General features: G+C 30.9%; 3 protein-coding genes and 1 long non-coding RNA gene across 15 annotated transcripts; 1 reads left to right on the top strand and 3 right to left on the bottom strand.

Moving 5' to 3' along the window:
* Positions 1-24,727: 24,727 nt before the first annotated feature.
* LOC137831237 (uncharacterized) lies at positions 24,728-48,372 on the bottom strand. 10 transcript variants are annotated; one of them, XR_016521854.1, is made up of 7 exons: positions 48,041-48,362; positions 47,914-47,956; positions 47,216-47,387; positions 41,391-41,536; positions 41,057-41,234; positions 35,403-35,534; positions 34,664-35,133 (listed from the first exon to the last, which is right to left on the bottom strand). It is a non-coding gene; the product is annotated as an uncharacterized LOC137831237 (long non-coding RNA). The 10 variants fall into 10 exon arrangements; XR_016521851.1 differs by lacking the exons at positions 34,664-35,133; positions 41,391-41,536 and adding an exon at positions 24,728-24,960 and having other exon boundaries at positions 48,041-48,372; XR_016521853.1 differs by lacking the exon at positions 41,391-41,536 and having other exon boundaries at positions 48,041-48,372.
* Positions 44,294-45,733, top strand: LOC137832949 (uncharacterized). The gene is made up of 3 exons (XM_090303318.1): positions 44,294-45,247; positions 45,308-45,463; positions 45,543-45,733. The coding sequence occupies exons 1-3, from the start codon at positions 44,681-44,683 to the stop codon at positions 45,687-45,689; spliced, it is 870 nt and encodes a 289-aa protein (XP_090159444.1). The 5' UTR covers positions 44,294-44,680; the 3' UTR covers positions 45,690-45,733.
* A 5,650-nt stretch (positions 48,373-54,022) lies between the features above and the next one.
* On the bottom strand, positions 54,023-56,233 carry LOC137831235 (protein S40-6). 3 transcript variants are annotated; one of them, XM_068638831.2, is made up of 4 exons: positions 55,581-55,701; positions 55,203-55,390; positions 55,032-55,083; positions 54,023-54,809 (listed from the first exon to the last, which is right to left on the bottom strand). In XM_068638831.2, exon 4 carries the CDS (start codon positions 54,797-54,799, stop codon positions 54,170-54,172), a length of 630 nt encoding a protein of 209 aa, XP_068494932.1. In that variant the 5' UTR covers positions 54,800-54,809; positions 55,032-55,083; positions 55,203-55,390; positions 55,581-55,701; the 3' UTR covers positions 54,023-54,169. The 3 variants fall into 3 exon arrangements, with proteins under 3 accessions (XP_068494932.1, XP_068494931.1, XP_090160233.1); XM_068638830.2 differs by having other exon boundaries at positions 55,512-55,669; XM_090304107.1 differs by having other exon boundaries at positions 55,203-56,233.
* Positions 56,234-62,123: 5,890 nt separating this feature from the next.
* On the bottom strand, positions 62,124-63,965 carry LOC137831234 (ATP synthase gamma chain, chloroplastic). The gene has a single exon (XM_068638829.2). It carries the CDS (start codon positions 63,691-63,693, stop codon positions 62,662-62,664), a length of 1,032 nt encoding a protein of 343 aa, XP_068494930.1. The 5' UTR covers positions 63,694-63,965; the 3' UTR covers positions 62,124-62,661.
* Between the last annotated feature and the right edge of the window lie 8,124 nt (positions 63,966-72,089).

Genomic DNA, 72,089 nt, shown 5'->3' with positions numbered 1-72,089 from the left:
AAATATGAAGTACAGTAGTATGTTGAAGTCCTATTGTTTTGTAGTGCTATAACATTAGCAGACAGAAGAAATGGAAGGATCACATTCAATGGTCTATGATGTTTGCAGCTACACTTGATGAAATTTGGACTAGAATCGAAGAGACAGAGACAATAAACGATTATAAGATAATTAAAAAAATTTAACTAATTCCATTTGGAGAAGGAAAGTTATCTTTTTGACAGCAAAATATTTATAAACAATCACTTCACAATTTCGTTTTAATAATAAAACATAATATTATTTTAAAAAAAGTCAACAAAAAATATTATTTAAAATTTAGAGTGATTATATTGTAGTTGTATGAGATAGATTGGGGGCTAGGTATCATAACTCTCTGCAGAATTGATTGGTTGCATCTTAATTATTTGCATTTAAAGATAAAAAACGATAACAAAGAGGATTCACACTTTACTCATTACGTTATCCAACGACTTGTTCGATGTCTACTACTCTTACAAGGAAGCAAAAGCTATTTGGGATTCCCTTATCCTCAAATATATTGCCGAAGATGTCGTCAGACAAAGGTTCGTGATAGGAAACTACTATCGCTGGTAGATGATCGAAGACAAAAACATCAAAATCCAGATAAACAAGTACCACAAGTTGCTTGAAGATATCAAAGCTGAAAACATAGCCTTGTCGGATGAATTCGTGTCCGAACTCTTGATCGAAAAGCTTCCGCAATCTTGGACGGATTACAAACAAAAACTGAAACACAAACACAAACATATGTCATTATCATATCTAATCACCCACATCATCATTGAAGACACAAACAAGAAAGAGTGTGCTGCTACAAAAGCCAAAACTTTGTCTGCCAAAGCAAACGTGATAGACGACAAACAAATTCCAAAAAGGTACGAGAAAAAGTCTTATCACAAAAAGAAATATAATAAATTCTCTTGTCCCAATTGAACCCCACTTTCAAGAAAAAAGGGTAACTGCTTTGTTTGTGGAAAGTCAGGTCATCATGCACCTCAGTGTAGACATATGGCCAAAAACGACTATCCTCCTAAGGCAAATATAGCCGAAGGGAAAGATACAATTGTGGCAGTCGTTTCATAAGTAAATCTGGTGACAAATGTGAGTAAATGAGTGGTAGACAATGGGGCTACCAGACACATTTGTGCAAATAGAAATGTGTTTACCTCCTACACAAGTGTGGGGGAAGAAGAAGAGCAAGTTTAATCTCAGTGATTCCAGGACAACTCCTGTCCTAGGAAAAGGAAAGGTTTTTCTAAAGCACACATCTGGTAAAACTCTGGCTTTGAGTAATGTGCTACATGTGACATCAATTAGAGTTAATCTGATCTCAGTAGCATTGCTAAGCAAAGTTGGGGTTAAAGTGTCATTTGAATCTGACAAAATTGTAATGAAAAGTAATAATGTTTTTGTGGAAAAGGGAAATTGTGATCAAAGTCTTTTTGTATTGAACATTTCTGAAGTTATGAATGAATCTGAATCTTCTACTTATATTGTTGATTCGTATGATATATGGCATGCTAGATTAGGACATGTGAATTATTCGTATGTTATGAAATTGCAACGACTAGGATTAATTAACATGCATGACAAACAAAATAGTAAATGTGATATATGTGTAGAATATAAAATAACGAAGAAAACATGTCATTCTGTAGAACGCCAAACTGAACTTCTTGGTTTAATTCAATTCCGATTTTGTTGATTTAAAACAAACCATGTCTAGAGGTGGGAAAAAATATTTTGTAACTTTTATGCAGAAACGAAAGAAAACAGAGTGTGTGAGAAAACCCTAGCGATTTTCGATGTCATTGGAGGAGATAGTGGAAGTGCAGCGAATACTATATCTATTCCAATTTTGAAGCGCATCGTTGCCCTCTACACCTAGGATCGTGGTCGCACGTCTAGGGAAGGTTCACGCCCTTCACTCTCACTGCGTTCCTTCTTCTACGCAGTCTTCCCCAATCTTCCGGCGGTAGCTCTGTTTTCGGCGGTTAGTGAATGGAACGTGCCACGATTTTAGTTGTGAAGATGCAACAGATCATGGGTTCCTCTCCCTATACAAATAGGGGTTTCGTTCTCATTTACACATAACTCTCACTCATGGTTCTTCATCTTCTTGAAACCCACCACCGTGCACCTTTTTCGCTTTCTCTTTCTTCATTCATTATTTTATTTTATTATAATTTACCATTGAGTTTTTGGTTGATTTGGAGTTTTTAGTTCAAGTTCAGGTAGGGAAAGCTAGTTTTAATTTTCAATTTTAGGCTAAAAGATTTGAATGTGGAGTGACGTGGTCACTAATATCAATTTTTCTTGTAGGATTTCTTGTTTTTAAATACATTGGAATTTGATTGAGATTGAAATGTCACTTAATTTTAACGGGGGTTATATTTGGCCTTACCGGCTGTTTTAACCCCCGTTAAGTGCGTTACCGGCGATTTGTTTTTCCCCTGAAAGATTCAGCATCGCTATTCTCGGCGGTTTTGAAACTCCCGCTATTCCCGGCGGTTTTGAAACCCCCACTATTCCCGACAGTTTTGAAACCTCCATTATTCCCGACGGTTTTGAAACCCCGCTATTCCCAACGATTTTGAAACTCCCGCTATTCCAAACGATTTTGAAACCCCCGCTATTCTCGACGATTTTGAAAACCTCCACTATTTCCGACGGATTGAAAACTCCCATTACTTTTAGAAGGTGTATATATATAAAAAAGTAGGTGATAAATAATAAAAATGTTGAACCAAAATAGTCCAAAGATTTTCTTAGACCCTTTATTTTTCTTCTACCATCTAACATTAATACATGACTACCCTTCAACTTTTTTTTATTTACTTTCTAAGGTTTCATAATACTATATAAATATAATTTTGTATTAATACCAAATAATTATATTGATATAAGAAATACATATTACTTACTAAAGCATTTATTAAGCAGTGTTAGAATAATAAACATAAAAATTTATGTTTCATTCTTATTATAAAAAAGTAAATTTATTTTTTTTGGAAAAAGAAATCAAACCATAGTTCTAAATTAGAACAACCAAATGGATTGATCAGGGACTTAATTTGAAAAAGAATTTGTGGATGGAACTATCACTCAAATTGAGAAAGGATATTAATGTGTAAAAGTTGGAACAAGGTAAATAGTTGAAAGCAATGTCTGAGAACAAATGAGGAATTGAAATTAGCCAACCAAGTGAGAGTGTGAAACCTTTAAACAGTTTGAGAGACTTTCACTAGTGAAGAGTTAATTGAGGTTGCCTAATTTTCTAGTCAATTTGCATCACAAACCAAATATGGAGAGGATTGAGGCATGTTTAATAGAGAGGAGGTGAGAAAACTCAGAACCAAACAGCTAACCTTTGCAATATATGATGAAATGTGCAGAAAAATAACCCTTTTTGAGCCAAATTTGTTTTATTGCACCCTAGCTTTTGATATACATATATTGTCCTACCTTGTGGTATGCTAACAAAAGGAGAGCATAGGTGCAATTCAAATTTCTATAATTAAAAGAATTGGGTTTGGTGTGGCTGCTGGGATTTTGAGAATGAAAAAAAAAAAAGAGAAAAAAAAGGAATGACAAAATTATCCAAATTCTCATTCTCTTTTCTAAAAAAAAAAGAAAAAAAAAGAAAAAGAAAAGCAAAGGGGATTACAAAAATAGAAAAAGAAGCAATCTGAATGAATCTTATGGAAGGGATAATGGATAACACAATTAGAAAGTGAATTGCAAATATGCTAATCTTTTGTTAAGTGTGCATTTTGTTATCCTGGAAAAACCAAATTTTCTTTGTAACCCAGCCTCATTACAACCTGAAAAGACCTCAAGATCTATGTTTGTGAAAGTGTTTGTAATCAACTGGAAATGAAGGGCAACCTTAAATTAACTTGGAATTCAGTGAAAAAAAGAGGGAAAACACTCACCAGTGAGGAATGAAGAGAGAAATTCCTTAGTTTGATTCTCAGTGAAGAGTAACAATTGTTTACCTTGGAAATTGAATATATTCTTATCCTGTCTTGGTTTGAATTGATAGGAAACACCATAATTTTTTGTTGAATTATCTTGTGCTCTTTCCATGAAGTTGTTCTGATATTAAACTATAGATTTGATTTCTAAGGATTTTGGGGAAGAATGAACTCATATTTTTTTGGGATTCAATTACTTTGCTTGAGGACAAGCAAGATTCTAGGTTGGGGGGAATTTGATAAGTGCCAATGTGTAGTTTTTATGGTTGAGAAAATTGAACACTTTGGAACTTAATTGTTGCTTAATGTAAGAAAATTACCCTAATCTAAGAATTATTGAATCTGATTATATATTTTTTGAACCAAGAAACAAATGAAGAAATTTAATCTCAATTTTTGTGAAAATTGCAGATGAATATGAAGCATTGAAAGAATGTATTCAAGCTGGCATTGAAAGAGAAAAAAAGTAAAAACTTAATTGGATCACAAGAAGATTTAGCTCAAGCTAGAGGATTTAGCTCAAGCTAAAACTGTCCAGAATTGATTAAAGGTGCAGTACAATTCTAGCCCAAGCTAGAATTGCTAGCTCAAGCTAAAACTGTCCAGAGTTGATTAAAGGTGCAGTACTGATCTAGCTCAGGCTAGAATCGCTAGCTTGAGCTAAAGTTGATTATATAAATTCTGAAACATATCTCAAAACCAGCGGTGGAAAACAAATTAGGTTTTTTAGAGAGAGACTAGTGAGAGAAAGGGAAGAAACCTCTGTTCTTAGGAGAAGAACTTGCTCAGATCAGCCCTTCTTATGCAATCCAGATCAAGAATGAAGATTGGAGGAGCTGTCATGAGTGGCTAAGTTCTTTCTATCTTGGGATTGAATGTAATTTATCTTGATCAAATGTATTCTTGGTGATATATATATAAAATTCTCTTTTCTACTTGTTCTTGGTATTTTCGTTTTATGCTTATTGCTTGATTCTGTCTGATCAATAGAGTCTTGATTTTGATCCTTAAATTTAACTGGAAAGTACCTTTAAGGATCTGAAATAGACGAAAATGCTTGATAACTTGTAATGCTAGGAATAGATTCCAGGTTATTGATTGCATGATAATTCTGTTCCTAAAGCTGGATGATTTGTTAAATATGTGAGGAATCAATGTTTAAGAAATTATCTTATGAATTTCATCTGTGAGGGATCAAGATGAATGACTTTAAATTAAGCATCAAGAATAAGTAGTTTTGAGTATTATATATTGTATTATTTCAAAATACAGATGATTGAGATAAACGCAATTCAATCCCAAGTATCTTTCTCTATATTTGATAAGTTGGTTTTGTTACATCCAGAATCAAACCCTAAATCTTTGAGTTCTTGTGAAATCTTTAATTTGGTTATGAACAAAGTCTCAAAATTATTTTCTATACTTAATGAGTTTTAGAACATAACATCTTAATTAGAATTGTTCCCTGTGGGTTCGACATTCGTACTTTAAAGAGTACTATATTACAGTTGATTCGGTACACTTGCCGAGAAAAATCAACAGTCAACAATCTCCCATGTTAAGTTTCTTTTTAATGCATTCATTTCCTCTCTCATCGCTTGAGTCCAATGTTCACTTTTCATGGCTTCTTAGATAGAGGTAAGATTGTTTGTGGCATCAATGATAACAATAAAGCTTCAATGTCAAATAGAGAGATTGTGAGTGCATACATGATGGTGAAAAAGATATTTAACACAATCTTTTTCACTTTCTCAACATAATGGGTAACACTTACATTGTCACATTTACCTTTGGGGTACCTACCTCTTAGTCAAACAACTCGTATTGCTCCAGAGACAAAGAGGGTTGTCTTTGATATTTATTCCATATAATTTGTCTTCTTTACTGTCATTTGGTTTTATCCCACTTGTGGTGGCTCCATCACTTAAATCTTGCATATTACAACATGGTTGTCAAACTCGCAAGTCAACTCGTTGACTCGTCCGAGTTTACGTATCTACTTGCCCTTACTGAGTTAAATAAAGAGATTGTGAGTGCATACATGATGGTGAACAAGATATTTAACAACTCGTATTGCTCCAGAGACAAAGAGGGTTGTCTTTGATATTTATTCCATATGATTTGTCTTCTTCTTTACTCTCATTTGGTTTTATCCCACTTGTAGTGGCTCCATCACTTAAATCTTGCATATTGCAACATGGTTGTCAAACTCGCGAGTCAACTCGTTGACTCGTCCGAGTTTATGTATCTACTTGCCCTTACTGAGTTAACTCGGATGCATACTCGCTTTTTGAGTAAACTCGTCAGACTTGGAGTGAACTCAGTGAAATCAGAGCGAACTCGCGAGTCTGGTCCAAGTTGGCGAATTCAACGAAGTTTTTTTTAAACCCAAAACGGTGTCGGTTGCATTTTGTGGTTGTTGTGGAGTGCGCGGAGGTGGTGCGTCTTCTTCTGAGGAGTGTGACGATCGAGCAGAGCAGTCGCGTGGTCATCGCGATTCATGCGGTGGTCGCGGTTCGTGCGATGGACGCAGTTCGTGCGGTGGTCGTGCCGTTGCGGGTGGTTCGTGATGTTATTGCCATTCATCATATATGGTTAGAGATGAGTAAGGTTAGAGATGGGTGGTGTGAAATTAGGGTTGCATGAAGTGTGAGGATATCATTAGAGGATTAGACATAGAAACTTGACATTAGTCAATTTTTAATTATTTAATTTCTATGACTTGAACAATTTAACTTTTGTACTATTTATATGAACTTCTTTATTTGAGACTTTAAAGTTATATAATTTTCATTCAAGACTAAATGTAATTATTTCCTTTTTTTTAATATGAAAGTAAACTCTTACGAGTTTACGAGTCGAGTCTACTGGACTCCCACGAGTCTATGTAGACTAGCGAGTTTGACAACCTTGTATTGCAATGACAAATACGGTAATGATAAGATGGAAATATCCTTCGCTTCAAGTGCTTTCTCCTCCTAAAGTGAAAGAGTAACAAAAATAGAATTTGTTTAATGAAAAGTGGCATCCATTGTGATAAAGACATGTCGACTTTGAGGGTGAAAACATTTGTACCTTTTTGTTTAAAGGATAACCAATAAAACACTATAATATAATTATGCAATTAGGATTATGAGTGTGAATAAAAACAACACAACCAAAATCTAACAAGGTAGATTTACTAAGAGAGAAGAGTGAACAAAAGACAATAGAGACTTAATAGGATTGAGGTCATTTAAGACACAAGCTGGTAACTTGTTGATGAGACATGTGGTAGTTAATGCAACTTCTCCCTAATATGTTTTGGGAAAAGCATTTGGAAAAACAAAGCTCTAGCTACTTCAAGGAGATTTCAATTCTTCCATTTTGCAACCCCATTTATCTGTGGAGTGTTAACACATGTTAGTTCACTTACAATATCGTTAAAGGGAAAAAATTTGGAAAATTCATTATTCACATATTTAGTACTGTTATGGAAACTAACTCTTTTGATGTATTTTCAAAATTGATTTTTGACAAGATAGAAAGAATTAACAAAGATTTGAAATACTTCAAACTTACTTTTCATGACATATGTCCATGTGACATGATTATAATTATCAATAAAAGTAACAAACCATTTTGCCATATATATAGTCAATGTGTGATTTCCACTACACTACCTCGTGCCGAGGACTAGACATCTTGTGTGTGGGACTAGAGGGAACCCGATAGCAGGTGACACGACAGACCTAACAAACTTGATCAGGTTAGGCTCTTAAAAACCGAATGACTATACCTTCTTAAGAAAGTGAAATTTAAACCTAATTCAACCCTACAAAACTAACCTTCAAGGTGAGGTGTGCACCCACCTATCTATATACTATAATTTGGCTATATCTCTAGTCAATGCAGGATTTTCAACCGAAACAAAACCACCAATTACACTCTCATCATCTCTATTGGTAATAATCAAATCCTTTAAAATAAGGAAATAAGAATATGCTTAGATGAATCAGAAGATTTTGAAGATATTTTTTCCGAATATTGTGGAAATATTGGGAATATTTTTATCTTTTGTGTTATTTACAACATTATCCTTGCCTTTCAGAACCAAAATCTCTTGATATTGTAATGTGGTGAATGAGAAATTTGCATTTTGGAATTGCTGGCAGGTACATATTTTTTTGAATTGTTGATTAACATTGTTATCAGATCGTGTTACAGACTCCGAGGCTATGTTTGCAGATCTTTGGTATTTCCCTGTACAGTTCAGGTAATGAATGGTGACTATGTTATAACTGACAGCTTATGTTTCCATTATACTTTTTGTATCTTATAAACTAATATTTGATGAAACCAATGGTGGTTCTTTTGTAGCTTACATTTGTATTTGTTGTTTTACCGTGCCTAGTGCTGGGTTATTTGGGTCAAGCTACATACCTTATGGAAAACCATGCTGATGTTGGCAATGCCTTCTATTCTTCTGTTCCAAGTAAGTGTTAGTCTATTTAGTTTCTGTACTTGTGTTTATCAACATTTCCAATGATATTTCATTGCACTATAGAGAGAACCCTCATGCAAGACTATTTTGTGTCTGCAGGTGGGGCATTCTGGCCAACTTTCCTCATTGCAAACATTGCTGCATTAATTGCAAGCCGGGCTATGACAACAGCCACATTTTCTTGTATAAAACAGTTTGCTGTACTTGGTTGTCTCCCTCATCTTAAAATAGTTCATACCTCTTTAGGGGACAGACAGATCTATTTCCCTGTCATAAACTGGTTTCTGTTGGCTGTTTCTTTGGTGTTTGTCTGTACTATATCCAGCGTTGATGAGATTGGAAATGCATATGGTAATGATTTTGTTTCAATTTCTTTCTTTTTATGTTCAAAGATAATTTTGTCACTCTTATCAGCCTATACACATGACATATCAAATTTTAAATAATGTTGCATTTTGAATGGGATCAATTCATATTGATACTGCAACTACTTGGAATGACATTGGGCTTCTCTCTTATTATTTCACTGGGAAGAATAATAATAGTGGGGGTGCAGCCTTGAGCAAATTTTTCTTTAAGACACCTTTAAAGTGTATAAAACCATCATTTGTGCAGTTTTACAAATACTTACTTTATTAAAAGAAAAATGGCATTCTGTACAAATATAGATATTTTTGCTTGCATTCACAACACTTTTAAGAGGTGTTGGCTTTCATTTTATTACAAATGGACGTGGTCAAACATTGATACCTTTTTCTAATTTATTAGTTGGAGGTGAGGCAGGTTACCCCTTTTTCAAGGTTAGGACGTGTCACAAGCTTCAACAAGGGCTTTTCTAACCACGCTTCCAGCAATACACTCTATGATTATATTTGTGAGTATTAAGTATGTTCCAGTTCCTATGGTGCCTCAAAGTGAAAGGTTCCTTTTTCGGCGAGTTTGTCAGAGAAGCTATCATATATTTCGTTGCATTGCCAGGTAATAAGCTAAATATTTTACATTTTGGGATATTTGCACATTTTTCACCTTTATTAGAACAGTGGAAGTGTTATCTTTTGAAAAGCGGAACTTATTGTGTAAAATAAGTTCTACATATTACTTTTGAAGCTGTGCTTTTACATGAAATCTCAAGGAAAATAGTCAATAATAAGTACAAGGAAAAGTCTCGATGATGTGATTGTTGGTAAATATATTTAGTTCCGGAACAAATGATAAGTGCCTAACTGAGTTAATAAATGGTTGCTCTTCAGCCACTTTTCAACAGGAATACTTTTTACTATCTTTTTTTGTATATTTTTCCACTAATATATATACTTTAATTAATGTGTATTTCGTTTTTTCTCAGACCTATAAGCCTAATCAGAATTTTTTATATTTTCAACAGGTATGGTTACAAAGATGTTCGCAAAGAAAATCACCAAACTTTTGAGCAACGGCTGATGGAGAGCCTAGAGAAGTTTATTGATACAAACATACCCGCACCCAATTTTGAAGCAAGCACATCTGAGGATGCAAACCCTGAATCTCCCAAGCCTCCAGTGGTTGATGCTGAGGAGAGTCTTGAAAGAGAGTTATCTTTTATACGCAAGGCTAAAGAATCTGGAGTTGTTATGAAAGGGCTAGGAAAGACTCATGGTTTATCAAGAAGCTAATTATAAATTATTTTTATTCTTTTCTGAGAAAGAACTGCCGAAGGGGGATCACGAATTTAAGTGTACCCCTTTCACATTTGATGCAGGTTGGCATGACCTACATGGTTTAACCATCAATTTTCTGACCCGAACAATTGACAGGTAACTTGAAATTATAGTTTGGTAGCAGTGAGTTGGTGTTGGAAATGTCTCGTCTTGCAGTGCTATTTGCATGTTCGTCACTTTTTTGGGTCCTCAAATTGTTAAATATCTTTCTAGCTCATAATCTAGATCCTGTTCCAAGGTCCTTTCATCCGAATTCTCATGTATACCACAAATTTAAGGTTAGAAGTTGTGATGCTCTCCCAGGAGAGTGCGTTGTTTTACTTTGTACTTGCGTGCATCCAACATCTAATAAGGTCGGCTCGTTTTCTGGTTATGTTGTTTCACTGATTTTGGTATTTGGCGATGTACTATTATATATTTGCTTCTACTTTGAGGAAAAATTTTAATCTCAAAAGTAATGAGTTGGTCATTACACCAATGGAACTCAGCCCGATGAGAGTCCCTGCAATTGATGGAGTCAGAATAGTTCCATTTATGGGAAATAACACTCCAGCTGCAATTGGAATTCCTACCTTTATAAATACACCATGAAGGTTGGAAACAAAATAGAACAGTATTTTTTTCAGATATTTCAAAATCACAAATAACAACAGAAACTTAAAACAACAAAACAAAGGTTTGATATGGACTGTTGTAAATGAACGAAGCCGAACACTTAAAACTCAAATTGTCTGAAATAGAAAGTATAACTAGTTGCTAAATTTAAAGCTTGGATTTAATTTGAAGCTTGTCTTTGATTTGTCTCGTTCATACAACTACTACCACAACTGCTTTGAGTCCACACTCCGATGTCTCTTAGAATATTAAATGTACTAAAAAATATAAGTGGAAAATAAAACTGGTTCCAATCCTATATATTATATTAGTGCAACATTCCAACGAGTTTGTCTTCTCAACTTTCAAAAGTGATTATAAGCTAAGGGGCTTATTGACAAGGTCAACAGAAACCATCAAAAACGGCTGTTTCCAATTACAAAAAGAGATTGACAGATGAAGTCAAATAATAAAATACCGCAAAAAGAATTGAATAGAATAGAACATAACTTTTGAGAAATGTAAGAATGTTTTAAGTATATTATAAGCAAAAAATTATGTTAAATAACAATGACATCTGGTTGCGCATTAATACACACCTTACTGACACTACATCCTGTTTCTAGTTTCACAATTTCTTGTTCTTTTAATCTTTTCTTTTTGGTCAACAAATCCTTCATAAATCTGACAGATGTAGACATCCGTTCTAAAGCTTAAGTGAAAAGAATACTTATCTCTAGTTGTTTGAGAATTTTACAGAATCTGATAAACCGTTCTTCTATTTTTGTCTAGAGGGAGCGTGTGGATAAGGTAAATCTACATTTGGAACACTTTTTTTTTCATTCTTTTTTTTCTTTTTTTTTCTTTTCTTAATGTACCCTCTTAATGTACCCTCTGCATCCTTTTGTCTGAGTACTTCGTCCATCATACTGGTCTTGAGAACACCCATGATTTGGGCATTTTCTTAATATCATCTTAAATCTTTCCCATTTCACAGAAAGACTTCTCTGCTCCTTGTCTGAACATAGAGATTTCTGACTTAGTTTTAATGTAGCGAGAGATTGGAAAAAATCTTTGTATAAATTTTTCTTCTACATCCTCCTAGCTCGTGAGACTTTGATTTGGAAGTGATCTAAGTAAATCCTTAGTCTTTCCTGCCAATGAAAAAGGAAACAAGTGCATATAAACATTTTCAACTTCACCTAATGTAAAGCTCATTGCTTTCACCAATTTATTTTTTTTTTATCAGCAAAGAATGAAATTAAATTAAGGGGATACAAAAGGGGTATCCCAACCCTTTTACACTTACTAGATCACGTAAACAAGATAGAAAAGCATCCCACACAAAAGGAAGGTACAATGCTGATTACTACAAAAGATTAAGAGCCTTACAATTGGCTCTATCGAATTGCTAAAAATGAAAGCATATAGTCGCATGAAAGGCCTCCATAACTCCCTGATAGTACCTTCCTCCGCCATTTCCTATACTCCATGTTGCACACTGGTTCCAATAAACAAAAAACAATGACCTCAAAAGGTTGTATGCACCTTGGAAGATTTGCACGACCAAATCCAATATTTCACACATCACAATAAAATATACCAGCAACTCCCTGCATCTATTGTTCACACATCAGTAAAATGGAAACTGACCAACAAGAATTCCAGCGCCATATACAAACAACTAGTTTACCATGATCATTGTGTCAAAATGTTCTTTCATTCATCTGCATACCTTCTAGGCACGTTACTGCCTCGTCTAGCTCCCCTGCCCAACCCAATGTTGGCTTCACTCCCTAGATTCCCTCCATATACTCATGCTTCTACCTCATAACCGCTAAAAGAGGTAGGGCCCATATATGCAACATGGACAACCACCCTACATCATCCAGTAAGCACACCATCCATAGAAAACAAGCAAGCTAATAAGCCACCCGACATCAGTAACCCATATCCCTTTTAGGTGCCAAGAAACAACAGCCCATGCATGGTTCGATGTTACCCAAGCAGGGTTGGCCACCAATTCATAAAATGTATTCAAATGTGAATATAGATCCTCTTGTTCCATTGTTGTGAATTGATGGACACTGATGAGAATAAGAAAATAGAGATCTATTTTCAATGTTTTGGTGGTAGTAGGTATGACCATACTAGAAAAAGACATTGACCCCTTGATCGTGACATAATCTCTAAGTGTCCTCGATGCTTCCTCTTCCGCCATGTTGTTTTCCTAAAATATTAATGGAAAAGAAAAGAATAGAGTATATATATATATATTTATTTATTTATTTTTATTTTTATTTTCAATTTTTTTAAAAGATAAATAGAAATTTAAATTGCCAACTAAAATAAAATCAATGACTGCCTAAACTACAAATTAAAAATTAAGAATAAAATAAAACAAAAAAAGATAGAATAAAAAAAATAAAATGACGCTAAGAGAAATTATAACAAAAATATTTTAAAAAAAGAAAAAAATATAAATAAAATAAAAAGTAAAAACAGAATAAAAGAAAACATTAAAAACAAGAAATAGTACTTAAAAATAAAAAATAAATACTAGAAATAAAATAAAAACAAATTAAAATAAAGCTAAAACAAAATAAAACTGAAAACGTAAACAACTAACTAGAATTAAAACTAAGAATGAAAAATAATTAACTAAAACAAATAAATAACAACTACGTAAACCTAAATAAAACTACGTAAACTAAACCTAAAAACAAGAAAAAAACTAAATAAAATATAATAAAAAAAACAAAATTAAAATCAAAATAAAATAAAAATAAAAACAAACTAAAATAAATAGCGTATAGAAAAAAAAACAACTTTCTTTTAAAAAGAGCAAAACTATAAATTAAAATAAAATAAAATAAAATTTGTAAGAAAATAAACAAAATCAAAACAATTAAAATATTTACAATATTTAGAAAATTATACTCAACAAATCAAACATGTTCCCCACGGCGCCAATAACTATGACTTTTTACGACAAGTGCACCACGTTGTCAGAAGTAATAATTGTCCTTAAGGACGAATATCAATCCCACAAGGAACAATGAATTATCAAGTATAACAAATGCTAAATATAGAACAAAACAATTAAAAGTGTGTTGAAAGTGGTTGTGTTGACGATAATCAATAAGAAAACAAACAAAGAATTTGTTGTTTCGAGTTGAAAAAATCGGGATTAAGTTTCATCTCTCCCACTCTCATGTATTTTGATTAACATGTCAATATTAAGTTCTTTGATTGAAATTGATGCCCGTATAAAAAATCATTTATATCGATTTCTCGCATATAAAATTCTTAAGAATGTCCCATAACTATCGATCCCTCGCATAATTATAAGAATAACTTAGAACGAACGAAGATCAGACGTTTAATTTTAATAGCAATTAACATTTCAAGTTTATTCCTAGCACTCAAATATGTTAAGTATTGTTGTTTAGGTCCAAACCCTAAAAATACCTCCCGATCAGATTTAAGATTCTCAATTTGTCACGGAAAGTTAAAAGTAAAACAACAATACCAATAATCAATCAAGAATTGAATATTAATATATAACTATCACCTCAATACATAAGGCGTTTGAGCAAATTACTCCTAATCCCAAAGGGTAGAATTAGCCACTCATACTTTTAGCACCTTCCATTATCCCAATTGGGTTACAATTCACTCTATGGTGTTTTCCACTCAATCTGGCACACCAAGGTTGAACCTCTAGCCCCCTATTTACCCTAATTTTCTAGGTTAGGTGACTTCCTATGTCACGCTAATGGGTTAAGTGATAAAATATAAAAAAAACTCAATCTTTCTCTGCATGTTTGTCCATTCTGGGACCTTCCAACTTTCTCTTTTTATCTCAAATTATTATCCTTTACTCCAAATCTTCAATCCTCCCAAAAAATCTGCAATTAAAACCAAATTTGGGAATAAAATGTTCTTATTCAAATAAGGCTCATAAAACATGTAAAAAGGTATAAATTCATAAATTAGGGATTATTTTATATGTAAATTAACAATAAATCCTCATAAATGTCTATATTTTAATAAGAAATATTACTGAAATTAGACACTTATCAAAAAACGATTCACGATTAGTGGTCGGACAACTTAAAGAGGAATATGAAGTTCGAGAAACCTTGCTTCAACAATATTTCCATTTTGTACGGAATTTGTTAACCAAGTTTGAAGAAGTATCATTCTAACACGTCCGACGAGAAAATAACACTCATGCGAACGCGCTCTCCCGTTTGGCAACCACCAAGCAGAAATGAATTCACCGATCAGTCATAAATGTAACCTTGGCTAAGCTTAGTGTTAGCACATAGGAATGCATGACAACTGATACTCAACCCAATTGGATGACCCCCATCAAACAATATTTGACTGACAGAATATGTGACCCACACTTGGAGAAAACAATGAAGCAACAGGCCGCCTGGTTCGTACTCATTGACCAAGACATTTACAGACGAGGATACACTCGTCCACTCTTGAAGTGCCTTACTCCCGACCAGGTAACCTACGTCATGAGGGAACTACATGAGGGAGTATGTGGGACTCATTCTGGAGCACGAACCATGGCTGCCAAGGTATTACGAGCAGGATATTATTGGTCGACCGTACAGGGAGATTGCACTGAGTTCGTTCGCAAATGCATAAAATGTCACGAATATGCACTAGTTCAAAATGAAGAAAAGAAGGCTCTTTATTTAGTGTAACTTTGCGCTTAAACGCATTCGTAAAAAATGCAGTGACATTTTTTAAATTAATTTGATTTACAAATGCGGCTATTTGTAAAACCACATTTGTAAATCAAACGTTTTTATTTACAAATGCGGTTGTTTGTATAGTCACATTTGTAAATCCTTTTTACCCTAAATTTTTTTAGCGCGCCTCACCACTTTTGTAGTTTCTTTCTGTTCTTGCCTCTGGTTTGCACTGTTCATCCTTTTTACGTTTGCCTCTCGTTTGCGCTAGCGTAAGAAGTTCATCTCGTTTGTATTGCCTCTCGTTTGTAAGTTTTTGAATCGCTTTCTTCCTCTCCATGTTCACAATGCCCGTTTTATAAATTGTTTTTGTTTCCTTGCATTGGTGGTCGAAGGTACTGTTCCATTGGCTGCGCTTCCGCTTCTCCACCACCGCTTCCATTGCCACCGCTGTTGCTCGCGCTCCCCTGCCACTCTTCACCACCAACGTGGTTCACACATAAGGTTGGTGTGCTGTTTTAAATTTTTTGAATTTATTTTTTGATGTATTATAATTTGTATATTTTAAATTTTATATTATTTAGTATTTATTATATTTTGAATTTGTATGTTTTTTTATGTATTATAATTTATATTTTTTAAAATTTATATTATTTAGTACTATTTATTATATTTTGAATTTGTTCTTTTTTATGTATTATGTAATATATATTAAAATTTATATTATTTAGTAGTTAATTGTTACTTTATATGTTATCTTCGGCAATAATACGTTTTGGTATTGAGTCCGGGAATGTTCGACCCTCGGCAAACGCGTGAGATAGAACACTGATTGAAAAATCCTAACCACTCCAAAAATATATAATGGATCGAATTTTGATGAATTTTGTTCATATAAGTATGAAAAAGAGTAAAAGAATTTATACAATTTGCACAACGTAACGCGATTAATAGTGGTCATGATGGAGCAAAGATCAGGTGTTCGTGCATTAACTGTTTGAATGGAAGGATACTGGATGTCAATATAATGAGGGAGCACCTACTATATGATGGGTTTCTTCAATCTTATACAACTTGGACATGACATGGTGAATTATTAAATTTACCACGTGTTTCTGTAACTGAAGAATATGTGAGGTCCAGCATGGATGAAGCAGTACACGATGATGTAGATGATGATCGATTGGAGGACATGATTCGTGATGTAGGAGCTGAGTCTTTTGCAATAGCGCATAGTTATGGAAGTATGTCAAGTGATGCAGAGACTCCATTGTATCCTGGATCAACTAACTTCACACGGTTGTCGGCGGTGTTAAGATTGATGAATTTGAAGGCAATAAATTGATGGACTGATAAAAGCTTCACGGAATTGCTTCAGTTGTTGAAGGATATGCTTCTAGAGGAAAATACTCAACCTAATCGTAATTATGAGGCCAAAAGGATTCTTTGTCCAATGGGTATAGAGTATAAAAAGATACATGCATGACCTAATGATTGTATATTATACCATAAAGATTTTGAATTGTTGAAAAATTGTCCGAGGTGTGGGTTATCACGTTATAAGTTGAAACAAAAAGTTGTCCCTGAACTACTGCTGCAAGTATTTTTTGGGTTTGCAAACAATGTCTTAAAAGCTCACCACAAAAAAAGAAGTTATAATTCATGGATTTATTTATGCAGAAGCAAGCACACATGTACTTTAATTGAGTTCAATAAGCCTTAGCAAGTCCAGCTTGCACAGGTCACGATGTATTAATTCAAGCATAAACACATGAACTGTAATAAAAGTTTCTTCATCTTGACTTTGGAGTAAAATTAATCGAGAAATTGAAAACCTTGTTAAACACAATGCAAACGAATTTGCAACCAAGCACAATGTGACTGAGAAGGATGATAAAATCTTCGCATGACTTGGGTTGCTTAGATTGCTCCCTCTTTTTCTCAGACTCCCTCACAATTTTCTTTTGTATTAGCCTTTGGCTTGAAAAAAAACCAAGTTTAAGGGACTAATTGCATGAAACCACATTTCAATCTAACGGCCAATCTCCCCCACAATCTTCAAACAACACGATATATTTAAGAAAATTAAATTCAAAACTGTTTTTAATAACTGTTTTAATATAAAGAGGATTCCTTTTTTTAACTTCTCTCATTTTTTTTCCTATTTTATCCTTATATCAATATTTTTTTTTCATTATTATGGGTATTGCGTCATTTTCTATTTTTCAAAAAAATTAATTTTGAAAAATTAATTTTTGAAAATTTTTAAATTTTTATACTAAAACCTTTTCGAAACACTTCAAAATTTTCAAAAATTCAAATTTTCAAAAATTTAAAATTTAAAATTTAAAATTTTTAAATTTCAAACCCTAAAATCTTTTCGACTTCAAATTTTTAAATTTTCAAAATTTTAAAACATTTTTAAATTTAAAACTAAATTAAAGGCTTTATAAATCCATCAAACCTTTTTTTTTTTCATTTCCTATTTTCATATTCAAAATATCAGAAGTTGTAGTCTTGTCTTTGGAATCGCGAAATCAACTAGTAAGTACATTTTTCAATGGCTTATGCACCGTTGGCGCCATCAAATTAGTAAATATGTATATAATTATTGTTTTTTGTTTCTTACAATAATTGACAAAATCATTCCATAAACAACGATTCTCCATTTTCTGTTTCGTCAACATTTATTTATGTACTTACTTGTTGTCTAATTATTTATTATATTTTTTTCTTTTTGTTTATAATATCAGATGAGCGAATTTCTCAGTTGGTGAAGGAATATGTGAGGCTTTCCAAAACATTCTCTTAGAGAAAGTGACCAATTTTTACTTTTCTTGATTACCATCAACCTGACAAGGATAAGTAATATTGATGTAAAAAAACTACGAATATGTGAGGATAACTATTTGGATAAAATCACATCGAGTAATTGATTAATATTTAGGCAATATTGATAGAATATAATAATTGATATTTCGTATTTTATAATTTCTTATTTTAACTGCCATTTTATTTTTTCTAATTTTATCTTTATATTTTTATTTTATTTTATGAGCAGTCCTATTTTTACTTTATTTTATAAGTACTTTTAATTTTATTTTATATTCTAAAAGAAGACTAACATAACAGATAAAACTAAATTTTACAAAGTGAGACTTGCTCGAGAATGTTGCACAATTACATATATAGAAGAATTATCAATCACTCGCATTGGTTAAACCAATTAACAAGATATAATGATTTTACATAATGATAATGATAATAATATTTTTTTATTCATAATGTACTATATTATAAATTTATATTATTAATATAAATTACGAATAATAATATTTTTTATTCGAATTTAATATCAAATATAAATATATATAAATAAAAAATAGGAATACACAACACTTGTATTCCATTAATATATAGAATTAGGATTAAAAAATAGTATATATTTGACTAAAAACACATTTCTATAATTGATCTGAACATATTTTTAATTTGGTTGGTCACAAATACATACAATTAGATTTTAAAAAATTGAATTATCTTTGATGATAAAGATTTGTCTCTTTTAACTTTTTCCTTTTTATTACCATGTCGATTAGTAATCCAATTTACAGTACATTTTTAAATAATAATTAGTGAGATGAAGATTCGATACATTGAATATTTAAAATTATATTTTCAAAATTAAACTATCTTTAGTAATGCCGTGACTAAAAAACTGATTAATGGCTAATTATCACCAATACAATTTAGTTGGAAAATACATTCTCAAAATCTACGATTTGGATTCTCTTTTTTAAGATAAATGTTTACAAAATTTATATTAATCCTATTATTTCATATTATATTGTGTTAATATAAAATGTATACCTTCGAAAATATATTAAATTATAAATCATCTTATCCTCTTTTCATTGTTTTTATTTTTAATAAAGATTAGCAAACTTAATATAATATGTAGTTATAATTCAACGACGAAGTTGAAATTACATTATGTTTAGATTGTTTCATGTAATTATTTTCCTTTAATAATTTTCTATAAAATATATTTTTTATTATATATTGTTGATTTTACTATTTATTACTTTGATATCTCCCTTATCTCGTGTCTATATCTCTATGTGTATATTTATTAAAGAAACCAAATTGCTCATAAAGTAAATAGAGGAGAGATGTTAGATATTAGTAACAAACTCATGGATATTTTTTATTTATTGTTACAGATTTTTATTTACATTTAAAAAAATAATAATTTAAAAAAATAATTTATCAATGAAAAAATAGTAATAATTGAAAAATAATTTATGATTCAATATTATAGATTTATATTTTTTAATTTATAATTATGAAATTAAAGTTTTTTATAAATAAATTAATTTTTTTTATAAAGAAAATAATTTCCTTAAACTACTGTTTTATGGTACAACTTATTTAAGTCTGGTTTTTTAAAATGATAAATTATTTATATTAATATTTTATTATTTAGAATTAGATTTTCAAAATCAAGCTATCTTTAGTAATGATTTCCCTACTCTTGAAATTATCATAAGTGATATCACCTTATATATAAATTAGTTTCACATAAATCAATTTATTAAACAGAATCTGAAGAAGGTGGATTTCTTTAGATAAATAATATAAAGAGGTAATATATCTTTCTGAATTTCATCCCTACTCATTTAATAATAAAATTAGTATATGTGATAATAAAATTTCAATGATAGAAGATGTAACTTTCGAACGCTGAAATATATAAAATTAGATTTTAAAGATTGAATTAGCTTTAATAGAAAATATTTCCAAATTTAACTCTTATCATTAATTACTGTCTTGATATAATCATTTAAGGATAGATTTACTTCAAGATGAGATAACCTAAATATTTAAAATTAGATTTTAAAAATTAAAATATCTTTCAGAGTAAAGATTTTCTTCTTTTAACATCATACTATGATTACTCTTTATAAACAATTCATGTTGCAATAGATCTAATGTTGAAATTTTCCTTCTTCAGACCCTGGTTTCATCTGCCTTTTGTTCGAAAGAGGATTCAGATTTGGAAACCTAGGAAAGACTGACACTCCTTAGGTAAGGTTTTGGTTTTGTTCTCCTCAATTTTGTTTGATGAGAGGATGATGTTTCTTTTCCAAAGTTGTCATTTTTGTCTGTCTTTTTTTATCATGTAAAAAGACTTACTTTTAACATTCACAAGTGAACACTGTCTGGCTTTTTTTTAATTTTCTTGGTCATATTTGTATATGCTTTTAACATATATGTTTTTTTTATTCCATGCAATTATGTGCTACTTTCTTTAAATCCTTGACATGGTGAATGAATTCGGTCTTCTAATGTAAGTTCATTAGATAATTCAAGAATGAATCACCAAAGATATCATGTTACAACCGAAATTAGAAGGGGCCACAGATTAGTCCATCGGCACAACCATCATCATGCACAACCTGTGCAAGTGCAAGAGATCAGAGGTCACTCAAACTTTCATGCTCGTAGAGGCAACATGCATAGAGGTCACTCCAACTTTCATGATCGTAGAGGTAACTTACATAATCTTCTTTCTAGGGCCTTTCTTCAGGAACTTCTAAGTGAACGGATTGGCAACGTAAAGAGGGGTTCGTCAGAAGAAATTATTGCAAGACAAATGCGGACAAAAACTAATCTACTACCTAATAACTTGGAGGGGTCAACTTCTGAGGAACAGGAAATTGATCTTTGCATAATATGTCAGGTACAAATGCATTATTTTATAGTATGTACTATTAGAAACATGTTTTCCGCTTTCTCCTATTAATTAGAATACTTATGCATGATATGATTTTACAGGATGAATATAAGAACAACGAGGAGATTGAAATTCTTCAATGCGGACATGAATACCATGCAGATTGTCTAAGGAGATGGTTACAAGAGAAAAATGTATGTCCTCTGTGCAAATCAAAAGCAATAGCTATTGGATAGAAGCAGAAATAAATTCATTGTTCATGCATGGACAATTCTTACCTCCTTCATATTTTGTTGTGTATGAAATAGTACATACCAAACATTGGTGTAATACTAAATAAATTCATTGATGTAATATGGAATAGTTAATAAACATCTGGTTACATTGCCAAATTGGACTATAAAACATTTATCATTAACATGTTTAATTCAAGTTATTCTTAGTGGATCAATATGGGAAGAGACTTTCACTTTTTTTTTATAAACTATATATTGGATTTAAATTATGATATAATATTACTTTAAAATATTAATTTTTAAAATAAAGTATTGACATTTAAAGAAATTACGTTTAAGAATATTAGCTTAAACAAACAAATATCTAAGAATATTAGTTTAAACAAACAAGTATTACTACAAAAAAATTTATTTTTATCGGGGGTTATATTTGGCGTTACCGGCGGTTTTAACCCTTGTTATTCTCGGCGGTTTTGAAAATCCCCGCTATTCCCGGCGGTTTGAAAACCCCTGCTATTTCCGGCGGTTTGAAAACCCCCAGTACTTCTAGGAAGTGCATATATAAAAAAAATAGGTGACAGATAATAAAAATGTTGAACCAAAATAGCCCCATTATTTTCTCATACTCTATGTTCTTCTTCTACCACCTAACACTAATACACTACTACTCTTCAACTTTTTTTATTTACTTTCCAAGATTTCACAATATTATATAAGTATGATTTTTCAAGATCTATTTTAGAATAGAAGAGCCAAATCAGGATCGTAGATAATAAATAAACTTCTATATTTCAAATTTTAAAAATAGTTATTAACAAAATATCCAAGATATTAGCATTTTTATGAATTGGGTAATTTTTCCAATCATTATAGAAAAATGTAAAAATATATTTATTTAAATGTAAATCATGGAATCATTATGGTAGTAGATTGTATTTTAGATTAGAAGCTTTTAGTTTGGTATGTGATGAAGTTTTTAACATTTGAGGGCCTGTTCTGCAAAATAACAGAATACACGTGCTGTTCTTCTGCACTTTACTTTTATTTTGTATATGTATCTATATGTGAATGAAAAAGATTTTCACATTTTCTGTACTTCTGTGAACATAGATTGCCTGGTAGAGAAAAAAAACCCTCTTCACTTCTATCTTGTAATAATGTGTCTTCTAGCACTCACTTCAGAAAACTTTATTCAAATTTTTAACTAGACCTCATTATGTGATTATAATAAAACCTTAATAAATAAATAAAAAGCATAAAATGACTTAGGATGCTTTTAATAACAATTTTAAAGAGTACTGTTATGCTATCACTTTATTTAAGATATATATTCATCACTTGACACGTGTGAGTTTTTTCTTTAAAAACTCGACAAACCCTTTTAACAATACAATATTATTTTTAACAATAAAAATAAATATAAATAAAATTTTAAAACAAAATAAAATATATTTGTTGAATAGTTTAATAAAATATAGGAATTGTTAAAACTATCTTGTTACAAAAAGATACAACCCAATCCGAAACATAGAAGGAAGAAAAACCAACCACCCATGTAAATATCCAAACGAATTATCATAGTTATTCACCAAACTCAACACCAACTTGGTCCCATACCCAATTATCATAGTTATTCACGAATTAGATGAAGCACTCCAGCAAATTGTACGATATTGTACCCAATTAGATGAGGCACTCCAGCAAATTGTACAATATTGTACCCAAAGGATGAGGCACTCCAGCAAATCCAGCAAAGGGATGAGGCACTCCAACACAGGGCCGGGTGAGGCACTCCGGCAATGAGATGAGGCACTCCAGCAAAGGGATGAGGCACTCCAGCAAAGGGATGAGACACGATATTGTACCCAATTAGATGAAGCACTCCAGCAAATTGTACGATATTGTACCCAATTAGATGAGGCACTCCAGCAAAGGGATGAGACACTCCAGCAAAGGGATGAGACACTCCAGCAAAGGGATGAGACACTCCAGCAAAGGGATGAGACACGATATTGTACCCAATTAGATGAAGCACTCCAACAAATTGTACGATATTGTACCCAATTAGATGAGGCACTCCAGCAAAGGATGAGGCACTCCAGCAAATAGTACGATATTGTACCCAAAGGGATGAGGCACTCCAGCAAAGGGATGAGGCACTCTAGCAAAGGATGAGACACGATATTGCCACTCTAACAAAGGATGAGCCACATGAGGCACCCCGACAAAGGGGTGAGGCACTCCGGCAAAGGGGTGAGACACTCCGGCAATGAGACACTCCGGCAATGAGACACTCCGGCGGATGAGACACTCCGGCAATGAGGATGAGACCCTCCGGCAATGAGGATGAGGCACTCCAGCTAAGAGGTGAGGCACTCCAGCTAACAGAAAGATTGGTACAACTCATAAAGTGAGTTTTGAATTTCATAAATGTTTCATATTGCAATTATTATATGCAATATTGTAATCAATTATATGCAATTAATTTAATAATGATAGATCTCAGCTTAGTTTAGAAATATAATGACTTGTTTTGTCATTAGAATTTGATATAAAAAACGGTTATTTCTTAAAATCAGTTATTTATCCATCAAACAAAGTTTTGAATTCGCAATTGATGATTTTGTGTACATTTTTGGAGGAAAAAAGGTCACAGATTCAAGTTTAGTTCATGTATAAAGTAACGAGTGTGACAAGAAATCATCATAAAATGGAATATGTTCACACAAGGCTGTAGAAAGTGCTGAAATCATCATTGTGGGTGCAGGCGTTGTTGGTGCTTATATCTTGTCTTGTGTTATATATAGATCTTTTTAAGAAGACTGGTTCCAAGTACAAAAGTAATGCTAACATATAAAAAGAAACTTCAAGATGATGAAAGAAAATTTTGAGTGAATTTTAAATGAAACCATGTCTAGGTAGAAATGTAGAAGATACGGCTATTGGCTACACTTATAGGCATTCATTATAGAGCATTTATTCTACAGATAAAATGTTGATATTCTTTTTTCTGTTTTCATTTTCTCAGACAAAGAAAACATAAAATTTATGTGAAAAGTCTATATTTTTTTTAAAATAAAATAAAATGAAACACGGGTGTCTCAACCCTTATACAAAACCCCAAAAACAAGTTTTTTAGTATCCTATCAACTAAGGATCCGACAAACATTGTACTACAGATCAAGAAAAAATCTCAGACAAAGATATAAAAACCCAACAAATATAGTTATATCACCCCACCAAAGAGATCACACCCTGATGTGAAAAGTCTATATAATTGGATGTAGAATTTGGACCAAATTCATTCAGAATGTACTTATGTCATTTGACCTAGTGCCCTTCTAATGGGAGATGCCTTCACTATGCATCACCCTTTAACAGGAGGAGGAATGACTGTGGCTTTATCTGACATTGTTGTGCTAAGGGATCTACTTAAACCCCTTAGGAATCTGCATGATGCTTCTGCTATTTGCAGATACCTTGAATCATTCTGCACCCTGCGCAAGGTAAGTGTTTTATAAACATAAATTTTAACCTCCACCTTGTAGCTTAGTTCAAAGCTTTGAAACCAAACAAAATACTTTAGTTCTATCTTAGCCAAATAATAGTCATAAAAATTTAAGAGATAACGAACTTTAACTAAAATAATTAATAATCTCATAATATTTAGTACCATTTTGATATTTTTGTATGATTAAACTTTATAATAAATAAATAGATTTAGTATTTTTTTTTCAAATTAATTTAGCAAAAAAAATTTAGAGAATAAAAAGTTATTATAGTCATCAATTTGATGAGATTTCATTGTATTTACCATTAATTATCTCACCAGCTCCTCTAAATATGTTTTTTCAAAACTATGAGGAGTAATGTAAGGTTGCACAAATTGTTGAAAGGGTGATTGACTTTGCTTATATTCATCATAATAATATGGCTCATAAGATTGATAACAATATGACTCAAAAGGTTGCTGAAAATTTGGTTCATAAAACAACTGGGAAAATAACATTGTAGTGATTGTTGGAAGTATGACTCGCTATGTTGTAAAGTATGCTCATTAAATTGTGAATATTGCTGCAAATATGACTCGCAATGCATCTCATAGTTGTAATGTTGATCATGATGAGATAAAAAATAATTTTCAAACGAAAGATAGTTTAAATCCAATTAAAATCAAGAGAAATACGTCATGAAAAACATTTAGACACTCTATCAGTAGATCGACTATTATGAAAATATGTCTCATTTTTATAATAATGTGATCACTGTGAAAATTAAAAAACTATACAATTATGAAAATATGTTTCATTTTTATAATAATGTGATCACTGTGAAAATTAAAAAACTATACAATTAGAATGGAAAAATAAAGTTAGATATGCAAAAACAATTATGTAGATACATAAAATTTTTATTAGTATGTATTTGTTACCAAACATGCTCATATCTTATTGTAGCTTCAAAATTATGCATATCAAATTTTAAATGTAATGAAGCAGGCATATACTATGTCATGACTTAAAAAAAGTGTGCTCTAGTTTAAAATGAGAACACAAAAGTTGATGAAACAGGTGGAGGGGAGGATGATTTTGCAGATATGTCTCTTCTTGAGGATGCTTCAGATCATGATAGGTCCTCACCCAAGCAGGGGTTGTGCACTCCCACTTTGGATTCACTTGTTGTTATGCAAGCTAAGGACTCAGAGTCAAATTCAACAACTTTTATTGATGATCATCATGTGGAGGTATCTGTTCCTGTGATTGTACCATCTCTGTTGCGTACTACCTCTCCTCGGAGGGTTAAATCACATGCGGATACTAATGCACCAGTTCCTAATGTGGAGGTCTCTGCTATTGTGACATCTCAGTCGCCTCATACCTCCCCTCGGAAGGCTAAATATCTTGGGGATGTTAAAGTCATATCGTTGGTCCTTCAAAATCACTTTTCTTCTCTTGATGGTTTGGAAACTACAGATGTGGGAGTTGATTCTCATATTGGAGCGTCAACTATTCCGCCTACCATTGTTGGAATTAATTCTGATCATATTGAAAATCAGGTTGTTTCAAAATTTTGGGCTGACTCTAATGACATGGAGGAGGATGACGGTGATAATGGGGAGGGAACAGTTTGCACTAAAAGAAAACCAGGGAGACCACCTAAGGGGACTGGTAAATCCTGGAAAACTGCTAAGGCAGTTCTCTCTACAACGTCGCAATGAAGGTCTCTTCATTTTTTTGGAATTTCAGAGGATTGGGGAACCACAAAACTGTGGAGATGTTGCTTAGTTTACTTAACCTACATAAACCTCTCCTGGTTTTTCTTGCTGAACCCATGATGCCGTACACTAATGCTTTCGACGTCCTTTTCAAATCTGTTAATATGCATTTGGTGGCTACGTCTCCTATTGTTAATAAAGTTGCTAAGCTTTGGTGTTTGTCGGTTCCTAATCTTGTCCAAAATTTCTTGGTTAATGATCAATTTATCTCTGTAACTTGTCGTCTGCAGGATAAAAGTTTCAGCTTTGCAGGTGTTTATGGTGCTAACACATACTTGTCTAGACGATTTTTATGGAGGGATCTTAGTTTCTTCACAGGGCCTTGGTGTATTCTGGGAGATTTTAAAGTTGTGCTCTCGGTGGATGACTGTAAAGGGGGGGTGGCTCCTAATCAGGTTTCTTGTAATGAATTCCTGGACTGGATTAATACTAATGATCTTTCTTGTATGCCTTTTACTGGATCTTGTTATACTTGGTGTAACGGAAGGAGAGGGTTGCATAGAATTCACAGAAGATTGGATAGGGCTTTATGTAATGGAGTGTGTCTGGATGAATGGGAATCTTGTTCTTATCAGGTTCTTGTTAAAAAAATTTCTGATCATTCCCCTATTCTTGCTAGTCTTACTAGTAATTCTTTGCGGAAGGTTAGCAATTTTCGTTTCTTTTCGATGTGGCTTCAAGACACTTCGTGTCTAAAGCTTATTCATGATTCTTGGGTTAATCAGGTTGTTGGTTGTCCTATGTTTATCTTGCAACATAAGTTAAAAAGGTTGAAACTTGAGCTCCGAGACTGGAATAAAAATTCTTTTGGTAATGTTCATAATGGAATTCTTCTTAAGCAGGGCATCCTTCTTGGTATTCAAAAAAGCTTAGAGACTGCTAGTTTGTCTGATAGTGATGGACTTCTCTGTCAAGAAAAGATTGCTAAGGAGGAGCTTGATCATGCTCTTCACTGTCAATATTTGTTTTGGAAAGAAAGGGCTAGGATGTTATGGTTCAAGGATGGAGATCGAAATACTGCTTTTTTCCATGCGGTGGTCAAAAGGAGATATAATTCTAGTGGGATTCATTGTCTACGGATTGATAATGAGGTTACAGAGGATCCTAAAATCATTGAGGATCATATTTTGGACTTTTATAAAAATCTTTATGCTGAGTCTATTTCTAGTGTTCTGGATACTGATAATATGGAAGATTTTATTGGTACTTATATTCCTACGATGGTTTCCTCTGAGGAGAATATGATGTTGATTAAGTGTCCAGATTTTTCTCAAATTAAAAATGTTGTTTTTAATCTTAACGGTAATAGTGCTCCTGGTCCTGATGGTTTTGGTGGTGTTTTTCTTGCTGGGAAATTATTGGGACAGATGTTTGCAATGCTGTTCAACAGTTTTTTAAACAAAACTGGGTTCTCCCTGGAATGAACAATAATGTGGTATCTCTTATTCCAAAGGTTTAGGGTGTTGATTCCATTAAAGATTACAGGCCAATTGCTGTTGCTAATTCCTAGTTTAAGATTATTTCCAAGATACTGGCGGATAGGCTTGCACTTGTGGTTGCTAGAATCATTTCTCCTAATCAATATGGATTTGTGCAGGGTAGGCAGATTCAGGATTGCATTGGTATTGCTTCTGAAGCTATTAACCTGCTTTCTAAGAAGGTTAGAGGAGGTAATGTGGCTTACAAAGTTGATATTCATAAAGCTTTTGACACTCTAAGTTGGAAGTTCTTATTATTAGTTTTAAAACATTTTGGTTTTCACCCCTCATTTGTCGGTTGGATTAGTACAATTCTCCGTTCAGCTATGCTTTCTATAAGAATAAGTGGTAGTTTGGTGGGTTTTTTTCCTTGCAGTCGAGGGGTAAGACAAGGTGATCCATTGTCTCCTTTACTTTTCTGTCTTGCAGAGTAAGTTCTTAGTAGAGGTCTCTCTAAGCTTGTGAATGATAAGAAGATCTTAAATATGGCCAGTCCGCACGGTTATCTCACTCCCTCTCATATTTTGTATGCTGATGACATATTTATTTTTTGTAGGGGGGATATTAAGTCTCTTAGAAATTTGAGTTCTTTTCTTAAAACATATGGTGATTTTTCTGGTCAATATATTAATAACTCTAAAAGTAGTTTCTTCACCATGGATAATTCTCCAAGATTTGTCACCAAAATTCAAAATATTCTTTACTGTAGTCATGGTTGTTTGCCTTTCCATTATTTAGGAGTGCCTATCTTTGTTGGTGCTCCAAAGTGTCGGTTTCTTCAACCTTTGGCTGATAAAGTTAAATTGAAGCTAGCATCTTGGAAAGGTAAATCTCTTAGCATGATGGGTCGAATTCAGCTGGTCAATACAATGATTACTGGATCTCTAGCTTATAGTTTTAATATGTATGAGTGGCCTGTTTCACTTATTAAGCAAGTTGAGCAGTGGTATCGGAATTTTATTTGGACTGGTGATATTCTGAAAAAAGGTATTGCTACCGTTAATTGGGGGAAAATTTGTTCACCTCTTGAGGACGAAGGCTTGAATATCATTAATCTTCATCATGAAAATAATGCATATCTTCTTAAGCTTGCTTGGAACTTTGCTTATAGCGACAAACCTTGGTCTTTACTCTTGAAAGCCAGGGTTCTTAAATCAAAATATGAATTTCGAACGGTTTATAGATCTTCCTCTCTCTGGCCTGGAATTAAGTAATTTTATTCTACCATACTTGACTATACTTATTGGACTGTTGGTACAGGTTCTTTTATTAATTTCTGGAATGATAGATGGTGTTCTACTACTTCTTTAGCAAATATTGCAGGGTTATCTTATGGTGTTAGCATTTCGGATACAGTCTCTCAATTTTGGACATGTTGTGATTGGAATATTCCCTTCTCTTTACAACAAATGCCTCTTTTTTTAATCATATCATGATTAGAGAGGAACAGGATATTCCTAATTGGATTCTAAATGAGTCTGGTCGTTTCACTCTTAAATCGGCTAGGACTTTTTTCTTGGAACCAGGAGTTCCAGGTGGTTGGGGTAAATTCATTTGGTCTTCATCTATTCCGCCTTCCAAAACTCTAGTACTCTGGAAAAAATTTCATGGGCGACTTCCTACAGATCAACATATTCAGAATAAGGGTTTGCATATATGTTCTATGTGTTCGCTTTGTGAAAAGCAAGAGGAATCTATTCAACGTCTATTTTTTGAATGTTCTAACACATTGCATATTTGGAGTTGGGTACGACAAATTTTTCTTACTTCTCATTTCTCTAATAAGGGTGATCTACTTTCTTTTATTAAGAGTGATGGTAGTCCTTTGGTTAAATTGATTAAGCTTGCGGTGATAACCTTTTCTATATGGATGATATGGCGTATGAGGAATTATGCTAGATTTCAGGATAAGATTGGGGTTTCTAAGGCTATTTCGATAATTAAAGATTTAACTTGTCTAGTGGGAAATTCGTCTAAAGCTTCAATGAAGAATGATATGTTGGACTTCAACGTGATTAAGTTTTTCGGTATTAAGACTCGTAGTGGTAAAGTTCTTCGTCCTCTTCCTATTTGATGGGAATTTCCTTCACCAGGCTGGGTCAAAATTAATACTGATGGGGTTGTTAGGGGGTATCCTGGTCTTGCTACTTGTGGAGGTATTTTTCGTGGGAGTATGGGAGAATTTATTGGTGCTTTTTCAGCGTTTCTTAAAGTTCAAATTGCTTTGGTTGCTGAGTTTTATGGAGTTATACATGCTATGGAGGAAGCTCAAAAAATGGGACTTACTAATGTCTGGCTTGAATGTGATTCTGCCTTGGTTTGTGTTGCGTTTACTGCTAGAACTAAAGTTCTGTGGATGCTTCAGAATCGATGGAATACTTGTCTTAATTTTTGTGGGACAATCAAGTTTAGGGTAACTCATATTTTTCGTGAAGGGAATGCGTGTGCTGATAAGTTGGCTAATTTAGGATTTATTCATAGAGAATCTTTTCATTGGTATAATAGACTCCCAGCTAGTCTGTTCTTAGAATTCTTTATGAATAGGTATAATATTTTTGTATTTTCTTTCTTTTTTCTTTTTTTAATAATATTTTTTTTTCATGTGATGGCAGATGATTGTTGTTACTTGAGGTGTCAGCTTAACTGAGATGTCAAGTTGCATAGTGATGCCTAACACGAAAACTTTACAAAAAAAAAATGAGAACACGAAATATCAATAAAAATTTATAACTTTTCTATATAATTTGTCTTTATCTAACGATTAACTTGTCATGTAATTAATAAGATGAACTAGGTAACTTTTGTCGAGAAAAAGAGAGAGTATAAAATACTACATATTTGTTTTTAATTCCTAAAAATGCTTCTTTTTAATTTTTTTGTTTGTACGAATATATTTTAAATTGTAATATATTCAACTTAGTTATACTCTTAATGTCATAGTACAAGAGGATGTAGTAAAAGATTAGCAAATTCTCCCTACACCACATCAATTTCAACTGAACCCAATATGTTAATATGTTATTAAAGATGACGAAAATTTTCTTGTGAAATAACGAAAATGATCTTAAATGAAATGAGGATGTGAAAAAAAAAATACTTCCAATAACCCTTTTTTTTTAGAATACATTTCTGGATTTGAGTTTCCAGAACCCATTTTTTTAATCCTGAAAGATAATTTTGAAAATTTGTAAGATGATAGGGTGCGAGTTGAAATTGATATGGTGCAAGAAGAACTTGCCAAAGATTATGATCATGATGATGCACAAATGATCAGTCCAATAGCAAGGAGCAAGCCCAAACAACATACCACCAAACCTAAATAATTTAATGATTATGATTGCATGGTGAAAGGCAGAATAAAGTAAAGGTTAAAAATCCTAATTGTAAGATCTCTCATATTTTATTTTTTGTTGGGGCATGTCCTTTTGGATGGTTGACACTATTTTGTTATATGTATGAGAGTCTTTCAAATGAAATAATACCAGGGAGTTATCCAGTATTGTCTGTGGACAAAGCCTAACCTGTAATATAGGCATTGTATTTTGGTACTTCCGTTGAGAGAAAACTCAAGGAGACACCATGCATGTGTCATAAAGTGATGAAAAAATAGATTCTATTCTTCAATTACTAGAAAGCCATAAAGCTTTCTAAGAAGCAATGAATACTCGCATGACCAATTTGGAAGCCCAAGTGACACTTCAAATTGAAGTCCGAGAGACCAAGACTGCAACAAAAGAATTTTATGTTTAATCAGTTTACACACATTGATGGGCCACATAATAACTCAGAACCTCAAGGTTTTGGGTCATGTTAATCGTTCCCTAGTTGTGATTCTAGTGGATAGTGGGAGTACCCACAACTTCATCCAAAATTGCAACACTAAATTCATGGCCCTTCAAGTTGTCCCGACTCAAAACTTTCATGTCTTGGTAGGAATGGAGATGAACTTTCATGTTCATTTGTTTGCAGACATGTACCATTACAATTGGGCTTTCACGCATTTTTCGTTAATCTGTTTATGTTCTCATTAAGTGGGGTTGAGATCGTATTGGGGGTACAGTGGTTGACAACACTGGGGCCAGTGTTAATTGACTATGAGTAACTAACCATGAATTAGAAAGGGGAAAATGGTTGAACTCAAGGGCCAACACTAGACGACACCTCAAGAAGTCATTATACATTAAATCAAGAGGATGATTTCTACCTGTGACATAGCTGAATATTTTTTGTTACAATTGTTCCATTCCATAGAATAGTTCCTTAAACCTTCACCAATACTAGAAATTGAGTAGATATCTGCAATTATTCAAGGAATCGTGAGGCCTACCTCTTATTTGAGCAATTGATCATCACATTCCCCTCTTAGAAGGGTCGACTCTAGGGAATGTTAAACCCTACAAATATCCATATTTTCATAAGCATGAGATTGAACGTCAGATTCTTGTCTACGACGCTCTTTTTGTGGTTGGAACTCACTCATATTGCTTCTAGTACGCACCGTGCATAACAAATTTAATCCAAAAGCTACCATGCAAAGGATCATCACTCATGCACCTTCAATATTATTTTTAATTTGTTGTTAGATTTGTGAAATTAAATTCATGTTTGTCGCAACAACATCGTCTTAAATTGCATCTGTTTCCTCAAAATGTACCATCTCTGCATCGTCATAATGCTTTGTCGAATTCATAATGTTATCCATGAAATCTTTAACTTTCATCGAGAACCATAATTACGGGTAAGTATCGATACAACATATTGAATGCGATTACCATTTCGATGTAAAGGTACACCGATACAGTGACTCTAATATAACAAAAATGACAAATATATACTGAAATTCAATTTTTCAATATTATAACTTAATCAAACAACAAATAAATATAAAAAAAAAATTAACCAATAACATATTATTAATAATTTATGTAAAATCTTTTTTATAATTAATAATTTTGTATAATATTCTTAATTATAACATTAATAATTTATGTAAAATCTAAAAAAAGCCTAAATATTAAAAATTTCTATTTACAATTTGTAAAAATATTAAAGTTAAATAAAATAATATATTTCTTATAAATAGTTAAATGTTAAATAAAATATAACTATCTACACATATTAATAAAAATTAAAATTTCTTTTCTAAACTTTTTCTGTTTTTTTTTTTAATTTCTACAACATTTTTAATAATCTTCTTTATTATAACATTAATAATTTATTTAAAATATAAAAAAAAACTCAACATTAAAAATTTCTCTATCCAGTTTGTAAAAATATTAATTTTAAATAAAACAATATATTTTTTATAAACAGTAAAATGTTAAAAAAATAATAACTATCTACACATATTAATAAAAATTCAAATTTCTTCTCTAAATTTTATCTCTTTTTTTTAATTACTACAACATTTTTTCTAATCTTCTTTATTATAACATTAATAATTTATATAAAATCTAAAAAAAACCGCAACATTAAAAATTTCTATTTCCATTCTGTAAAAATATTATTTTTAAATAAAATAATATATTTCTTATAAACAGTTAAATAATAAAAAAAAATTAATAACTATCTACACATATTAATAAAAATTTAAATTTTTTCTCTAAACGTTTTCTGTTTTTCTTAATTACTACAACATTTGTCTTAATCTTCTTTATTATAACTTTAATAATATATGTAAAATCTAAAACAAAAACCTCATCATTAAAAATTTCTATTTCCAATTTGTAAAAATATTAATTTTAAATAAAATAATATATTTCTTATAAACAGTTAAATGTTGAAAAATAATAACTTTCTACACATATTAATAAAAATTCAAATTTCTTCTCTAAACTTTTTCTGTTTTTTTTTTAATTACTACAACATTTTTTATAGTCTTCTTAATTATAACATCAATAATTTATGTAAAATCTAAAAAACAAACCTCAACTTTAAAAATTTCTACTTCCAATTTGTAAAAATATTAATTTTAAATAAAACAATATATTTCTTATAAACAGTTAAATGTTAAAAAAATAATAACTATCTACACATATTAATAAAAAATCAAATTTCTTCTCTAAACTTTTTTTTTTTTTTTATATACTACAACAATTTTTTTAATCTTCTTTATTATAACATTAATAATTTATGTAAAATCTAAAAAAAAAAGTCAATATTAAAAATTTCTATTTCCATTTTGTAAAAATATTATTTTTAAATAAAATAATATATTTTTTATAAAGAGTTAAATGTTCAAAAAAATAATACACATTAATAAAAATTCAAATTTTTTCTCTAAACTTTTTATGTTTTTCTTAATTACTACAACATTTTTCTTAATCTTCTTTATTATAACTTTAGTAATATATGTAAAATCTAAAAAAATGTGCAACTCAAATTACTATTTTGCACATTGTTTAGTAATAAAGTTCATCTATAATAAATTAATGGCATAATAGAATCTAGGATAATGCATAGGTTTCCATTATAATTGACATAAAAGCCAATATGAATGAATTACCCATAAATGTAAGAAAGCTAACTAATCTAGTACACAACAATACATGCCCACTTAAAAAGAGATGTTAATTAACTGACTAAATAGAAAGTTAATTATTTATGGTCCCCTCTCATGCTGCCGGCAACATGCAAGGAAAATGAAAACATTGAACCTGAAAATGTTTGTGCACCCAAGTAACTAATGTCTCTCTGTTTCACAACTTCTGTTTGTGACAATAGACAATGAAAATAATATTATAAATGTGAAATGGAAAATAAAAATAGTGAACCTTAACATTATTTAGCAAAATTAAAAGTTTCTCTGACTGTGAGTTCTGTGCAATGTGATTATGAGTTTGGTCGGTTTATGCAGAAGCCCTTTGAATGCAAAACTTGTTTTGCTCATGGCAATTGTATGTGATACTACCACTTTTCTACAAAGGTATTACAAAAACAAAGTTGTAATGTAGTTATAAGATGAGAATGAAAATTTGAAAAATGATTTAACCATTGGTTTTTCATAACCAGAGGGTCCTAACACCAACGTCATCCTAGAAAGAACACATAATGCTAAGCTTCATTTTCATTACAATGAAAACATATATGAAACTGAAATTTCACATAAAAAAATGGGGTGAAGCTTGACTAGTCCATATAATTCCATGAAGAAAATTAGTAATGTAACATAATAGAAAAACATTACCTTTCAGGCTTGATAACACCACTGATGTTATTCCTGATGGTCAAGGAGTGTCGATGAGGTCGACTTATCATACTCTAGATGCCATCGTCACCAATATGAATCAGTTTGCATTGTAAGTCTTTTCACTAATCACTAACAATCATGGATAAAACAAACATTAAATAAATTCATCTTATAAACTTATATAGTAAGTTATGTATACATTAAAAATAACTTTTGAATAAGTTAATAATAGAGTTTCACAGTTTTAGGAATAAGCTTATCTCATGCTCATTTCAATCATCAACTTAAGAGTCAAAATTGAAACATGATGTTTTTTAGATTCTGCTAAACAAAAAGATACAAAAACCAGAGTGTTGTTGTCCTCAATCTTCTTCATAGAAGACTCAGTGGTAAGAGGGTACTTCAGGATCTGATAATGGTCAAGCTTGTTCCTTGGTGGTGCACTAATGCGAGGGTACTTAGGACTCCTGTCCTTCACAAAATTACGGATTTTCTTCCCCTTCTTCCTAAAGGTAGGACCAGCCCCAGTGGAAAGTCACAATAATTAATCACAACCAGTCCCAGTTCTCTATGATATTTGAACATTAGAACTAATAAAGAGTTTTCACACACAACAAGCTCCCTTTGGTTGATAAATAATTAATCGCAATGACGTGATAGAGTGAGATTGCGCGCGAATGAGCAGTATGAATGAGCAGCGCGAACTTTAAAACAGGATAAAAAAGAATATATTACATCGGTTCTTAGAAACAACCGGTGTAATTTTTTTTTTTACTCAAAATGACCCATATTACATCAGTTAAGCCATATAACCGATGTAATATATGACCCATATTAAAAAAATGATTTTTTTTTTCATAAAGAGTGGATGGGTCATAAGCGTCACATAGGTAATCACTTATAGACATACGGGTAACCAATTTTATGTGTCAGTATATGTGGAGGAACCTGTGGTTGGGTAACCAGTTCTGATAGAGTTATTACATCGATTAAGTTATCTAACCGATGTAATATATAATTTTTACATCAATTAAGTCATCTAACCGATGTAATATATGATTTTATTAAAAAAATGATTTTTTTCATAAAAAGTGAATGACCATAAACATCACATAAGTAATCACTCTTACATACACATGAGTAACCAGTGTTGATCATAAGTTTCAACAATCACACGGTCTTGATCATATGTTTCAACAATCATACGGACATGTATAAGTCAATACGAGAATGATTTATATTGTAAACATAATTCGAGCCCAGACCTAATATACAAATTTGTTTTACTTAGGGTTCACAAAGCACGTGGCATTAGAATTAAAACAATAATTAATCACAACCAGTCCCAGTTTTTAACATTACAACTAATAAAGAGTTTTAGGTTTTCGTATGAGCAAAAAAAAAGAACGAGTGGTTAAGCGTAACGAATAACGCACGAGCTACTTTGAGACATAGAAAATTAATTTTTGAATGAATGAAATAGTAAGACTAATATAATAATTTTATTTTTATTGTTATTAGTGCATAATATATTTAATGATATCGAATTCATTATATATTTATATAATGATTAAATACCATTATATAATAATTAATGGCTCCAAAATCATATCAAATGTTAAATGTTTAGAATTAGATTTTAAAAAATTGAATTATCTTTGATGATAAAGATTTGCCTCTTTTAACTTTTTCCTTAATTCAATTTATAGTACATTTTTAAATAATAATTAGTGGCATGAAGATTCGATACACTAAATATTTAGAATTATATTTTCAAAATTAAACTATCTTTAGTAATGCCGTGACTGATAAACTGATTAATGACTAACTATAACCAATACAAATTAGTTGGAAAATACATTCACAAAATCCACGATTTGGATTCTCTATTTTAAGATAAATGTTTACAAAATTTATATTAATCCTAACTTATTTCATATTATATTGTGTTCATATAAAATGTCTACCTTCTAAAATATATTAAATTATAAACCATCTTATCCTCTTTTCATTGATTTTATTTTTAATAAAGATTAGCAAACTTAATATAATATGAAGTTATAATTCAACGACGACTGTTTCATGTAATTATTTTCCTTTAATAATTTTCTATAAAATATATTTTTTATTATATATTGTTGATTTCACTATTTTTTACTGTAATATCTCCCTTATCTCGTGTCTATATCTCTATGTGTATATTTATTAAAGAAATCAAATTGCTCATAAAGTAAATAGAGGGGAGATGTTTTTCTTCTCACCCTCAAACACTTATTTTAAGAATAACGTTCTCAAAATTTAGATATTAGTAACAAACTTAAGGATATTTGTTATTTATTCTTACAGATTTTTATTTACATTTAAAAAAAAAATTATCAATGAAAAAAATAGTAATAATTGAAAAATCATTTATGATTCAATATTATAGATTTATGTTTTTTTAATTTATAATCATGAAATTAAAGTTTTTTATAAATAAATCAATTTCTTTAAATTAAATTTGTTTATAAAGAAAATAATTTCCTTAAACTACTGTTTTATGATACAACTTATTTAAGTCTGGTTTTTTAAAATGATAAATTATTTATATTAATATTTTATTATTTAATTTTATTTGAATTATAGTTTAAGATTAATTTTTTATTTGAGTTTATATTTTAAATATTTTTTAAATATATTTTTATAAAATATATCTAAGTATTTATGGATAGATGCATGTATAATAAGAATTGTAGATTTTCAAAATCAAACTATCTTTAGTAATGATTTACCCTACTCTTAGAACTTATCATAATCACCTTATATATAAATTAGTTTCACATAAATCAATTTATTAGAATCTAAGAAGGTGGATTTCTTTAGTTAAATAATATAAAGAGGTAATATATCTTTCCGGATTTCATCCCTACTAATTTAATAATAAAATTAGTATATGTGATAATAAAATTTTCAATAATAGAAGAAATAAATTTCGAAAGTTGAAATATATAAAATAGATTTTAAAGATTGAATTAGCTTTAATAGAAAATATTTCCTCTTTAACTCTTGTCATTAATTACCATTTTGATATAATCATTTTAGAATAGATTTACAGATTATCAAGATAAGATAACCTAAATATTTAAAATTAGATTTTAAAAATTAAAATATCTTTCAGAGTAAAGATTTCCTTCTTTTATCAATCATACTAGGATTACTCTTTATAAACAATCCATGTTGCATTAGAAATTTTTCTTATTCGGACCCTAGTTTCATCTGCCTTTTGTTCGAAAGAGAATTTGGATTTGGAAACCTAGGAAAGACTCTCACTTGATAACGAGGTAAGGTTTTGGTTTTGTTCTCCTCAGTTTTGTTTGATGAGAGGATGATGTTTTTTTTTCAAAGTTGTCATTTATGTCTGTCTTTTTTTTATCATGTAAAAAAGGCTTACTTTTAACAAGTGAACAGTGTCTGGATCTTTTTTTTTTTTTTCTTGATCATAATTGTATATGCTTTTAACATATAAGTTTTTTTTTTATTCCATGCAATTATGTGCTATTTTCTTTAAATCCTTGACATGGTGAATGAATTTGGTCTTCTGATGTAAGTTCATTAAAGAATGAATCACCAAAGATATCATGTTACAACCGAAAGTAGAAGGGGCCATAGCTATCGCCACAACCATAATCATGCACAGCCTGTGCAAGTGCAAGAGATCAGAGGTCACTCCAACTTTCATGCTCGTAGAGGCAACATGCATAGAGGTCACTCCAACTTTCATGCTCGTAGAGGAAACATGCATAGAGGTCCTTCTATGGCCTTTCTTCGGGAAGTTGCTTCATTCCATTACCATCATAGTCATATGCAAGTGGACATTGAAAACTTGCCATATGAGGCAAGTCTATTATGTATCGTCTAGTGTATTACGTGGATTAGCTATGAGGTCTAAGTGACTATGAAAACTTTAATTTTCTAACTCTTTTGGAATTCCACAACAGGATCTTCTTATTTTAGGTCAACAGATTGACAACGTTTCGTCAGAAGAAATTATTGCAAGACAAATGCTGACAAAAACTTATCTACTACCTAATAACTTGGAGGGGTCAACTTCTGATGAACAAGAAATTGATCTTTGTATAATATGTCAGGTATCAAATGTTTTATTTTATAGTATGTACTATTAGAAACATGTTTTTCTCTTTCTTCTATTAATTGGAATACTTAAGCATGATATGATTTCACAGGATGAATATAAGAACAAAGAGGAGATTGGAATTCTTCAATATGGACATGAATACCATGCAAATTGTATAAGAAGATGGTTACAAGAGAAAAATGTTTGTCCCCTTTGCAAATCAAAAGCATTGGCTATTGGATAGAAGCGGAAATAAATGAACGGTTCATGCATGCATAATTGTTACCTCCTTCATATTTTGTTGTGTATGAAGTAGTACATACCAAACATTGGTGTAATACTAAATAAACCCATTGCTGTAATAGTTAATACACATCTGGTTACATTGCCGAATTGAGCATAGAACATTTATTATTAACATTTTTAATTCAAGTTATTCTTAGTGGATGAATATGGAAGAGACTTTCACGTTATTTTTTTATAAACTATATATTAGATTTAAATTATGATATAATATTACTTTAAAATATTAACTTCTAAAATAAAGTATTGATATTTAAAAAAAATTACGTTTAAAAATATTAGCTTAAACAAACAAATATCTAAAAATATTAGCTTAAACAAACAAATATTTAAGAATATTAGCTAAAACAAACAAATTTTTATTTATAAATTTTTTTTAAAAATAATTTATCTACGCTTTCTATCTAGATATTACTTAAGTCTTATAAGCTTTATAAGGTCTATTTTTAAAAAAAACTAATTTGGAATTAGAATTATACAGTATTTTTGGAATTGCATTAGCTTTCCACTTTACTAATAATGTTGGAAGTTATTCTCAGTGGATGAATATGGTGAGACTTTTACTTTTTTTTTCATTAAATATTTATTTTTTATAGTTAAAATTAGGTTTAATTACTTTTTTCGTCCCTATATTTATAGCCAATAGTCAATTTGATACAGTAGTTTTTAAAAAATTCAATTTGGTCCCTAAATTTTTTAAAATATATTCAAAAGAGTACTTTATGTTAAATATCACCAAACGGTGTTAAGTGGTGCTTATGTGACTGATGTTTCTTTAAGAAGTTTGTTATAAGTCAAAAGTAAAACAAATATGAATACTATATATTTCTTTAAGAAATTTGTTATCACCAAAACTCTAACTTTGTGACTGTCATCAAAATTCTAACTATATTCATAAGTTAATACCTCCTAGGTCTCCACATTAAATAATTCTCAAACGTGATAATGTTGGGCTTTCTATTCTTATCATTATAAAAAAATAATCATAAATAATGATTGAAAAATCAATCACTAATTAAAACATGATCATTAATTAAAATGTGACCAAACAACATGGATCAGTAGTATTTAAGAAATAAAAAATATTTTTCTTATTTTATGATTAGTTGATTTCGTATACTATGTTTTCTATTTGTTTTCTTTAAACACATTAAATTATCGTTTTTCTATCTTTAGAATAAAAAAGGCTCTAAAAGATCAGAGAAACAGTAAAAGATGGGAGAAGTCGTTGTACCTCAATTGAGGGCACAGTCATAGAAACATGAAACTCCTTCCCATCCTTGACAACTTCCATCACACTTGTCTTCAAAACCTCCTTCTTCTTAATTATGTTCTCAACTCAAACACCACCAACTTCCCACGTCCTTCAATCCAGTTCCGAGCTGATGCTTTCTTGTCGGAATAGAAATTTCCTAGAGCAAAGCAACAAGGTATGTGACAATTTCAGCTACTGCCTTCAACCATGACAACGAAAAGTATATTCATTCTCCATTCATATGACATTTTTTTAAATCTTAAAAGAATAAATTGCTTAAGGAAACCAAATGTTCCTGATAGGAAGAAGGGACCTAGAGAACTATTGACTAGCTTTGTCTTTCTTCTTCCTGTCGATCGGTCAGCTCACACGTCAACCCATTTCTCAATCTTCCTACTGCTCCCTTGGGTCTCGATTGCTTGATCGTCCGATCCTCTGGAAAATGTCGAATGAGGGGTACTTGCAGACACATCGATCACATGAGTCGAGGTCAGTTGAGAAAAAACGAAATTGAAAACAGAAAACGAGAATGCAATCGAGAGGAACTAATACCATCGTGAAGATCGATGGCGAAAAATCGAAGGTTGTTGAGAATGTTGGGGAAAACTTGATTTGGAGATTTTGAAATGGATTTGAAGAATTTGGGGAAAACTCTTCTTATCATCATTCAACTTTTAATTTTTTTTAGTTAAGAATGTTAGTTTAAGAGTTAAAAAAATCTATTAAAAATTTATAAAAGAACGTATTTTTCCATATCCTAATAATAAACTCATTCACTTTTAATTCCTAATTTTTATATACTAAATTTGAAATTCATTTTTTTCCAAATTTTTAAAAAAATATTTTAATTACATTTATTTGTATAATAATCTACTTTTATTCTACGTATTTCATCACATCAAATATTTGTTTCTCTTAATAAATTTATTTTAGGTATGGTTATGTACATTGTGTATCGGTATGTACAAAACAATCTGTGGTCGACCGAACAAAGTGAAATAACAACATAAAAAGCACAATAAATAATCATCTTTTAGGAAGGTCACTTTAAATTTTTGGTGATTTTCTTTGGATTGTGTAAAGTGACTATTTCGTTTCAGTCAATTATAAATATGTTACTTCAGCCCTATTTGCGGAAATTTGTTATACTTTGTCAACATATTAGTATATAGCAAGCCATAAGCCATTAGAAGACCATATATTCTTTTTCAATGCTTCATGACTAATCAATTTTTTCCTTAAGAGAAACAGGTACGTATATGTTTTCCAAGAAATCGATAAAATACTTAGGACATATAATATCAAGGGATGGCATTTGCTTAGATCCTAAGAAAATATAAGCAAACTCATGCAATAATTTCTTGAATGACACTTACCACCATTAAACAATTGCACAAAATTTTAGGACTAACGGATTTTTATCAAAATTTGTGCAACATCATGCTTCTATAGTTACTTCTCTCACTAGCGTATTGGAGAAACATTCATTTACTTTATCTGAAGAAGCACAACAGTCATGCAATCATCTAACATATCATCGTCCCTACTCTAAAATACTTTTAAATTGATCATTTAATAATACAAGTACTATATATGATAATAACATTCAAATTATAGAAGAACTATTTTTTATATGAATGAAATAGTAAGACTAATACAATAATTTTATCTGATATGTTCTTATTGGTGCATAATATATTTAATGAAATCGAATTTATTATGAATATATAATGATTAAGTATCATTCTTATAAGTTGTCCATGTTATAAATAATAATTAATGACACCAAAATCATATAAACAGTCAAATATTATTAAATTTTAAAAAATTGAATTATCTTTCATGGTAAAGATTTGCCTCTTTTAACTCTTCCCTTCTTATTATCATGTAAATAAGTAATTCAATAGTACATTTTCAAATAATAGTTAGTGGCATGAAGATTAGATAAATTAAATATTTAGAATTAGATTTTCAAAATTAATCTATATATAATTAATGTTTTCCGTACTCTTGAACTTATCATGAGGTATAATTATCACCTTATATATAAGTTAGTTTCACATAAATCAATTTGTTAAACAGAATCTCAAGAAGGTGGATTTCTTTAGATAAATAATATAAATAAGTAACGAATGAAATCGAAGCACTAATATTATAATTGTATTTTATCTATTGTAATTAGTTGCCTGAATTATTGTTAATGCACCAAAACTATATATATACTGAAATATATAAAATTAGATTTTAAAGATTAAATTACCGGAAAATATTTCCCTCTTTAAATCTTATCTTGTCATTAATTACCATCTTATATAATCATTTTAGAATAGATTTACAAATAATATCAAGATGAGATAAACTAAATATTTAAAATTAGATTTTCAAAATTAAACTATCTTTAGTAATGATTTCCTACTCTTGAACTTATCATAAGTGAGGTATAGTTATCACCTTATATATAAATTAGTTTCACATAAATCAATTTATTAAACAGAATCTGAAGAAGGTTTCTTTAGATAAATAATATGAAGAGGTAATTATCTTTCGTGATTTCATCCCTACTCGTTTAATAATAAAATTAGTATATGTGATAATAAATTTTTAATGAATACGTTATACTAAATTTTATCTATTGTTATTAGTTGCCTATATTAAATGCACCAAATCTATATAAACGCTGAAATATATAAAATTATATTTTAAAGATTGAATTAGCTTTAATGGAAAATATTTCCCTCTTTACTCTTGTCATTAATTACCATTAACTCTTCTCATTAATTACCATCTTGATATAATAATTTTAGAATAGATTTACAAAGAATATCAAGATGAGATAAACTAAATATTTTAAATTAGATTTTAAAAATTAAAATATCTTTCAGAGTAAAGATTTCCTCCTTTTAACATCATACTATGATTACTCTTTATAAGCAATCCATGACGTTCAAATTTTCCTTCTTCTTCAGACTCTGGTTTCACCTGCTTTTGTTCGAAAGCGAATTGATAAGAGGTAAGGTTTTTGTTTTGTTCTTCTCAAATCCAAAGTTGTTATTTTTGTCTGTGTTTTTTTATCATGTAAAAAAAGTTTACTTTAACATTCACAAGTGTCTGGCTTTTATTTTTATTTTCTTGGTCATATTTGTATATGGTTTTAAACTTTTGATTATTATTCTCCCAATTACAGAAATTAACGAGATGAGTGAACAAGGGTTGCAATCTGAAAGCACCGATCTTGGGAGGACAAACATTTCTGAACCTGAACCTAATATGTTAAGAGTAAGAGTGGTGGAAGGAAATACAATGGATTCCCATTTCTTACTAGACGCTTATTATGACACTAGGATGGTGTATGGAATGACACAACTCAATGGAGTTCAGCATCAACCTAGTCTTCATATTGGTGTTTCACATCATATTCCTGTTACATATTCATCTAATGCAATTGGCATCCCCTTCTTTCATAGCTCTGGCTCTTGGAGATCTTTGATTCAAGGTAAGATTGTCTGTTTTTGTTTTTCTACTTCCTTCCAAGAAATTATGTTTCTGTTTCTGATGTTTTGTTTATTCCATGCAATTATGTCCTATTTTCTTTAAATCCTTGACATGGTGAATGAATTTGGTCTTCTAACAGACCCAACTCCCAGTGCTAGTGTAAGTTCATTAGAGAATTCAAGAATGAATCTCCAAAGATATCATGATACAACTGCAAATAGAAGGGGCCACAGATTTGCCCATCAGCACTACCATCATCATGCACACTACCATCATCATGCACAGCCTGTGCAAGTGCAAGAAATCAGAGGTCATTCCAACCATCATCATGCACACTACCATCATCATGCACAGCCTGTGCAAGTGCAAGAGATCAGAGGTCACTCCAACTTTCGTGCTCGTAGAGGCAACATGCATAGAGGTCACTCTAACTTTCATGCTCGTAGAGGCAACATGCATAATCATCCTTCTAGAGGTCACTCCAACTTTCATGCTCCTAGAGGCAACATGCATAATCTTCCTCCTAGTGCCTTTCTTCAGGAAGTTGCTTCATTCCGTGACCATCATAGGAATATACAATTGGACATTGACGACATGTCATATGAGGCAAGTCTTTATGTATCGTCTAGTCTATTTTGCTATGTATCGTCTAGTCTATTTTGCTATGAATGTGGATTGGCTATGAGGTCTAAGTGATTATGAAAACTTTAATTTTCTAACTTTGGAATTCCACTACAGGAGCTTCTTATATTAAGTGAACAGATTGGCAGTGTAGAGAGGGGTTTGTCTGAAGAAATAATTGCAAGACAAATGCTAACAAAAACCTATCTACTACCTAATAAGGAGGGGTCAACTTCTGAAGAAGAGGAAATTGATCTTTGCATAATATGTCAGGTATCAAATTGATCTTTGCATAGTATGTACTATCTTTCTCCTATTAATTGGAATACTTATGCATGACATGATGTGATTTCACATTTCACAGGATGAATATAAAAACAAAGAGGAGATTGGAATTCTTCAATGCGGACATGAATACCATGCAGATTGTGTAAGGAGATGGTTACAAGAGAAAAATGTTTGTCCCCTGTGCAAATCAAAAGCATTGAGTATTGGATAGAAGTCTGAATTCATTGTTCATATTTTGTTGTGTATGAAGTAGTACATACCTAACATTGCTGTAATACTGAATAAACTCATTGCTGTAATAGTTAATGCACATCTGGGTTACATGGCAGAATTGGGCAATAGAACATTTATCATTAAGATGTTTAATACAATTTATTCTTAGTGTATCGCTTTCACGTATTTTGTTATAAAAAATATATTGGATTTAAATTATGATATAATATTACTTTAAAATAAAAAAAAGTATTGATATTTAAAGAAATTAAGTTTTAAGAATATTAGCTTAAACAAAGAAATTAAGTTTTAAGAATATTAGCTTAAACAAACAAATATCTAAGAATATTAGCTTAAACAAACAAAGATACAATAATATTATATTAAACAAATAAATATCTAAGAATATTAGCTTAAACAAACAAATATTTAAGAATATTAGCTTAAACAAACAAATATTTAAGAATATTAGCTTAAACAAATAAATATTTAAAAATATTAGCTTAAACAAACAAATATTTAAGAATAAACTTGCTTTAAAAAGTCATTTGTCTACCCTTTCTATCTAGATATTACTTAAGTCTTATAAGGTCTATTTAAAAAAAAAATTGGAATTAGAATTATACAGTATTTTCGGAATTGTATTAGCTTTCCACTTTACTAATAATGTTGGAAATTATTCTCAGTGGATGATTATGGGTCTTTTACTTTTTTTTTTCATTAAAAAATTATTTTGCATAGTTAAAATTACTTTAAACTATTAACTTTTTTAAAAAAAATATTGATATTTAAAGAAATCAAGTTTAAAAATATTAGCTTAAAAAAACAAATATTTAAGAATAAACTTTTTTAAACTATGTATTGATCGAAAGAGGAAGATGATTAAAAATATTAAGTATACAAGTAAAAGATTAAGATATAATTTCAATAGTTCACTTTTGTTATTTTTGTTGCTATTCAATGGCGACAGTGTGATGTACGTCCAAAGAATTAAGTTTCAATTAGTATTTTGTTTAATACCATAAAAGAAAAAACTTTAAATTATTGAAAAATTATAATTTTATATAGACAGAAATCCAAGGAATGCATACTTTAACAAATTGAAGGATGGTGAAAAGGTAGGAAAAATATTTCTCTTTGAAAGTATGTCTAATCAATTAGAACAAGTTTAACATGTTTTGCATGAAAACTTTTATAAAAAGAAAAGAAAAGGTAGGAAAAACACAATAATAGAGGGATGAATTGTTTTAATTAATTCTTTCATAAATATTGTATGTCTAGTCGTCAACTAAGATTTTAGAAATGCATATACATAAAACAAATATTAATACTATCATTAACATATTTGAGTATATGAAATTTTTTTTAAGAAGTTTGTTATCATCAAAACTCTAACTTTATGACCGTCATCAAAATTCTAACTTTATTCATAGACCGTCTAGTGGGGTTAATACCGTCTAGGTCTCAACACTAGTGTCGCATGAAGTAAATAATTATCAGGGGCGATAATGTAGGACTTTGTACCTCAATTGAGGGCACGGTCACAGAAACGTGAAGCTCCTTCCCATCCTTGACAGCTTCCCTCGTCTTCAACACCTCTTCCTTCTTAATTATGGCCTCAACTCAAACACCACCGACTTCCCACGTCCTTCAATCCAGTTCAGAGCTGTTGCTTTCTTGTCGGAATAGAAATTTCCTGGAGCAAAGCAACAGGGTATGTGACAATTTCAGCTACTGCCTTCACCATGGCAACGAAAAGTATATTCATTCTCCATTCATATGACATTTTTTTAAATCTCAAAATAATAAATTGCTTAAGGAAACCAAAGAATACTCAGTTCTTTTACACATTTTCAAGCTACATTAGGACCAACAGTTTTATCTTACTCCTCAAACTGAAATTTTGTTGCCAAAATTTTCTCAACCTTCAGTTTCTAACGCTTAAAAGTTTCCATTAGAGCTTTTAAAAATAAAATAAAAATCTTAAAATCACTTTCATTTCTCAAAGAGATTGGACGATAACACCAATCCTGCAGAACATTCAAAGCTTAAAAAAATAAATAAAGAAATAAATTCAAAACATGAAACAACCAAATCTATACACAGCGATGATAGTTAAAATCGATACTACTGACAGTCATTCGTCCTTGCAAGCAAAAGAAAAGAAAACAAAACAAAACAATAAAAAGCTCCTGCATCAAATTGAAAATACGAATACAAACCAACGGTGTCGAGTGCTCGAAGAACTAGATAGAATACGCAAACCTGACAGAAAAAAAAAATGTGGTCAGTTGAGAAAAAGCGGAATTTAAAGCAGAAAAGAAGAGTGCAATCGAGAGGAATTAATACTGTCGTGAAGATCGGTGGCAAAAAATCGAAGGTTGTTGAGAATTTGGGGAAAACTTGATTTGGGGATTTTGAAATGGATAGGGTTAGAGATGCGTTGGGGAATTGCTGAGCAGTTGCGAGCACCGTCATCTGTCGTTGGATCGACGGTCGGCACAGTAGAAGAGGAAGAGGCGGCGACGAAGCACACGAAGGGGAGAGTGCACACGGTGGTGCACCGGAGCACGGGATAGTTATTTCAAAGCTGGTCTTGGTTAAGACTCTTACCAACTCTTCCTATCATCATTCAACTTTAATTTTTTTTTTTAGTTAAGAATATTAGTTTAAGAGTTAAAAAAGAAAAACAAATCTATTAAAAATTTATAAAAGAACGTATTTTTCCGTATCCTAATTGTAAACTCATTCACTTTTAATTCCTAATTTTTATATATTAAATTTGAAATTCATTTTTTTCCAAATTTAAAAAAAAAATTACTTACATTTATTTGTATGATAATCTACTTTTATTCTATATATTCATCACATCAAATATTTATTTTCCTTATGAAATTTATTCTAAGTATGTTTATGTACATTGTTTTGTATATATAGACTAAAATATTTTTTTTTTCAAATTATATTCGCTAAAAATATAAATTTTAAAATATATAGACTCTTATTATTTTGAAATTTTCACTACAACTTAAGTTTTTTTTTAAAAAAACATTTTTAGTGACTTTATTTTCAATCTTTATAGGCTGATAATCCAAATATAATTTATTGATAATATATTTTTGAATTGAATTTAAATTTTACTTTGATAATTCATTGAATAAAAGGTTAAATTATCGGAATGACACTTGTACCGACCAGGTCATCGGGTGTGATGACGTGTCTAGCACGTGACTGTGTGGGGCGTGCTCAGCAGAACACGTGGACAAGAGAAAGATGAGTGGTTCAGAAGTGAGCATAGTCGCCGATTCGTGGAAGTGGCGTTCTACAATGTACATAGTCGGTTGTCGCCGGGTTTGTGTGTCATCGACGTATTAGATAATGGAAGATCAGGTGGTCTGACATCGCCACAAGGAGCACATCATCGGGTCTCCCAGTAAACTTAGTTAAAACTGTTGGAGGCTTAGAAGAGTAATTTCAAACGTGTAAGTTCAGTAGGACGATTGTAGCACCAGCATGGGGCGTGAAGGTCGAGTGGGTAGGAGGGAACACCTCGCTCATCAGCGACAGGATTCCCATAGTGGACATTCGTTGGTGGCAAGGTTTCCCCAGCTAGAACATGCATGGCGTAGCAATAAGGGGGGTGGCACTTGCGACAAGCGATATCACAGAGATGGTACACTTTGTTGCATCTGATACTCGCCTTGTCAGGTGGTGTTCACAGCGTATTACGTGCCAGATTACTCCTTGAATAGGGGACTTGGTCGCACGGCTGGTTACTACACAGAAATAATGCTCAAGTTACCTCAACCCAAATGACGACACGTGTAGGGTTGGATGCTACCTGTTACCCCAACCCAAATGATGACACGTGTAGGGTTGGATGCAATATAGAAATGACGCTCGAGTTATCTTAGCTCAGATGATGACACGTGTAGGGCTGGGTACTACCTGCTACCCCGGTCCAGATGGTGACACGTGCAGGGTTGGATGCAAGCCACGTGTCCAAAGCGTAACTGCCTGGAGAGAGAAAAAACCTAGCTATAAAGGTAAACTTAACAGAATTTGCAGAGGTACGTTTTTCATTACGGCTCATTGTCTTGGGTTGAGTGCACTTTAGTACGGTTCTACAGAGTATAGTTTTCTCTCAGTTTTTGGGTGTTCTTGTTACTGACTTGAGTATCGGAGCGCACCGGCCGCAGAGGCGCCACCTAGTGTTTTCAGGTTCTTAGAGAGGCTATCTGTGGTGTGGACTTGAAGGGCATGTGGTGTCAAGCTGGTGAGGAAGATCGTGACGAGACAACGCTCTTGCGCTAGGTCAACCGGCAGGATCAACACTTTAATTCTATCTTGTAGCAAAATAATAACAAAATTTAATTACATTTGTTTTTAATTAAATTATTATTAATCTCAAAATAAGTAGCATTAGTTAAATGTTGGCATGATTAAAATTTATAACAAATAAGTAAATTTAATAGTTTTTCAAATTAATTTGGGGGGAAATTTTAGAAGAATAAAAAGTTAGTATAGTCAGCGATTTGATGATTGGTTTAGTGATTTTAGTTGTTGTTGACAGATTTTTAAAGGTAACAACATATTTCGGTATGTTTTCAACAAATTTCTCAGTTGTTAAGGTTGTTGAATTATTTGGTTCCACGATGTGCAAATTACACAACATGCCTAAAAGTATACTTTCTAAGAGAGACCTATCTTTATGAGTAATTTTTTAAAATAACTTTTTTTAATGAGTGACACAAAATTTAGAATGTCCTCCTGAGCTTATAAAGGCAATTAACAAATTGCTATGACATTATGCAGAAGAGAGTTTATACTTGGATAAGGTTTATACTTATGAACTAAATGGAAACTAAGTTATGGTAGAAATACTCTCAATAGATATATCAAAATCATAACTATAGCCTATATCAAATTCTAATTTTTTTTGTAAAATCTAAATTAGGATCATAAAGTGAATTCAAACTTTGCATAGCTATATCTTCAATATGTTTAGCTAATTGACCAACTTTCTCTTCTAATATTAATAAACTAGACTTTATGTTTTGTTGAGATTTTATTGTATTTACCACTAATTATCTCATAAACTCCTCTAAATATGGTTTTTTAAGACTAGAAGAAGTAATATCTGGTTGCACAAATTGTTGAAAGGGTATGAAAATTGAAAATATGTTTATTCTTTTTTATAATAATGTGATCACTATGAAAACTAAAAAACTATACAATTATAATGAAAAAATAAAGATAGATATGCAGAAAAAAAAATATGTAGATACATAAAAAGATTATCCATAAAGGAGAAAACTAATAACCAAATTCAAATTAGATTCTCTAGCAACGACACCAAATTTGATAGTTGTCATTTTGTTGTAAAATTAAAATGATATTTAGCATAGACCATCTAACTAGTGTTAGACTCTCTAATAACAAAGAGATGCTAGTATAGATAAGGTCAGATGTCTTTAACTCGTCTCCAAACGAATCGAATAATGAAATCAGTCAAACAATGTTCATAATCTATCTGCAAGCAGTAAATGTTAGCAATAACAATAAAGTAAAAAAGGAATTAAGATTGTTGTGTAGAAAAATAAGTATAGATTATAAAATAGTAAAAGGAAGAAAATTGACTCTCATATTTATTCAACAATGAATTCATCATTGATTTTCGTAATATTTTCACCCTTTGAATCCTGACACAGTTTCAAACTTAATCAAAGAAGCATCAGTCAAATTCAACATAATAACATAAAAAACAAAAAACATCCACTCATGTATTCATTATCTCACTAGTTTCAATGTCTACTTGTGAGATGTTTATATTCTACCTCTTGAACTAAACAAACAAGAGATTGATTAAAACAAGCGAATTATCCAATAAACCCAATTAAAGAAACAAATTGAATTCTCAATAAGTGTTCAAAACCAATTCTTTTGACATAAACCATATTTCAAAAACACCAACAGTAAAACAGAATATGCTATAAAGAATTTAAGAATAAAACTTTATTGAACAAAATCATCAAAAATTATTGCGAAGTTAGAAGAGAATCAACCTCAAAGAGTTTAGCCTTCCATACAAAGGCAAACGGAAAGAATTACAAAGAAGAAAATAAGAAAACTCTAATAATTTGTTTTCTAAACATCATTGTCAAGTTCTAAAGCTTAATGATTTCTCTTTAAAGCTTGTACCTTTTTATAAGTTTGTTTGCTTCAAAGATCTGGGAAAAATATTTTGGTTAAGATTTATTCATGAGAAATATTAGACTCTTTACTCTAAAAGCATATAATTAATGATTAATTAAGGCTAAAATAAACCCAATTAGATGATGACTCTCAATTAAAACAATGGATTTATTCATTATTAGAGTCCAAGAATCTATTATTAAAGTTTTAAAGTGTGAATAAAATCATGATCATCAACATCTAATGCCCTCTCATTTTTAAGGTTAGGCTTCTTTCTTTTAAATACGTTATATATGTTGAAATATATTTCATAAGCACTTAACTTTCAAAATAAAAATCAAGCATTTCTTATAAATTAAAAATTAATTTACATATGCTCTTAAAAGAAATCTAGAAAAAAATATGGTATACCGTGCATAACTGAGATGGTCGACCAAAGTCTTAACGAGACCAACACCATCTTAGAAACCTAAAAACACTAATTATCTTTAATAACGATCACAATTCAATCAATGCCTTAATCAATTCGTATTATCAAGATAAAATGAGATTAACCTAAAAATCGGGATAATTCATACCTAGTATGAACAATGCTCTTGTGCCTCTCTATAAATAGGTGCATGTCACCTGATAAAAGGTACGTTTTTCTACAATATTTATTGCTTTGATTTTCAAATACTGACTTGAGTTTCAGAGACCCTTTTCCTGGTACCTCCACTATCTCGACCGAAATCTTACGAGTGACCGAAACTCGAGAAGTGATCAAAACGAAATATTTCAAGATTCTCTATATATACATATAAATACTTGTGAAAAATATTTATGTAAAACTCAATGTCAATCATATGTGTGGCTTTGAGTTTAACAATTCTTTAGACATTGAAGTAATGAGCACTAAATTTGAACATGGAAAGTCAATAATGCATACACAATGCTTAGGTGTAAGAGATAGAACATCATTAAATTGGAGAAAGTCTATAGAAAGCCAACTCTATACGTAGCTTCTTTGGGATTGATCTTTCTCTTTTTGGACATCAACATTTGGAGTTGATAGAGACTACTCACTCTTTTCTAGCCCTCCCTTATCACATATCATTACACAATAAAAAAAAACCTTTGTTCTTTTCATAAATAATTAAAGAAACTAAGTAGGTGGCATGTCTCTCTCAATTTCCCACAATATGCATATTCAATAATTGTAGAACTATAGCCCATCAAGTTAATTATCTTCCAACTTTGTCATGCGTGCTTCACCTAAATTGGATTTTACTATAGTGTTTAAACTTTGCATCACACTTCAAATTTACTTTATTTAAAATCCACCTTAACTCATGCATCTTTTTTTGTATTCTTTATTTTTAAATCAATGGCTTGTGTCATAAAGAGCACAAGAACTACACACAAAAATTTGTACTATTAATTCTACTTGGGTCACGAGTTATTTGTTCGACGTAAAGATTTTCTACACTTCTGATCCATCTATTGTGTGGCTTTTATTCAACCAAGTGTTAGTATGCTAGCAACACACTTTTTATACACATTTTTTAGTTAACAAATGAGATGTATAAGAAATTACAAAATTACGAATAGAAATTTGTTAAATACAAATTAATATCTACAACATTATGTAATTTTTAGTATTTTTAATAGAGTGTAGTAAAAATTTGTCAAAGAATATATTAACATTCTTCTTGTTCAAATTATGCATTCTAACACAAAAAGAAATAGAAGTAAAAAGGCATAATGTAATGGGTGTCAAAGATTTGGACAAGATTATTCTTAGCACACTCTTTGGAAAGATTGCACAAACAAGTGTTTTGGTTTGATTTCATTTGGGAAAAGTTCAAGACACACCCCATTTTGAAAGTGTAGGGTGCAATGAACAGAGAGATGGAGAAAAAGAAAAAGAAAAGTTTAGATTTGATCAATTGTGCTATATGAATATAAGAACTCTTTATTTAACTTAGAATTTTACCTAAAGATAATGTTTAAGAAACAAACTCACTAGATTTTTTGTGTTAAAAATTTAGTGAATAACTTGGAACTTTAAATGACATTGGTCTTAAAAACACTTAAGTTCTTTTAAATGATTAATGGTTTCATACCACAGACCATAAATTTATAAGCCACTTTCAATTGCCACCAGAACCAAGTTGAATCATTGTTTTTTCATGGTAAAGGCCTCAATGAATCCTCCATACACAGCATGCACACAATCTCAATAACTAACCAACCACTGGCTACCCCCCTATACATAACAAATTTGATTCATGGAAACCTCTTTTACAGTGATTCAAGGAAACCAGTTTTTGTGAGAACAGCATTCCTCACTTTGCTAAGATCCCTACCCTTGAGGGTCCTTCCAACACCTTCAAAAACTGAAAATGAGGATATTTGAGTCCTGGCAAGCCTTCTTGCAATAAATTCATGTGGGGGGAGCTTTGTGTCATACTCATCATCTTCTTCTTCCTCATCATCACTATACCCTCCTCCACCATAATTAACAATACCATCACCATCACCATCACCTTCACCTTGACCACCAACAGAATAGTAGAAATCATCATAGTCACCAAACTTTGAAACACTCATGGGGGTCTTGTTTGGCTTGTTCCTATAAATCTGTGACCAGTCAGGAATGTTGAGAGGTGCTGATTGCTGAAGAACCTTGGTTTCATGAGAGGAACTAGCACTACTATTGCCACTACTAGTCCTTGGAATCATCCTTGCAGCACTTGGAAGAGTCCTGGGAACAGCAAGAGGAGAAGACCCTTTTTCCTTTGGCTTGTGAACACCAGAAATATTGTAATCAGGTCTGTCCTTGAAAACAGCCCAAACTTCATCTTCTTCAAAGTCTCCATCTCTCAAGCATCTCCATATTCCACTCCTCTGCCTGTTATAGCTATCCTCCATCAATCACTTCCTGCATGGTCCAAATCACAGGAAACTTTTCACTATAAATTAAATAAGAGTTTGTTTGGCTTCCTCCAAATTCCGTGATTACTTAACATAATTTGAATGAAAGAAAAAAGAGGAATTGAGAGTTGAGGAGAAAGAGAGAGAGAGAGACTCAAAGAGGCATGCATAGAGAAATCTCAAAAGCATGTTTTGATATGATATTCCATTAAGGTAAACAATAGTATACCTTTCTCGGAATCAGAAGATCTAGAGAGCTGACTTTACTTTTTGCTTCCTCCCTGAAATATTGAAAATATATAAACAAGTTGAAATTAGAGATGAGTCCCTTTTGATTCTGATATCAGAATTTTGAGGTTGACAAAAATTCTAACATTTCACAAGTCCTAGAATTCCTTACCTCTATTGAAGGAGTGTATAGATTTTATGGATCAGAAGGGCACCCCACTAAGAACTGGACAACGGCAACAAGACCCCAAGGGCAAGAATAAGACAGACCTTACTTCTCCTTCTCCCCTATGGCTCCTCTAAATGATGAATCTCTTCATATATTTAACTCTTCAGACCTGAGAAGACTAACTTTTGACACTGAAAGATAAAGAGGAGCAGTAAAACCCTTTTACTCACTTTATCTGAAATTGCATCTCATGGAATCTTTAATGCAAAATAGAGGAAAGGAACAAGAGATGTTGAATTTCATGTGACAGACCTCAATAGTAGTGGATGCTTAGTTGTTCTTAGTCATCTCAATAACAACAATAAAAAAAAGTGTCTTTACCTTTTCCTTGTGGCATTACAGGACTCAGGTTTCCTTTTCTTTTCCATTTATATCTTTCACAAGGCCACTTTCCATGACCATATGGTAATATTTTTTTGTGCAGCACAGCATAGTGGCTTTTAATGCAGCAGAAAGGGTGAAAACTATGAATTGGTTATTTTGGTTATGGTAAATTTTGTATGCAGTAAGAATGGTAAATTGAGGAACATCGAAATGATGGCATATGTACATGTATTGCCTTGTGAATGGACGGCTAATAGATAAAGAATGGTTATTGTCAGAGACGCAGACAAAGTGTCAAAGTTTTCAACGAAAGAATACAAATGCTATGCATTTGTATCATAAACAAATAAGCATGTAAATAAATAGGCACACAATCATGTTTTGTTTTTTTCTGCAGTTCAATTTGTTTATGTGGTATAACAAGTGGAGGAAGATACCACCATCTATAATAATTATTATGTTACAATAATAATATTAATAACCAAAGCAAGCATACTGTGATATACAGTACAGAAACAGAGAAAGAAAATTGACACACGGAAAATTCTGTGATGTGGCAGAAACAAGTATCTGACAATATTAAAAACAAAACACCAAGTCACCAATTTGTGTGGCACTGCTTGGAAGGGGCATGGAATCCTCAAACATGTGGTCTTAGATTTTAACTTTGTGATTCATATGTAAGGAAAAATACACGAGGATCCTAAGTTTAGGGACATGTGTCCTAAGATATCTGTGTTCATCACTTGAGTTTATCTTCAATTTTATTCCATTCCAAATTTTGATATAATCACTTTTAATATGATTACAATCTTTTCAAGTTTCAAATATTTGTTACTGAATTATTGTAACAAATCTACTTTAAAGGATTTGTGGGCGTTTGTCTCCACAATGTTTTTATTTTTTCTGTATTTAGAGATTACTCATTTTATAAATATAAGATATCGAAACCAAAAATATTTTTTTTTGTAAATTTAAAAATTGAAACAGGTTAATGAGATAAAATAAGTCATGAACACTGAAATTTTTTACCAAAATAATTTGATCATTTATTTCTTCTAGCATATTGTACTAAATATTTATCAAAATAATATATTGTGTCAAATAATTACTGAAATAATATGGTTTATTTTTATAGGTTCTATTCTGAACTTGGTTTTTTATTTAAAAATGAAAAAAAGAATTTATAATTTTGATTTTTTAAAAAACAATTATTTTAAAAAAATTGGTTTTAAAAATAAATTTTAAAAATAATTATTATATAGAATACAATAATTTAGAAAAATAATTATTTGAAGAAATAAAAATTTACAAAAAAAAATATGCTTAAAGAAATAATCATTAAAACTATATGTAAGTAAGAAAAGTTTGTTAACAAAATTAACATTTATAAATTTTGAAATAGTTTATTTTTGAAAATTTGGTTTAAAAAATCATAAAAAAAGGAAAGAACCTTTTTTTTTAACTAATAAAACTTTCTTTATATAATTTAAATTATTGATTTGTGAATTAAAAATATAATAACTAAAATATTTATAAGTCTAATAATTATTTTTGTAAATAATTATTAAAAAATTAATAATTTATAAACATAGCTTTCTTCATAAAGAACACTATTTCCTATTTTTTATGCATATTTTTATTATAATAATTATTTTACTAATTGTGTCTATGATTAAAAACAAATTTTAAACTTATATAAATAAATAAAATTAAAAATTAACTTAGAATATTTTTAATATAGAATTTTCTTACATTTTTTACGTTTACTTAATCTATATTTTATTTATAAATAAATAGCTATTGATATTACATTTTTAATTCAATAAAAAAATAATTACTTTTTTAATTATTTAATTTCTAACGAATTCCATTTTTTCATATTTTAATTTGTCAATTAATTATTTCTTATAATTATTAATTTTCTAAATTATAATAATTTTTAAATAAATTCTAAATTATTACATTTTAATATATTTATTTTTCTAAAATATTATTCCTTAATATATTTACTTTTCTAAATTTTTTTAAAATATTTTTTCTACAATTTTATTAAAAATATTTATTTTTCAAGATAATATTTAAAATTTAAAATTTTAAAAAAAATTGGTATAAAATAATGGAAGCAATTTTTAAATTATTATATTTGAATAATTATTCAATATAATATATTATTTAAGTAAAAATTTAGTATAATATATTATTAAAGAAGATAAATAATTTAAATGTATTATTTTGATCAAAATATTGATAAACACTCCTCTCTTGAAAAGGCTTTAAGAAACAATGATAAAATATAAAGTAAAAAACCAATTTTTCTGTTATTTAAAACCTAATAATGTCCTTCCTGGAAGTTCCTGGTGGACAACAACGTGACCCACGTGCATCAATTACCATTCAAGGTATGCATATCTTAGAGGTGATTTTTTTTTATAAAGAATTTAAAATATCTTAGGATAAAGTATGTTATTTAGATAAAAAAAAAATTAAATTAATGAAAATAATTTTATAAATTAAAAAATTACCTTAAAAATAAAAATTAAATTTTTTACATTTTTGTATTTCAAATCTGTTTCATTTTTTTCTCTTTTTTCAATTTGATTTTGAAACATCATCATTTGCATTGTTATTTCAATTGATATTAAATGGGGATTGATACCAAAGTTTGTTGATATTATTTTTTTTGGATTATTTTCTCTTTTATTGTTATTTATACCCACATTCATTAGAGCATTCCTCAATCTATTTAGAATATGATTTTTCAATTGGTATTAACAAAAGTTATTTTAGTTATAATGTGAAACAAGGGTTATCTTAAGCAAGTGTCAATTAGAATTACTTTATACCAACATAGGTCGAGACTATTTTTTACTTAGTAAGAATTTTTTAACCAACCTTCATAATTTCTTTTTAAGTCGATATCAATTATAGTTTTTTAATATATTTTTTCGACAAATATAAATCAGATTGTTTTAATTGATATTTATAAGGGTTTTTTTAGTAATATTATTGAGAGAGATTATTTTTCTATCAATATGAACCATAATTATTTTTCAATCATTATTAATTAAAAAAATTCAGCATGTTAGTCATGGTTAATTAAAAACATCATTCACTGATATTTTTTAATTATTATATGATTTAGTATTAAAATATTTTTTACGTTTGATAATAATTGAATATACTTTATTTAAATAAAAAATAAATAAAATTTTAAAAGTGAAAGAATTTAAATTGAAAATAATTCAAATTAAATAGATTTTAATTTCTTTAAAATTATGAAATTCCTTGTCCCCTAAGATTCAAAGTGAGAATAATTACTATGCCTAAAGAATCTGGAAAGTTAAAATATTTCAAAAGCTTAAACAGAATCATGTCTTTTAGAATTACATAAATTCGAGATCTTTGATTAAACAAAAAAACCATATTAACTGAGAAACTATTAAGTGATAATTAATCTCTATGTAACATGCAATGTGTTAGTTTTAGATTAGTCAGAAGTATGAATAAGTGGTAGGTCAGAATCAATTAATAGTTTCATCAAAAATAAATGTAAAAGTGAATAACATGGGACCAAACAAGCAGTGTTATTGTGGCACTGAATTATCTTACCTTAAAGCAGTGTAAGTATTCTTAAAATAATGATGTTAAGGTTGATTTGGTTTGTTGTTGATGTAAACAAAGGTGGGGAACTTTTTCTTTTGTGATCTTAATTGAACTTTATAGCAAGATTAGAAAATATGAGCCATATGAGTTTATTCTATTCTCACTTTTTGGTGCAAGTTGATGTTAAGTTAATGGAAATCATGCATAGGGCATTGTGACTACAATACAATGTGGCTAACCATTATTGAAAGAGTGTGCATAATGGATGGGACACAGACATCTCAGCCTGATTTCTGGAGCCACCCTCTGAATTATAGCCTATTATCTACTTCAAGTGAACCATTTTTCCTTCTAAGAACTCTCTATTATGGAATAAGATACAGACACTTCAACCTTCAAGAGATACCTATATCATTTTCATTCATATAATCTCTTTGAATACAATATTAGAAGAGCTTTTTCTCTGTATTTCTAGTAAAGAGACTCCAAGAACACTTTTAAAAACTATAAACTGTCATTTTTTACTCATGGAAGTCGTCCAACAATATTTTAATCCAATGTTCAATTTTTCATCAAGTGTTTGATGGAGTCTGAAACATGATTATCTGCCAAGGAGAATAAAAGTGAGAGAAAAAATGCCATTATCCTGAAAGGTTGATAAGAAAATTGTGAGTCATGCATATGACAAGATAGAGGCTGTAGTTACTGATGAAACCATTCCCACATCAGGCCAAAACTTGAAATTTTGAATGGATGATGAGAAAGATAGATTTGTTTAAGGTGAGTCAATTTTGGCGGAGGCTGGTATGTATTGTATTATAATCCATGTGCAGTGAACCAGCCAGTGTTAATATTGTTTTTCACCCTTTCTTTTTCCAACCATTAATGTTGCATGGATTATTCTGAGTGGGTTAGAAAACATGAAGAAAAGTCAGCATTATTCTAATGCAGCTAAACAATGTTCATCGGTTGCGAAATCTGGATTGTGTGTCTCAGTTGTCCTCATTGAAGATACAAGAAAGTTAACTAACAAGTGTAAAATTATGCCTCTTGTTGTGGTCCTTGGAATAATCCATGTAGGAACATCTAATGCTAATATGGTGTTCTGATAACTTGTAACTTTTCTTTATAAACTCTTTTTAACTTATTTCATTGTGTTCTACAATTTTGCTAGAATATTTTTGAAACTGGTTTCATAGTCAAACTGTAATTGAAATTTTGTCAGAATATTTTTTCAACCAGTGAATAAACTTTGGTTTGATAAAAAAAAGACCTGCTCAGGAAGAACTTTGATTGAGTAAATAACATGTACTACTCAATAAAGACTGGAACTTTCATTCATTACTGTTTCTTTCCCACGAGTATAACTACCAGTTAATTTGGCCCACCAAATTCAATGTCATGCAAATATGATTCTTTTTATCATGATCTTCTAAAGGGGCTATTTATTTTTAAAGATAAAATAAAAAACTTGTTCCAACTAAGAAGAATGACATCTTAGCTAAAGCATTAGGTTTGCTGCCAGAAATATAGGGTTTTTCAGCTTCTTATCTCTATTTTCAAATCATACTTTCTTCCTTATATATTAAATCCTCATCTGGTTTTCCTTTATATCTGGTGTTGTTTTCAACTTTTTTTAATATTAAACATTATCCCACTATTTAAGCTAATTTTTTAGATCTCCACATATTGATACTAGGTTATTGTCCTTTATTACATTGATTCGTACATGATTTGTTTATGTGATAATCAAACTCGGTCTATGACACCACATTCAAACAAATGTCAATGAGACTAAGTTTAAATTCAAAATAATTTCAATTCCAATATCAATAGAAGATATATTTGTGTCATAATCGGATTCGCCCCCTAATGAAAAGGAATTATTTATCAATATTGCATACTTATATATAATAAATCATTCGTGTCTTGAAATATAAACAATTGATTTTCTCATCAATACTTAATAATTCAGATCTGATAGATAGAAAAACCAAATCCTTTTTAATATTTTTTATTAATAAATTCATTGAAAGGAACAGCATATTGATTCTTAAACATTGGAGTGCATTAGATTTCATAAGATCATGAATGAAACTTAATAATTAAGTAATAGCCCAAGAAATTTACAATTTCCCTCATTGTGTTAAGAAGTACATTACTTTCATTTTTCTTATTTTTTTGAGGCTTGAATGTGTTTTTACTTTCACAGCACGTGGCCTATAACCCCTCAAATCTAAGGTGTGTACCTCCAAGGTCAAATTGTGGTAGAAGAGCTATCCACAGTGCCAAGTTACCAACCAAAACCAAGGAATGTGGGTCAAGTATAGGTTGATATAGACATTCAGACATTACTCAAGCACGCGTGAAGATCTTGTCATCTCAAGGTACCCTATATTCCTATTCATCAATTATAGGGCCGAGACTTTACTTCATGGAAAAAATTTAGCTTTTCCTATCAGCAGCATTTTGATGCATGAATCAATTTCATATACGTACTTTAATTCTATCAATAATTCAAACAGGAAAAGTACCTTTATATTGAGTTTCTTTTGATTAAGCATGGCAACAAACATAAAATGTTGAGGGGGTAAAGTTCTGCTCTGATCATTCAAGTTTTATTCAAATCAGAAGCAAGTGAAGTTTGAGATTTCTTTGATTTGATCCAGTGAGTTTTCTTTAAACCAAAGTTTTAACTCTTGAATTACAAAACCAAGAAGCAAGCAACTACAATGATAAGATGTTAAAGGAAAGCAATGCACTTTTTTGAACACGGGTCAAAACTCACTTTAGCTTCCAAATTGAAAGCATCATTCACTTTAATCCTAACTTTACAAAACTCATTTCAATGCCTAGTTTCACGGATGTTGCAGTTCGCCAGTGTCATTCCCACTGCTGCTTCTTTTTCTTTACCACTTTCATTGGCACAAGGGCTAAAGTGAATAACACTTTCCAACATTTTACAAATTTTAAGACTTAAGTTTCATAAAGTTAGAAACTAAATTCAATAACACTTGAGCTTGGGTCCTCTCCAATTGGATTCCATCCAACTGAGATCTAAGCTGTTAAGTTTGTCATTACTCGACAATCACGGAGGAGAGAAGATGTCTGATCAAGATCTCAAATAGAGAGAAATCTTGTAGGGAAGCTTTCAATCTGGTCCAAAATGCACATCTTATGCTTCTCATATGGTGCCTCTACTGCAAGACTTATCTCTATCCAAGAATCTCTACTATACATCCAATTCTCTTTTCTCCCTGATTGTTATACAATGATAAATACAACTACTCAAATTGAGGCTGATCCAAATCCATCTAGAAAAAGGATTCATGTTCATGCTCAACACCACACAATGATAAGGGAAACCAAAACCATGTCACATTCATCAGTCAAATAGTGTTAGTACCTCAGCTCCAGCCACAGTCTCCAACAAATGATCCCCCATGAAAGGAAAACAAAAATCAATTCACATTCATAAGTCAATTGGTGTTAGAGCCTCGGCTCCAGCCACAATCTCCAGCAACTCCCCCGTGATCTTCCCCTGCCGCTCCCGGTTGTATTCAACCGAAAGTCTCTTCCTCAATTCAACAGCGTTATCGGTGGCAGCAGCCATGGCCCCCATCCTAGCAGCAAGCTCACTAGCCACAGACTCCTGCAACCCCCTCAAAATCTGACTATTCAAATAAAGAGGCAACATGGCATCAAGAATCAGAACAGGATCCTGCTCAAACTCCATAAGAGGGGAAAACATCTCACCCTCTTTCTTCAACCTCACAACATCCCTCTCCACAGCCAACTTCCCCTCCTTAGAACTCAACCTAAAAACATCATCTTTCACATCATAAACCTCCCCCAAAGGCAGCAAAGTCTGAACCACAGGTTCAAACCTTATCAATGAAACAAACCTAGTGTACACAAGCTCAACTTTATCCACCTCCTCACAAACAAACAATGAGAAAACATCGTCAGCAATGACCTGAGCCTCCTTTGCGGTGGGAAAACCTCCAATTTCGATACAGCTGTCAACTTTAACAAAAGGGTATTTCTTTTCGATGTTGTGAGTGAAAAACGAGTGACCCTTTTTGCCAACGCTTATAACAACGCACCCCAGATTGAGTTTCTTCAGCTCCTCGATTCGGGTGACGGCCTTTTTTAACACCTGTTTGTTGAAACCGCCGCAAAGACCGCGGTCGCCGGTGACGACGACGAGGGCGACGGTCTGAACTGGTCTGGCATCGGTGAGAGGAGTGGAAACGTCTTCGTTTTGGAGGTGCTGTTTGATGTCGTTCAGCATTGCTGCGAGGTTTGAGGAGAAGGGGCGGCCGTTGACAACGGCCTCCTGAGCGCGGCGGACCCTAGCGGCGGCAACGAGTTTCATGGCTTCGGTGATCTTTTGCGTGGTTTGGACGGTGTGGATTCGTTGGCGGAGCTCGCGGATGCCGCAGCGAACTGGAGGGAGGGTGGGGCGAACCGGAGAGAAGTTGGATTTTGAGAGGGAAAACATGGAATGGGAAAATGGTAATTTTCTGTTTGTTTCAGATGTGTGGTTGTGTTGTTGGGTGGTTTCATTTCGTCATTTGTTGTCTCAGTTCAACAAAGTCAACGCGGTGGTGCTGTTTCTTATTTGGTTTCTCCTAGGTTTCAGAACAGAGAAGAGTGAAGAGGGAAGAACATTAAAGGGCACCTTCTTCCTCCAACCCTATTTTGTTTCTGGAGTCAATTCAATATCTTTGTGCATTACTTAAATAAATAAATAAATAAAATCCTTTTTTTAATGCATAGAGATGATCTTTGAATTGTGTGTTTTGGATAAATTAGGGAACATTGTTGTTTCCAAAAAATTCAGTTATTATTTTAGATAAATTCCACAAAACTATTTTAACAATAGTTTATAAATTAAATAATTCAAAAATATTTTTTAAACTATATTTTAAATTAACTAATATTTATGAATTATGAGATAAAAATTATATTATAGATATAGATCATAAAATTTGAAATTTAACGAGGGAGCACTTTTAGCTCATGCCGAAGCTATTGATAATAAACAAAAAAGAATATGTTTGTAGTGCAAGAGTTCATGAAGCTTTTTCTAATGAGATTCAGGAAACTTCCACATAAGAGGGAGATGTAGTTCATCACATATTTGATTTTAGGAGTAAGTATTGTGTCAAATTTTTTTTTATCGAACACCGATTAAATTAGTTGCGTTGAAAAAACAAGGAAAAAATTTACAGAAGAAACAATTAATCGAACTTAATATTTCACTGAGTGTTCGAGTGTAATTAGTGAAAAAAAGGACGGTTTATCAAAGTTATATATTTAGTGGATGTGACTTTTTTTTCCTCCACTAATACTATTTCTATTATTTTTTTATCTGATTTTTTTTATCTAGTATTGTTTTTAATTTTTTTTTATAGTACTTGTTCCTGCCGGCTGACCAAATCGTGCTTCGTGTGCTGCTAAGACTCGCGTATCAAGGACTCATTTGTCTTTGTTCCAGATCACCACCATTCGCCGTCATGAGTACTTGAAACAGAGAGAACAAAGGGCGCCATCGCGGCCGTTTGCACTCCGACGCTCAAGTCAGTAAGGCAGTAAACACCGTGCACCTCCGTATCGGAACACTGTGACTCAGGTGTTCTGAAGGTGCGTAACTGTTTTCTAACTAACTCCTCTCTCTGGTGCTCGAATCACTTGTGCTTACAATGTGTAAGCTGGCAAATGATTCAAACGTGTGTAAAAGTGTCAGAACGTACCTCACTAAGCTTTCAGAAAAGCTTATATACCTTGGGTTTTAGTGCTACTGTCACGTGTCACTTATGACTTTAAGCGCAATTCCACGTGAAAGGCCTTACGAGGTTGTAACCCAACTTAGGGAAATCTCAGCGTGTAAGTCTTCCCTCCTCGAAGTGCATCCAGCGCAGGGGATGACTACCTGGGTGCCAACTCATGCGCCCCAGCCTCTAGTCACTCGCCCTGGGAGTATCTCAGCCTTCCTCTCGCACCATGCACGTAGATTCCCTCTGGGACGTGGCCCTTTCCCGAGTCGTATCTGTCCCAGGGATTCTCCAAAGGTGGCGTGGATCGTCACGTCCTACACCTCATGCATGGGTACTTCACGAGTCAGGTCACTCCCTGCTGGTATTAGGAATATGGCCTTGAAGCCATCTTTCTCTTCTCTTTATTAGTGTTTTGAGGTAACGAGGCCCGAGGCCTCCATGCCCGTACCGTGGCCTCTCACTGTGCCGCCCCCTCCACGGTCTTCCCTACCCGTGGGTATCGGAGGGTGGCACCATCTGAGCCAAAGCACGCTCTTAGGACAATGGGTTACGCCTTCAAGGTGGGCGACGCCCAAAGCGGTCAACATATTGACTTTTCCTCTTGGAGGCCCCGGTAGGTCCTACCACATGTTGACTTCGGTACAGTACTATTTTCACTTTTAAATATTTAAAAAGTTATAATAAATTTAAATATTTATAAAATTGAAATAGAAAAAAAATTGAAATTTAAAATTTAAAAATTAAATATATAAAATTTATGAAGAAGTATCAAATAAGAGAATGAAATAAAATATTTTATAGGAAATGTAAAACTCTAAACCCTACAAAATATTTAGGGTTTAGGGTTTAGGATTTAGAGTTTAGGATTTTACATTTTCTATAAAATATTTTATTTCATTTTTGTATTGATATTTCTTCATAAATTTTTAAATTTTAAATTTTCATTTATTTCAATTTAATAAATATTTAAATTCACTACAATTTTATAAATATTTAAAAGTGGGAATATTGTTATCTGAAGAAAAAAAAAGTCTAAAACGGTATTAGATAAAGAAATAAAAATAATAAGGAGCTGGATGGAAAAATAAAAGTGGAAATACTACTATTTGAAAAAAATTTCACTAGATGTAGTTAAACAAGTTGATAATTAAGAACAAATATATAGCTAAATATAACAATTATATTTTCTAAAATAAATTTATAATTAGGTTATCATTATATTCTTGTTAAAGTTGAAAATGTATAATATGTCATTTTCATATCTTGGTATGGTAATAAATTTTTGTTATCTCATTCGATGTAATTAATGTCAAAATTATCTTCATGGAACATATGAATTATATATTATAACATTTCATGGATAAATTTATTGTGGTATTTATAAATAATATCTTCGTACACTTTGGTATTTACATGGAGTATCTTCTTAATATTTTAAATGTTGTAAGAGAAAAGTAGTTGTATGTAAATTTATCAAAATATGAATTTTGGATTTCAAGATACAATTTTTAGGACATGTCATCTCAATTCAAGGGATTGTTATAGATCCTTCTAAAGTGAAGGTTGTGTTTCAATGGAAACATCCTAAGATTGTTACTAACATGTTAATGAGAGTTTCTCTAAAATAGTAGCCCCTCTAACACAATTGACTCGCACAAAATTTTCTTTTTGTATGGATTAAACAAGGTGAGAAAATATTTGTTGAATCAAAGAGGGATTGATTAGTTCACCTATGTTGACAATCCCAAATCCAAGTTAATCTTTTGAAGTCTTTTGTGATGCTTCCTATGAGAGACTATGGTGTGCTTTAATACAAAACGAGGAAGCAGTACATGAAAGAAATTTTCCAACTCATGACTTAAAGTTGACAACAATTGTCTTTACATTGAAGATATGGAGACATTACCTTTATGACACCCATTTTGGTGTGTTTAGTGATGATAAAAGTATGAGATATTTATTTGATCAAAAAGAGTTTCACACGAGGCAAAGAATGTGGATGAAGTTCCTAAAAGATTGTGATTTCCACTTGATGTAACATCTATAAAAATCAAATGTTGTTGTAAATGCATTAAGAAAAAAGGAAGACTTAGATCTTTACCTTGATGGTCAAAGAGTTAGACTTCATTAAAGACTTCAACAATATGAATTTGGAGATTTCAGTATCTTTTGACCACATTATTTGTAACATGTTTGTTATAGTTAAGGGAGAAATGGTTGATGGATCCTAGCTTAAAATGTATCTTGGATTTGTTAGGTAATTATCAAGTTAAGGAATTCTCTTTAGGATCAAATGATATTTTGAGATTTGGAAGCAGAATATGCGTGCCAAATAATAGTGAATTGAAATAGATGATTTTATCACAGGTCATAAGAGCATACTTAATTTACATTCTAGTATGACCAAGATGTATCAGAATCCTAAGGTGCTTTATTGATTGTCTAACATGAAGAGAGATGTATCCAAGTATGTAGAAGTCTAATGTTGAACATTAGTGACATGGAAGCATGACGCATTAGTTGGACACCCCTCCGAGGAAGTGAAATATATAGATTTTGTTATGTAGGAATGACAATGCGACGGGACAGGTGCATGTTTGATCATTCATATATCCTTGTTATTGAAGTAAAAATTCATCCACATTCTCATCTCTATTAAATTTTTGTCTCATTCTCATCCCCATCAACTAATGGGTATACTCATACCCATCCTTTATTGTTTTAAATATTAGTTAAATAATATTTTTAACAAAAAAATAAAATTTACATAAAAAAATACATGATATTATCAATGATTTAATGTCAAAAGGGCACACATTATAAGGGTTTATGTGATTGAATACTTGAAATTGGGAGTCAAGTATTTTCATATGAAAAAAATAAAAAATAAATAAAGATATTAAAAAAGAATAATATTAATTAAATGTGTGTCCTAAAAAATTATTTGATTTAATGAAATTGAGGTTTGTGTTTCTTGAAATGCAATACATCATTTAAACGAAAAACCTTAGAAAAAAAATGTGTAATCAATATTGTGATAAAAGGGAAAGTACCTTAAGGATCTAAGTGAACTTTGTGAATGTTGAACAAATTGAACAACAATTGAGAGAGAATGAAAAATTGTGTGGCATAAGAAAGAAACGAGGATTTTCTAAATGAAACAATTCTAAGGACAAGAAAGAACAATGAAGATAAGTTTTGTAGGTTACCTAATAAACTAAGTGTTTTAGTCATTTAAAACAAGGACATGTATAAGGGGATGATGAATATAAGGACGAGTATGGGATAAGGACAAAACAAATATGTACAATCTCTCTCTCCATACCCAATTTAAAAAATCGAGTATTATCCATACCTAGTCACTGCGAAGATTCTCCGTTAAAATTGGAACAAGTTCAGACAATACCTGTGAGGAAAAAATTATTTGTCATCCCTACCTATCGATCATGTAAAGTGAAAAAACATTGTGTAATTTATGTGAAATTTTACGGGTTACCTTCTAGCATAAACTAATACTCATCCTAATATATATAAATGAGATTGTCATATTGCACGTCGTACCCTCTAGTATAATATCAAATAAAGATCATCGCTTCACTTCTAAATTTTGGTAGACGCTTCAGGAAGCTTTGAAGACTAAAATTTAACTTAGTTTAGCTTACCATCTACAAACTGATGAAAAATTAAAAAAAAATAAAATTAATCATCATAAAATTTGTTAAGGACTTGAGTGTTGTATCAATTGGGCAATTAGGATGAGATTCTGTCACTACTGGACTTAACCTATAACAACAGTTATCAAACAAACATTGGTATGATTCCTTATGAAGCATTGTATGGTGGGAAGTGTGGGACATCTATATGTTGATTCAAGATGAAGAGAATTAGTTAATTGGACTTAAGTTATTGCATCAAAGTACAAAGAAGGTCAAAATGATTTAGGATAAACTAAAGACTTCCCTGAATAGACCAAAATCATATGTAGATAAGAGGAGAAGACATTTGGAATTCTTTGCTGCTAATGATCATGGTATCTTCAGAGTTACATACTTCATTGGTGTAGGAAAGACGATCAAATCAATAAGTTTAACTTCAAAGTTCATAGTATCTTATCTTATTCTTATAATGATAGGTTATGTAAGATATGGATTTACCCTATCTCTAAGAGTGGTCATTGGATTTTGAAAAATTCAATCCAAATCCATTTCAAATCCAATTGGATTTTAATCCATAATTTTATAAAAGAAAATTGAATTGTTTAAATCCAAATTCATATTTTCTTAACACAATATTAATATAATAATATATAAAAAAAATTCAACATTATATAAATATTAAGGAAATATAATAAAGTTATAATTTAATAATAATAAAAATTAAATATAATATAGTTTCGCCAGCTTGATTGATGGTATGAATGAGGTAGCTTTCTATTCAATTATATAAACCAGATTTAGTGTATAAAAGGTGGTATTGATTTCTAAGTTAATTCAACCCAAAACAATTAAATTGATGATAAAAAAACAGTTTTTCTTAATGTAAGTTAGTATCGTTTTTTTTTCATAATAGTATTATAACATCAACTTTTTTCATACACCTCCATGCACTCTCAGAAATATAAAAGTTATCCTTTCATATCATGAAAAATATTTTGGATTAAAAAAATTACAAATTATACAATATAAAAGTTAAAAAATTAAATGATGTATTATGCATTGCAGTTTCAAACTGTAAAAATTAATTATTAACTCCAAAAATATTTTCAATCATTTAATTTTTAGATTATATAATCTAAAATTATATTTTAAATTATATAATATGTAGTTAATGGTTGTAATTTATATTTTAAATTATACAATTTGTAATTAATTTTATAGTATAGTGTATATGAAAATATATTTCGAACTTAAGATTAATTTTTTGAGTTTCAGAATTTTGCAATTAAGTTTCACAATTTGAAATTAATTTTTCTATTTTTAGTTAAATAAAAGTTAATCTTTTTTCTTTTGAACTATGTTCCAAAAGTACATTTCCATTTCAAATTCTGAAATCCAAAAAATTAGATAGCTAAATTTGAAAGTTTATTTTTCTCTTTCCAAGTATCATGTCAAATGCAGATGTTAAATGCAAATTACCCTCAAATTGACATTTCAAGTATTCTGCCTAGGAGATGGAAGAAAGGATGCATGAATAATCATTATCTTTTCCCTCGTAAGAGAATTTTTTAGGATTAGTTTTTTTTGAGTTGGAGATAATGTAAGATTTGGGATTTAAAGTTCATATTCCTCATGTTTTTTGTTTTTTATTATTCTTCTTTCTTTTCTTATTATTCTTATGAATTATTTTCTTCTTATAAAGTTCTCTCTCAATCCTCACCATCATTCCCTCTCAATTTTTAACTTCATTTCATTCAAAAACAAATCCCATTGTGTAGTAGCTAGCGTGTTCAACATCAATTATGCTTGATCATATTTAATTTTGAAGTATGTACCATTTTGGTATGGAATTCGCTCAATTCCTTTTTTTTAACTCATTATTGGTTTAGAAAATTAATTCTCTAAAACTAGTTTAATCTATAAATGAAATTTTATATTGTGTGGTTAAATTGCTCTAGGTCTCTAGGATTTTAGAAAATGAGTTTTTTAGATATTACTTAGAGTGCAAGTATCTTTCACGTGAGGGAAACAATCTTAAATTGTAATTTATTTTCTAGGTTATGTATGATTTTGATTCTTGATTGTGTTTAAAAATTTATACTGATTTTGAATTACATAATTGCATGGAATGGTCAAAAAGGAGTATTGTTAGTTATTTTGAGTAAACTTTACCTTTGTTGGGTCTAAAATTGTGTTTTAAACTTGTAAGGATGGTTATATTGGTTATAAATGGTTTTGAATTGGTTTTGGCTTTGTGTAGAAATTTATGTTTTCTACATATGTGGCTTTGTTGCTAGAGCATCAACCGCTCAAACAAAGGCTTTAATCTAATGTAGAGTATCATCGCTTGAGTAACCAGTATAACGCTTCAGTGATAACTCTAACTGCTCAAGCTAAAAGCCAAATTTTAAGCAAGAAAGGGGAAGTGACTACCCTATATCGCTCAAGCAACAACTAATCGCTCCAGCAATGAGGTCTATCTCTCAAGTGACCTATGGAAACTTAAGCAAGGAGGAGCTAAAGAGCAAGTTTTTTTAATTGGGTTTATTGCTTAAGTGTTGGTAAGATACTCAATTGATACAAACTCTCGCTTTAAGTGATACCACAAAACTTGAGGAAGGAGACTCCAATAATATTTTCATTATGTCCTATTATAAGTCACTTAAGCAACCTACCTTCGCTTAAGTGACATTTTTAAAGTATAAGTCATTATTTGGTTCAAGTATTCATTGTAATAATGTGATGTTATGATTAATTTATGATATTGCATTAATTTGGATTATTATTGGAATGATTATAAATAATATACATATATGATATGAATTCAATAAAGATCATAAACTTGGGATAATATGTGAACCATTGCTTGAATGTATGTATTAAGTATATGTATGTACGTATCTTGATTTCATTAGGTGTCTAAATCACACGAATTAAGACATTAGGTGATCAGAAACAGAGAGATAGTTTATTGCAGATTTGGAACACATGCATACGTCTAAATTTGAATACCTTAAACTTATCCTAACCTACAAAGCCTAGGTTTGTACATTCGAGGTGCTTAGATTGAGTCAAGTGTCAATCTCAGGTTAGACATACTTAATTCAAGTTGTCCAAAAAATTCTATTAAGTTCCCTATTATATATTAATTTGATATTATTTCTATGAGTTGATGATATTGTTAAAGAAATGAATTAGATAATAGAATGTGTTTTTATAATAGTCATATGTTTATGACCTCTTTAACGAGTTTGATTTATGACGATGTACTATACACGATCGAGATCATCTTCACTATAAAAAGTAAAAAAGATTACATAATCTCATAAATATTGTCAAAAACATATCGGGAACCTGATCTAACAATTGCTTAAGAACGAAATTAATCTCTAATTAGAATGTACTTGGTGTCAGACTAATAGAAGGTTAACCACCCTATCTATATTAATCTAAACTTATTT

This window comes from Phaseolus vulgaris, chromosome 6, assembly GCF_051622355.1.
Source record: "Phaseolus vulgaris cultivar YP4 chromosome 6, ASM5162235v1, whole genome shotgun sequence".
NCBI classification, from domain to species: domain Eukaryota; kingdom Viridiplantae; phylum Streptophyta; class Magnoliopsida; order Fabales; family Fabaceae; genus Phaseolus; species Phaseolus vulgaris.
This window is presented reverse-complemented; position numbering and strand designations above follow the sequence as displayed.

Bases quoted from the DNA above. Each gene is read 5' to 3' on its own strand.
- LOC137832949 (XM_090303318.1), top strand. From the start codon at position 44,681: ATGGTGAATGAATTTGGTCTTCTAACAGACCCAACTCCCAGTGCTAGT. The intron at 45,248-45,307 runs GCTATGAGGTCT...ATTCCACTACAG, and splicing joins TTTGCTATGAATGTGGATTG to GAGCTTCTTATATTAAGTGA. The intron at 45,464-45,542 runs GTATCAAATTGA...ATGATGTGATTT, and splicing joins ATCTTTGCATAATATGTCAG to CACATTTCACAGGATGAATA.
- LOC137831235 (XM_090304107.1), bottom strand. From the start codon at position 54,799: ATGGAGGATAGCTATAACAGGCAGAGGAGTGGAATATGGAGATGCTTG.
- LOC137831234 (XM_068638829.2), bottom strand. From the start codon at position 63,693: ATGTTTTCCCTCTCAAAATCCAACTTCTCTCCGGTTCGCCCCACCCTC.